The sequence below is a fragment of the Melanerpes formicivorus genome, unplaced genomic scaffold, assembly GCF_026170545.1.
Source record: "Melanerpes formicivorus ecotype bairdi unplaced genomic scaffold, bMelFor1.0.p_v2 SCAF_15, whole genome shotgun sequence".
Lineage (NCBI taxonomy): Eukaryota > Metazoa > Chordata > Aves > Piciformes > Picidae > Melanerpes > Melanerpes formicivorus.
Genome location: NW_027142367.1, coordinates 18,769,392 through 18,841,480, shown reverse-complemented (window position 1 = coordinate 18,841,480; position 72,089 = coordinate 18,769,392). Strand labels below are relative to the sequence as shown.

Genomic DNA, 72,089 nt, shown 5'->3' with positions numbered 1-72,089 from the left:
CAGCATTGCAGTCTATTTTAAATATATACAGTGTATTCATAAATACAACCCCAAATAAAATATGTTGTGGCCTTCCAGCAGGCAAAGATTTGGTAAAACACAAAAGGTTTTGCTACACAGTAGTGGCAAACCATGACTTTTTCTAAAGCACTAGTCATTGTAACCATGATTTTTTCTAAAGCACTAGTCATTGTACAGCCTACCCTTCTACTGCAACAGAATAAATCCTTACTTCTGACAGTGAAAGCCAAGAAGCTCCCTAAACCCACACATTTCTCTCCATATCAATATAAACACAAGAAAATTAAATACTTAGATGCTCTTATTACTAATCTAAATGGAAGCAAAAAAAGATAGAAGGTAAGCAATAGATATTAGTGTGCTTACCTCCAATAACTTCCAGAATGAAGCTGGGAGGAAGAGAAAAAAGATACACTTTGGGCAGAGGGACCCCAAACATAAGAGCAACACTCAAACCCAGGGTGAAATAACTGCAGTTCTGGGGCAAGAAAAGATAACCTTGAGAACAAATACAGTTGTGTTTAGAAGTTCCTTCAACTAAACATAAGAGTCTATTTAAATGAAAGGACTACTGATTCAGTCTATTTTACTTGCAATTCCAGTTCGTCTTTAAGCACACAGAAATAAATGGATGCTGATACAGGCTCCCTGCAGAAAGCCCAGGCTATGCAGAAGAATTGAATGAAGCTCTGGCTTGCACATATCTTTGCTGTATTTTAGAATGCCTATTCCCATTTATTCTTCCCCATCCACATACTCATTTCTTATGGTAATTGCTGATATTATATTACTGACTAAGGATTTCACTCTATCAACTCTCTAATGCTTAGAAAATAGCGTTAATAGTACACTGACCATTGAAGTAAAGCTGGATAACAGAAGGAAGATAGGTACCTGTTTGCACAAATCACAGAATCCTCTATTTGGGTGATGTTTGGAGCTATTTTCAAGAGTGCCTTTTACATCCATGCTGTGTGTGCTCAATTTTCAGCTGACATCTTGAAGGAAGAGAGGGGGAAAAAAGAAAATAAAAGGAAGAAAACAGACCTTTCAGGCTAGTTAGAGGAAAAATCTGTCAGTGTGCCAGTTCCATTCTCAAAAGCACTTAGGAATAAAAACACCTCTTCTGCATGCTAAAGCAATTAGGAGCTCATGCACCTCAGCTAGATGTGTGTAATCAATGGACTGAGAGACCACTAAGAAGGAAATAACAGTTTAATATCTGGAAGTATAAAACATTATGCAGCACAGTGAGAAACAAATACAGGCTTTTCCAGGTACAATTTTGAAGGACAAACAACTTCATTGGTGATCCATTACTTACTGCAAATAGGGCATTCTGAGTATTATCCGTGAAGTAAAATGACAGTACGTTCAGAGCTACCCTGTGCCTCAAGAAAGGATTTTCAGTCAGGGTAGCACCACCTCCGAACCAGAAACCGACGATCTGTTTGTTTCACAACAGGACACAAGAACGGTGCAAGAGCGCACCCTCCCTGCAGCCAGGGCGAATTGAAGTCAGCAAATTCAATTCGCCATATTAACAGCAGAAAATCTTGACATGTCCTGTGAAGAAAGAAGGGTTGGTGTTTTGTTTTTTTTTTAAAGAAAAAAAATAAATCTAAAGCTGTTGCTAGGTTAGCAACATTCAGTTGCAGAACTCCAGGGGAAATTTCACTTAAAAACTCCAAAACTTCTGCAAAATGCAAAGGAAAAAAAGCTTTCCTCTCCAGATTCAGTGTTTACCTAAAAAGAAACAAGGACAAGCTGATTGTGAAGTACCCACTGAGACCAATCTGCTTAAACAGTGCTGCTAAAAAAAAAATAAAAATAAAGAGAAAAAAAAAACCCCACACAACCATCATGTTCACTGCAATCCTTTCCATAAAATATCTTTAGAAACATTCTGCTGAGCTCCTGCTACTACATGCAATCCCATGCAGAGCTACAGGCTGGGGCCGGAGTGGCTGGAGAGCTCCCAAACAGAGAGGGACCTGGGGGTGCTGATTGACAGCCACCTGAATATGAGCCAGCAGTGTGCCCAGGTGGCCAAGAGGGCCAATGGCATCCTGGCCTGCATTAGGAATAGTGTGGCCAGCAGGAGCAGGGAAGTCATAGTGCCCCTGGACTCTGCTTTGGTTAGGCTGCACCTTGAGTCCTGTGTCCAGTTCTGGGCCCCTCAGTTTAAGAAGGACATCGAAACACTTGAGCGTGTCCAGAGAAGGGCAACAAGGCTGGGGAGAGGCCTTGAGCACAAGCCCTATGAGGAGAGGCTGAGGGAGCTGGGATTGTTTAGCCTGGAGAAGAGGAGGCTCAGGGGTGACCTCATTGCCCTCTACAACTACCTGAAGGGTGGTTGTAGCCAGGAAGGGGTTGGCCTCTTCTCCCAGGCAACCAGCACCAGAACAAGGGGACACAGTCTCAAGCTGCGCCAGGGGAGGTTTAGACTCGAGGTGAGGAGGAAGTTCTTCACCGAGCGAGTCATTCGTCATTGGAACGGGCTGCCCAGGGAGGTGGTGGAGTCATGAACCCTGGAGGTGTTCAAGAGGAGATTGGACGTGGCACTTGGTGCCATGGTCTAGTCATGGGGTCTGTGTTGATAGGTTGGACGCGATGATCCTCGAGGTCCTTTCCAACCTAAGTGATACTGTGATACTGTGATACATGTGCATCCAAATAGTCTCTGAAATGTAAACGCATAATCAACAGCACATTTTCCCTTGGTAATTAAAATAGCATTCATGCCTCCAGGATTACAGTCCTCACAATCTCAGATGTCTACAGGCCCCTCTTCCCCCACATTCTTCTCTCAGGAGATCATGAGAGCCAGAAAGTGCAGGTTTTCAGTGCCTGCAACAGATAAAGGGCTACAGGGTAAAAGAGAAGATAACTGTGAGGTGAACGAACAGATGGATAATATTGAGAAGTGTTTATTAGCCTTTTCTTTCTTTGAGGTTGGTTGGTATGACTGTAATACCTTTGAATGCTCCAGACAGCATCCTGCATCTTAGGGTCTGTCCAGGCATTTATGAATCTTCCAAGCTATGTGTTGTCCAGGGAGGTGGTCAAGGCCCCGTCCCTGGGGGTGTTTAAGAGCAGGCTGGATGAGGCTCTGTCCAGCCTGATCTAGTGTGGGGTGTCCCTGCCCATGGCAGGGTGGTTGGAACTAGATGATCCTTGTGGTCCCTTCCAACCCTGAATGAAACTATGAAACTCTGAAAAATGCCACTGTACACTTAGGTGTCTCAACAGTTTCACTGTGTTCCACGAAGGGACACATGGACATCCCATCGGGCTGTTCTGAAAGCCTCAGAGATGGAGACATCTCTGAGCAAAGCTTAATGTGTGGTTTATGCCACAGTGGAACATTCTCTGATCTCCAAGGCTCATCTTGTGATAACCTTGTGATTACATAGCAGACTTTTAACATGATCTAATGTGTGCCCTCCAGCTTGAATGACAACTGCATAGTCAGGGTTGGTCCCAACATTCCATTTGCAGTAGATATATTCTTCAGACTAAGGCTTATTACCATGAATACCTCCTAGATGTCAAGAAAACTTTAAAAAGTCCTCTGACCTGGAAGTCTCTGATGTGAAAAAATAAAAGCAGCCAGTAAAATAATTTTCTAATCCAAAACACCCCTTAGAGAAAGCTACATCAGACACTTGAAAGGACTGAAAATAGGAAACTAGCATGGATAAAAATTCTGTAAGGTCAGATTTGTTGTTAAGTCCCAAATCTTAACTCTCCAGGAGATGAGTAAAAGCCACCAAAAATTCTGTTGTATAAAGTTGCAAGACCATGCTTATAGTCTAAGGGCATATCCTGACTGATATTTTAAGTATCAGATTTAGAGGAGCTGCAGGGAATGCACAGACAAAACAGACGACTAAATCCTGCATACATCTGACAGTACTGATATTAAAAACATTGTAGATGAAGTAATAGGCAAAACAAGTCTTAAAGGAAATAGTTCTCCCATTGGGACAGTGTAGGCTACTCACACCAAGTTAAACCAAGTACCCTAAAATAGCGAGTAAGAAAATTTTGGGGGTCACTAAGACCTGACTGAATAAATAGATAGGAGAGAGTCCTGGGGAGGAGATAAAGTAATTTATTCACTTAAATACAGCAATCCTGTGGTAGGACCTTTCCTGACTAGGTCAAAGAGTGTAATGAAATTCCCATTTCCATTTTTAGCACCAAAGCACTAAGGGTTATTGGCGGGGTCTGAGATGCTCCAGGACTTCTTGTTTCCCAGATACCACATTTTCTGACAGGAAACCACATGCATTTTTTTACCAAAACTGAAAAAAAGGAGGACTGGCAACAGCCATGGCACATTTCCTAGACCCATTTAATCCAGTTAGGCCTCCTACTTGTCATGCACAGATCTGAAATGACAGTCAGCTAACATATTCAGCATCCCCAGGAGGCAAGTCACTCTTATGTCAAAGCAAAAGATCATAAGTTTGTCAATATAGCAGCAGTGCAAATTGATGTAAAAAGCTAGGTGATGGTATCTGTCATCCCTAGTGTTTCACATCATTTTGACATGCCATAAAAGGTGACTTTAGCTTTGATGAATCTCCAGATGAAGGAGACCCTCCAGTGTCAGAAGATTCTTTAAATCTGTGTCTGGAGCTCCTGACTTGACAGAATAAAGAGGATTGCATTTCTTTTTTGTTTGCTTTGGTTTGAGTTTTGTTGTTGTTATTTCCACAAAGTGAGGAAAGCCACAGACAATTTTAACCAGTAAAACTCTGGACTTGTAACAAAAGAAAATCATTAACACTACTGGAAACATTTCATCTGATACGTCTCAGATTCGCACATCTTTATGAGCCATGTTAGTGAATTCAGCCAACAAATATGCTCAGGTCTCTCTCCATTTTTTCTAACCCATAAGATTTCACAGTTTGGAAATAGCTATAAATGCTTAATTGCCAGTCTCATGCTTTTTTGCTTTGTCCCATTTCTAATACTTGGTACTATAAAACCCTAACACCATACTGGTCCTGTTTCCCACACTTAACCATATCAGCAAATTCAACCAGTACATGGCAGGTCTTGTGTCATGATCATTAGCACAGTAAAAGTAATTAATTTCCAACATTAAATCTTAACTAATTTGTTAGTAGATTGGCAGCTTGACACGTCAGAATTCCCAGTCTGCTTGGATAGTTACATTCCATGTTAAGATCATTAAGATCTCACCTTTTTTTTTTTTCCCTCCTTTCTTCTTTATGGAAATTTCTTCTCTATATACCTGCTCCTGATGAATGTTCTCACTCTGATTTCTCAATGCAAAATAAGGGGCAGATACAATCTAGTTATTGAGGAAAGAGCTTGGGCTAACAGAACCTTCCAAATCTTACCTCTACAAAAAACTTTTCACGATGAGAAAAGTTGTTTCATCTCCATCAGTACTGCTTTACTATCTTTCAGGCAGTATGAGTGTAAATAATATACCCACTCCTTTACTGCAGAATAAATGCAAACAAGTAGATTTTTATCAGGAAAAAAAAGTGAAGGACTCTACATTTTGGAGTATTTTACTGATACTCTACACAAACTTCATTTACTTGATCAGTAACCTATGTTTGGGGACTACGCATTTCCAAGGATTAACTGCTTCAGAAATCAGTCTGTTCTTGCCTGTTTCAACCTGAATTTGCAGACCCATTTTACCAAGTGCAGGACAAAGAAACAACAACATAAACCCAACAAAATAAAAAACAGGTTTTATTTCTTTGGTGATTGCCCTGGGTTTTTGTCTGGGAGGGACCAGTCAGGGCAGCCTGTTGAATCTGGTACTGAGTATTCAATACCAAGTGTATGTCATGCCAGAGTAATCACAAAAGTGCTAGCTGGAACAAAGGATTAATGGGCTTGGAGCTCAGTTCCTATAAGGCTTTATTCTGACTTCCAGTTTTGGGTGTTGGTCTCTTCCCCTCTGCAGGCTGCTGTCTTAGATGCTGCCCCTCTCTGCTAGCTTGGCTTGTTTGCTCTTTTGCACGGTGTTGTACATTGTGTCATTTCATGAAGCTCTATCTCAACCCACGGGACTTTTTGTTTCTCTTACTCCTGTTCAGGAGTGAGCCTTGTTAGGGCAGACTGTGTTGAAGCAGGGCAGTCTATTTTTGGCACACAAATGTGTGGCATGAAAGGGTTGAGATAAGAAGTGAGATAACAAAAAGATGTAATTAAGGCTTGTTAAAAGAATTTCGTATCCCTGCCTTTTTCACGTAATATGTTCTCTGTCTTGATGCATTTGTTTTCCAGGTGTGGCTGCAGCCAATGTGCTGGGGCTGTGAGAGACTATATCTTGTCTCTCTTGATACAACTCAACAAAGATACAATCACCTTTGCTGCTTGCCCAGACAATAGCTGATGTGTATTGGGCAGATGCCACTGGAACGACTCTTGGGAAGGTGCATACAGGAGAAAGACCTGGACAAGCCAGTACCAGAACAAGAGGACACAGTCTCAGACTGTGCCAGGGGAGGTTTAGGTTGGATGTTAGGAAGAAGTTCTATACAGAGAGAGTGATTGCCCATTGGAATGGGCTGCCCAGGGAGGTGGTGGAGTCACTATCATCAGAGGTGTTCAGGAGGAGACTTGATGGGGTGCTTAGTGCCATGGGTTAGCTGTTTAGGTGGATTGGTTGATGGGTTGGACGCGATGATCTTGACGGTCTCTTCCAACCTGGTCTATTCTATTCTATTCTATTCTAATGACACTGAGAAGGAAAACATGAGAGAAGGAGAAGACTGGGGCAATGCTGCTCTGAAGAAAAATGGAGAGAATACCAAGGGAGAAAAAATGACAGAGACATCACCATGTAGCCTAGAAGAAGCAGACCAAGAGAAACCTCTCCGTGTTCTAAGTTCCACCTGCTGCAACTCATGGAGCTGAAGAGGCTCAGAGGACAGCACAGCCAACAAGGACACCAAAGCTGCAGCACCCTTCCTCCACAGATTGAAACTGTCTTGGGGGGTGAAGGGTGTGGTAATATAATTCCTTTCCTCTTTTTAGGTTACATAAAACCTTACACACTGCTATTCATAGTGTTCTCTGTGATGGTACTTTTCACCTCAGAGGAATGGATTACTGCTATTGTGGCTGACCTGGATACTGTCACATTATGATATGGCTACTCCACCAGGTACTTGGTTTAGATGTTATCTCACCCAATTGATGGGCCAGGTCTTCTCCAAGGTAATACAGGTCTTCCCCAAGAATAGCACCTGGAGATCTGCCCCAAGGACGGAGAATGATGAGCGGGAGGGCACGCAGGAGAGTATGGGGTAAGCGCCTAGGAGAGCAGCCACCTGCGGTGTTCTGGAATTTCATCCCCAAACAACAAAATCTTGACAGATTGGTAAAATATTTTAAAAGGCATACTATCAGCCCAGAAGTTCCCAAGAAACAGAAATCCCTGCATTGTATTGGGGCTTGCCCCATACCTTATAAACCTTTATCATCACTGTCCAGAGCATGGAGGAGCAAGAGAAGGTCTGTGGATCAACAGACAGACCTACAGGCACTGTTGCTACTCATGCCCCAACAGCAGACATGGCAGCTGCACCAGAGAATCAGCCTGTACCATTATCAGTTGTCCCTGTATGGAAAAAGAAATATACAAAGAAAACAGTTTGCCTTGCACAGGATGAAACAGTCATCTCATGAACAAGAGGATCCGACAGAGATGGTCACTAGGTCTTTATTCCTGACCTTGAAAGATGGCCAATGACAGTGGATGAGTAGCAGGCTCCAGCAATACAAGGAAGGTCTCTTTTCCTCTGTACAGGCCTGGGTTTCAGCTGTGAAGGAACTGTCCTGGGAGGTCCATAAACTTATAAAAAAACATATCCTATTCCCCATTTACATGGTCCTGTATTTCAGACAGGTGCTTCCCTGTCCAAGAGGGAATCTGGGAGGTATGCACAAGCATATTCTGGGGTTTTTCTTACATGACTATGAGGAAGAGAGATGGAAAACCCCCTCCAGTCCAAGCTCTATGACTCTGAATTACAAGAAAACTTCCCAGAAGAGCACTGTCCCAGTTTCCCAAAACAGCAGACCAACTGATACACTTCTGATCCTTCTGAAGGGACTTCTAAAGCATCTTCACAAGGCAAAAGTGATTCCAGTCAGAATTAGAGGGGCCCTGCCTGCAACCAGGTGAAGGAAAGGGACAATCAGGTCCATTGGACTGTGTGGACCAGATGACCTGGCACATCAGACCCACAAGAGTATAAAGCTTTAGTAGTTGTGCACCTGTATCTACTCTGATGCCAGACTATAATGTGTGGAACTCGCCAGTATCTCTGGTGTGACAGGGGCTCCCAACAGCTGGATGTGTTGGAAATGGAGCACCCAAATGCAGGCCACAAATTACTTTTATGTGCAGAGGTGAAGTCACTGGAATCAACTGCCCAACAGGTGGAAACACAGCCTCACCCTTTGGACCAGTCATAAATGATCCCGACTGTACTGGAACAGGGTGGAGCTCCAGAAGACCTACAGTAAGACGACCAGTGTGTACCACAGGGTGATCTAACTTTTGAGTGGGAATAAAGAGTGAATGATGCATGTCACATATTGAATTATCATAGTTACTGCTGGGCATGATGTAGATGGTATAGAAGAAGGGGTGGAGAACATCCCACTGTCAGCTGGAGGGACCTGTCAGAAGAGCCTATTGAACGTGCTGATGAGTATTTGACAGCATGCTGATGCCAGGCCAGATTTCCAAGGGAAGTGCTAGCCAGAGCAAAGGATGATGGAGCTTAGAGTTCATTTCCAGGGGCTTTCTTCCTGTTTCTGGTTTGGGATGTTGGTCTCTTCTGCTTTGTTGGTTGCTGGCTAGGATGCTGTGCTTTCCCACTTGCTGGCCTGTTCACTGATTGCTTTTCTGCAGGCTTGGCTTGTTCACTCACTTGCACAGTGTTGTACATTGGATCATTTCAATAAACACTGTAGCTCACGCTGTGAGGCTTTTTGTGTGTTCTAGGTCCTGTCTGGGGGAGTGAGACTTCTTAGAGCAGACTGTGCTAAATCAGGACAGTGATATCATAGAAAAACATAAGATTAGGAAGTACCCTACAGGTCAAAGTGGCCCAGTCTCCCAGCACAGCAGGACTGGTTTTGGAGTCACACTGGGTTACCTGAGGCTTTGTGCAGGCATAATTTTAGTATCTCTCAGGATGAAAATTGCACAACCACTTTAGAGCATTTGCATTCACTGCTTAACTACTCATGATTTACAACACTCACATGCACATAGAGAATGTAACTCACATAAACCTGTATTCCTTGATCATTTCTTTTTAATGGGAAGATAAGGAAATGCAAGTCATTTTATCCAATAATTGTATCAGGAAGTCATAAGAAAAGCGGTGCAGACCTGCCCTTGAGAAGAAGCATCAGCATTTCCTCTTAATCTGAGGGTCAAACAGATGCCCTTGGTCTTATTTTAAGCCCCTTTTGTGCTGCTGTCCTTACAAGGGCCTAATCTCACATTTGCAGCTATCTGCAACTCTGTTCATTCACAGAAGACTGCACATACTTTTATATGAATAAAACGTTAAGCTTCTTTGTTTCTCAGTCTCCTAAAACACTGCTCTGAAAAAAAAAAACAGAGGTGATTTGGACAGGTAACTCCTGACTAGGGTGATATTTCACTTACATATCTTCATAGTTTCATAGTTTCATTCAGGGTTGGAAGGGACCACAAGGATCATCTAGTTCCAACCCCCCTGCCATGGGCAGGGACACCCCACACTAGATCAGGCTGGACAGAGCCTCATCCAGCCTGGGCTTAAACACCCCCAGGGACAGGGCCTCGACCACCTCCCTGGACAACCCATTCCAGGGCTTCACCACTCTCATGGGGAAGAACCTCCTCCTCACATCTAGCCTGAATCTCCCCACCTCCAGCTTCATTCCATTCCCCCTAGTCCTATCACTACCTGAGATCCTGAGCAGTCCTTCCCCAGCCTTCCTGTAGCCCCCTGCAGATCCTGGAAGGCCACAATGAGGTCACCTGGGAGCCTTCTCTTCTGCAGACTGAACAGCCCCAACTCCTTCAGTCTGTCCTCATAGGAGAGGTGCTCCAGCCCTCTGATCATCCTTGTGGCCCTTCTCTTGACTTCTCAAATTAGCTGGATACATTCAAGAATAATCCTGAAGGGGTGGGAGATGTAGTCCATCAAAAGTTTCAGCTTTTCCTCTCCAAAAATCCAAACCAAAAAACAAACAAAAACTGAAAAAAAAACCCTGACACAACAAAAAGTACCCCAAAAAAGGTCCAAAACACTAAAACCCCACAAAGCCCAAACAAAACACACACACACAAAATTAACAAACCAATTTAATACAAATTAATATCCTGTTTAAAAAAAAAAGGAAAAATCCTGCAGCCATCTGAAAAGATTAGAGGCAAGGTCAGCTACAACAGGCTTCTGGCTGTGTAACTTGAGGTTCAGTAAACAAGGCAGCATTGCCATCCTGACACCACTTTCTTTTACAGGTGAGTTAAACAGCAATCTGTACTGGGTCTGAATACTGGGATCTATTCACAAAGGACCAGATTGGAGCTTTTATCCCAGCTGATGATCTCACACACCCATCCACACATTTGCTGAAAGCATTACATTTTCTAGGATCTCAACTACCTTCCAAGCAGGGAGGCTTGCTGCTGGTGTATGAAGGTCAGGCAGAAACCGATGCTTCCTCACATACCATACAGCCTACCCCACCCCCAGAGTGAATTATCCATTGCCTGCTAGCATTTACAGTTTAAGCTTTTCCTTCTGCCCACAAATGATAAAGAGGTGACATTGCTTGAAGGTATACTACATTTCAGCACTGCTGACAGACCATTGCTATGCCCATCCTCAAGATGCTGTCCCATAAGCTGTTCCGGTGGGAACAAACACTGCTGGAGGAGCAACACTGTACCAGCACTGTACCATTTATATCTTCTTATCCTGTCTCAGTGCATGTAAGGGATGGTGTTACAGCAACACACCACCAGCATTGACATCTCTCATAAATGGTAACAGGTAGTAAGTGTGCCACTTCCATGATGTACCGTGGGGGTCCTGTTCTTCCCTTCAACTTGCCACGTCTTTCTTCTACATGCAAATAGCATGGCTTAATTTTGCCTGTGAACAGCGCACAAAATAGTAGGGCTGAGAAACATATCTGAAGACCTGATTTCTGAAATTTTGACTTATAGTCAGTTGTTGACATTTCAGAGTCCTCTCAGAGGGTTAATAAAAGGAAAACAAAGACACATCTATTTTCTGAGGCTGAAAATTGAAGACTTTGAAATTAATTTAGAAACTACCGGGAAGGATTAAAAACAACACACTATGGAAAGTTAAGGTATCCCAAGGGATCAGCTAGTCAACCTCCTCTTTCAATATTGATGAGAAGTAACCTCCTGCTCCTTTGCTGCCTGAGCTATCAAGGGATTGAACCCACAATTATAAAACCAACAGCCACGCTCATTGTTCCCTTTACACACGTCACAAATGTTTGCGGAGGGCATCCACCCACAATCCAAGCTCATTCTGAAGGTATCCGGTAAGAACAATTTAAAGCAGATGCTCAAAGTGTTCATCCAGCAATGAGACACGTCCAAATACTACCACATTCATTGAAGTCCCCATAAAAATGTACAGAAGAGTGACTGGTCTCCAAAGTTTATTAAAAATCAAAGAATAGAAAACTTTACATAAAAATATGTCAATTTTAGCTTCCACGTAGTTGTCCACACAAAAAAATTTAAACATTTTCAAACCTGTAGCACATAACCACAGTGATAGCCAGGCCAATTTATTTGGTTCACCATGACTGAAGTGTTACATGATACCACTTTCCCAATGAGTTTCGCTTCAAAATGGACGCTAGTATAAGACACCAACTAAAGCCTCGGAAGGCTCTTGAATGTAGTTATGCTCAATATTGCTAGTGTGTGAAGACTAAGCAGTACAGGCTCATGTACCAGCCCTTAGATATTATTTATGAAACAGCTCACAATTTTTAAAACTCTCTTTTTTTTTGTTTAAATTGTGATGAGTCTGGAGCATTAAGACAAACTTTTTGCAAACAGATATGCACTACTCTACTTTGGAATGTTGCCCTCTCTCCCTTCAAGGACCTGCTTGTGTTTGACAGATTCAGTAATAACATGAACTACTTCTGCTTCGAAGGCATACAGCATATGAAAAAGCTTCATGCTTGACACCTCATTTTAATATTCAGATATCAGTTTTAAAACCTTCTCTATCTGTACACAGTATAGACGTCCTGTTAACAGGATTCTTCAGTCTTCTCTGCTAGTGGACTCGTATAACTGATCTGTAATTTTCTATATAGCTTAAGAACTCTCATTTAAAAAAAACCCAGGAAGTCAGAGGGCATGAGATGTGACCTACTCCCAGGACAACTGTGGTGCTGTAAAAACAGGGTTAGGCAGGATGTACATTTCTCAAAAAGTTAAAGACAGTGTTTGTCATGGCAATACACACTTGCATAGTATACCTGTATGCATCTGTAAATTAAGTGCCAGCCACTCATACCGCGTACAACACTGGGCTGTGCTCTCCTGCAATACATTAAAAGATACTTCTTGTAATGCTTAGAGCAGCTGAAGTACTTTTTATATATTTGCTCTTAACAGAACTAATGCATACTGCTATACAGATTCCTTAATGGAATCAACATATTTCCTTTCTCCACATTCCTTAAGCCGGGTACCTCTATTTAATAAGATTGTTTGAACCCAAACATTAACAGGTTACGTTACTAAAATGTATCAAAGCATGTCATTCACAACTTCAATTTTCACATCAGGGCTCGAAACCAACATTTTTCCTCTCCCTCTTGAAAGTTTTACTTCTGGTACTACAAATGCTGAATTTGTTCTTCAGTTAAAAAGAATAAAATTAAAACTCATTGGTCAGAGCGAGACCATTGATAGAGGCCAGACAATGAGCTAAAAAACATGGGGTCAAAATGCTTTGGAGCTCAATACCTTCTTAAAACCAAAAGCCAAATCGCACTTTCATTGTGAATCGAGAAGCCTCAAATATTACCAAATATCATGTTTGTAACACTGCTCAGACAACCTGCCAAAACTATGAACCCAACTTAGATAATGCAACCTGGGAAAGGATCTGTAAATTAAAAAAACCTCTTCCCCTTAAATATAACTTATGTGACAATATGAAATTAAATTAAAAATTCCAAGTTATTGCACAAATTATACTTCCAGTATTTACAGAGCAAAAGATCCTGAACTTTGAAACAAAACCAGAAGAGCAGCAAATTTCATTTGATGAACTCCCAACTTGATTTGCTGCAAAGAAAAGAAAAAAAAAAAACAAAACAAACAAAAAATTCCAGGGGGCCGAAGTTTCTTTCACTTCTGAAACAAAAGAAAACTGAACCCACAAAGGAACAGATGTAGCCACAGCAAAAATGCCACAGCATTTGTAAATGTCCTTGCAGTTCCATTGTCAGAGCTGCTTCAGCACTGTATGGACCATTGTGGGAAGGCAGAAAACAAACTTCCACATTTAATAAGGCTTCACAGATAAGCACGACTACTTCTTGAAGATGGACTGAACCACCACACAAAGAAACATGCAAAGAAGTCAGCTGCAGATATTTGGCAACACCAATAAAACGATGTGCTGGACGCTGGTCTCCATCCCTCAAGTGGCACGCAGTTCGTCTGAACAGGGAAGGTCATTTTGGCATCTGCCATTATCTGCTCAGACTGATAGGCAAACTGTCCCTGTGTTTTTTTCTTCTCCATATATTACGATTGTACTGGTGGTGTCCTCGGTTACCAACTGGTTGCCTCATGCCTCCGCTGCCGACAGGGCTGTAGCTGTTGCCTTGGTTATGAGTTCCTTTCATGGAAAATTTCATTCCACTGTGCTGCTAAAAAAACAAAACCAAGAAACACAACCCACATAAGATAAGCACTCAATGTAGGCATACAAGCAACAGAACACATATATGACCAGTGATATTTCCTCAATATACAAGTCATTCCCACAGAACACTGCTTGAGCCAACTGGTGGTCTCACAATTGTCTAATTTGAACTGAGCAAGCCCAATGGCATTAGCAGCTTAAGATGTGTTTTCTGAAAGTGTCCTGCAAATGAAATGGTGTAGATTTCAAAGCATCCTTAGACACCCTCGGATTTCAGCATGAAACACACTTACTGTACATCACCCTTATAAAAACAGAAACCTTCCATATTAATCTGTGACAGTCAAGCCTTTTTACAAGGGTCTTAGCAAGAGCATGACCAAGTGAGATACTCGATAAGACTTTCAGAAGCATCACAGATAAATGGAAGGGCATGATCATGTTAGCTGGCACAAAGCCCAAGTGTGCTCTGCCCATAATCTCACTCAGCTACAGGTAAACTAGTTATGACTTGTAAGTCCTACTGGCCTGATCATAGAGCTACACAGCTCCAATACCATACCCTCATATCTGAACCAAGGCAAAACAACTAAATGATCAGGAACATAACATAGTGTGACACTGGTGTGAGTAGCGGGGGTGGGGGTAGAACGGAATTTCCAGTTAACCTGGAACAGAAACTGACAAAATGTTCAGTGACAATCTGAGTAAGTCTACCACATCATTTCAAAAGGTCTTTTCCAGACTGAACCATTCTATGATTCTATAAGGTACTAGAGTAGTCATTCCTAACACTTAATGGCAAATAGCAGTTGGTTCAAGGCGTATGTACTTAAAATAGATACAGTTTTCAAAGATTAAGTCAAAGCAGACTTGCCAAATAGTGGCAACTTCAATGCAAGCAACCTTTTCTGATGTCTGCAGCAAGACCTTTTGGACTGAAAACTGGCTGTCTTTAATAAAAAGCTAATACATCAATTTGTCTGCTGTAAGTGGTTAAACAGAAACATCCCAAAGCTAATTGATTAGGAATGTGAAATATCTGCAGCTAGTTTAGTAACCTGTGTTTCCAAAGAAGTAGAAAGAAATATAAGAACACTACACCGTCCTTCTAATACAAAACCAAAACAGTTACTGAAGGCAAAAATTCCATCAGTAAGGTTTTACTGTCAAATTATAATCAGAAGAAACACGGAGCATACATAAAGACAAACCCACAAAGACTGGAATTGAGGAATAAAGTTAACTGTAGGGTGGTAAAAAAACCTGAATTATAAAGGTGTCTTGTGGTAACAATCAGCCTTCAACATGCAACTTGTAGAATCATAGGACAGACATGCTAAATACTATCCTCAAAATACCAATGGTAAAATACTTAAGAACAAACAGGAAAAGGGAATCCAAGCTGAGAATCCCTGATGCTTAAACAGGTATAACTGCTTTGCTAAACTACCTACAAGAAGCTATTTATAAAGGTGAACATGAGATAAAGAAATGCAGAATGTTACTTCTGGCAAGTGGTCCTTCAGGTAAACACACCGTCTTGTCAACAATCTTGCGCAGCAAAATTTTCTAGTTCAACAAGTGTGCATCTGACTCAATGATGTAAGCAAGTAAGCATCTACATGAAATGATGTCAAAACACTAAAAATGATCTTTCAGCAGTCGAAACACTACAAGCAGCTGTAATTACAGTACTCTCAACTACAGGCTAGGAAAAAGAAAGACAAAGGCAATCTTTAGTTTTGCTACCGTATAACCAGAACAGAACTCTGACCAAAGAGCATACAAATTCTAAGCAAACCTATCCAATTCTGCTGGAAACGTGAAAAATTTGTCAATTTCATTCTCAATTTGAGGATTTAAAGAAAAAAAGTTGAAGCAGGAAGGTAGGTCACCACAAGATCAAACACCACAATTTGACCATGCTTCATCCACTGCCTTCCAGATACTTTGCACAGCAGAAACTCCTGCAGGACTTCCCTGGCAAGTCCCATTTGCCACAAAAATTGAATCTTTGATTCTCATCTTCTGAGTAGCTGTTCACAAGAGGACACACAAGTTTCTTTCAGAATCTTCAGTAAAAATAAATTTACTGGATGTCTTTTGAAAATCCAAGAGGCTGTATCAAACAGCTCTCTCTTGTTCACACAGCTCAGAGTATTCACATGCTCATGACTCCCATAATCACCGAGAAATGGCAAGTCTGTAAGCGGAGGATGGGGTGTTTTATCTTCTTTCAATCCACTTCTTTTGACAGAATAACCTCTTCTCCCACCCCAGGGCTATTGATCCAACAACTGAATGATAAAAAGGGCTTGTTTGGGGTTTGTTTTTTTTGACAAGTCTATTGAATTTGATCCTCCAGAAATAAAAGCTATTAGAGATGGAGGGGAAACCGAAAAACATCATTTAAGACAAGCTGGCAGTCAGGGACAGAATGGAATTCTGTATCACATACCAGGTTAAAAAAGAGTTCCCAGGTATCTTTTACAGAAGTTTAAAAAGAAAAGGATGATACTTTACCACACACAACGAATGTGGTAGAAATTTAAGTACAAAGTAATTATTTGCTAAGGAAACCAAACTTTTATTCTTAAATACTAGCAAATTTACTCTACTAAACTACTGACATTCAAAGACTGCCATTATTCAAAAAGAAAAGACATAGCCAAACATAGATACACTCTGAAATCGCACAAGTAACATAACAAAGCTCAGGTGTAAACAAAAACAGCTTCCAAATGGCTTTAGTGATTAGTGTTTGTTCTCTGGTTTTGGTGGGATTTGGGGTTTGTTTGGGGTTTTTGTTTGTTTTTGGTGGCGGGGCACTTATTAGCATCTCTAAAAGTAAGAAAAGGAGAAGAGCTAGCAATGAAAATGAAATATCAGTACTAAACTTGTAAAGAGGTTATACATACATGTACATCTCTCTTTTCAGTGAAGAAAGAGAAGGAAGCACTGTAATTTCACCTGTGTGACAAGTCATAGTGCTGTTTCCACAGAAACAGTGATTTCTTTTACTTGGAGCCCAGCTCTGTTACTGGTGCCAGTTTCTGTGTGTAGTGACTGTTGGCAGTAGAAGGTACATAACACTAGGTATTCATTGGGCTTTTCCTGCTCAGATCTTTAATACTATTAATTGTGATGTTAATATTTCCTTAAAACAGTAAATGACAAAAAGCATTTCAATAGCATTCATTACCTTTGTTGTTGAATCAATGATATTGAAGGTTGAAAAATAGAAGATACGGCAGAGAGAAAACCGAAGGCCAAAGGGAGATCTTACTGCTCTCTACAGCTACCTGAAAGGCAGTTGTAGTGAGGCCAGTGTTGGTCTCTTCTTTGAAATAACTAGTCATAAGATGAGAGGAAGTGGGCTGAAGTTGTGCCAGGGATGGTGTAGACAGGTACTAGGAAAAAAACTCTTTAGTGAAAGAGTGGTCAGGCATTGGAACAGGCTGCCCAGGAAGGTGGTGGAGTCACCATCCCTGGAGGTGTTGAAGAAGTGGCATTTCACAATATAGTTTAGCAGCTGTTAGTTACAGTTGGACTCTGATTCTATACAGTGCTCAGATATAATTGTGAGGACTTAAAGCTAAAGAAAAAAAAGCTTTAAAAAAGTCATAAGACAGGTCAGAAATAATGTAAATCTACTAGCTGGTTAAAGCTACAGGATTAATAGCCATGATTGAATCTAGTCTGCAGCTGATCAGAACTGTAATTAAACTCACACACTTCAGAATCATACCACATGAAATATTAGGAGTATTCAGAAGAACTTTAATGCATCATTAACATTTTAAGTAGTCCCTTCAGTAACATAACAGAAATCCTAAAAATACTCCACAAAATTATACTCTGTTTCTCATCATATTTACAAATTCTCTAGCAAAGTAACAAAGCAAAACCCCTAAAAACCAAACAAGAAAACCAAAATCAACCAGAGAAACAAAACCACAAAACCAAGCAACATAAAGCTTTTTGAAAGCATTGATACTGCCTTTCCCACTTCCTCAGCATAACATCTGGAAATATATTAAAAGCCTGCATCTTACATGTAACTAAAATTGAAGTCCTTGTTCATTATTTACATACTGCTTTTGCCAAGAAACAAAGCTCAGTTACCTGACCAACATTTTAGTCATTACTGCATGAACAAAACCAATAAAAATCTCAAGTATCAGGCAATAGTTCAGCTTAACCTCATTTACTTTAAATTAGCTAACAGGATTCCCAAACAGCATCCTGGTCTCCAGGCTGGGACAGTATGGGTTCAATGGATGGACCATTCAGTGGATAAAATAAATGGCTTGTTGGCTGCACCCAAAGGGTGGCTGCCAATGGGTCCATGTCCAAGTGGAGGCTAGTGACAAATGGAGTCCCTCAGGGATCAGAACTGGGACCTGTCTTGTTCAACATCTTTGCTGGTGACAGGGACAGTGGCATTGAGTGCACCCTCAGCAAGTTTGCTGATGACACTAAGCTGTGTGGTGCAGCAGACACGCTGGAGGGAAGGGATCCATCTAGAGGGACTTTGACAGGCTGGAGAGGTTCAACAAGACCAAATGCAAAGTCCTGCATCTGGGTCAGGGCAATCCCAAGCACCAATACAAGCTGGTCAGCAACTGGCTTGAGAGCAGCCCTAAAGAAAAGGACTTGGGGGATGCTGGTGGATGAGAAGCTCAACATGAGCCACCAGTGTGCACTTGCAGCCCAGAAAGCAAATCACATCCTAGGCTGCATCAAGAGAAGCATAGCCAGCACGTTGAGGGAGGTGATTCTCCCCCTCTACTCCACTCTGGTGAGACCCCACCTGGAGTACTGCATCCAGTTCTGGAGCCCCTATTACAGGAAGGATCTGGACATGCTGGAACATGTCCAGAGAAGGGTCATAAGGATGATTTGAAGGCTGGAGTACCTCTCCTGTGAGGACAGACTGAGGACATCAGGGCTATTGAGTCTGGAGAAGAGAAGGCTCTGAGGAGACCTTATTGTGGCCTTCCAGTACCTAAAGGGGGCCTACAAGAAAGCTGGTGAAGGACTTTTTAGGGTGTCAGGTAGTGACAGGACCAGGAGGAACAGAAACAATAGAAACTGATTCAGATTGGATGTTAGGAAGAAATTCTTCCCCATGAGGGTGGTGAGACACTGGAACAGGTTGCCCAGGGAGCTTGCAGAAGCCTCATCCCTGGAGGTTTTTAAGGCCAGGCTAGATGTGGCTCTGAGCAACCTGATCTAGTGAGGTGTCCCTGCCCACTGTAGGGGGGTTGGAACTAGATGATCCTTGAGGTGCCTTCCAACCCTAACGATTCCATGATTCTACAAGGCTGCTTAGCCTGGAGAAGAGGAGACTCAGGGGTGACCTTATCACTCTCTACAACTACCTGAAAGGAGGTTGTAGACAGGCTGATGATGGTCTCTTCTCCCAGGCACCCAGTACCAGAACAAGAGGACACAGTCTCAGGCTGCGCCAGGGGAGGTTCAGGTTAGATATTAGGAAGAAGTTCTATACAGAAAGAGTGATTGCGCTATGGAATGGGCTGCCCGGGGAGGTGGTGGAGTCGCCGTCATTGAAGGTGTTCAGAAGGAGACTTGATGGGGTGCTTGGTGCCATGGGTTAGCTGTTTGGGTGGGTTGGATTGGTTGATGGGTTGGACACGATGATCTTGAAGGTCTCTTCCAACCTGGTTTGGTTTATTCTAATAAAGGTTTATCTTTGAACCAAATACCTAGGTGTATACTTAGTAAGATTCATAAGTGGTTTAGATTTCTAAGCTGAAAAGTAGATAAACCAAATTCTTATTCAACTAGTATAAAACTGGTCATATGGGAAAATAAGGACCAAAGCACTGAAAACAAAGACAAGTATCCTTCTTTGGACCTACTGGCTACTTTCAGCTAAAACTGACAGGATCTTGAGCCCTGAAGAGATTTTGTAAAATGAGCCAAAACCTCATTCTCTTTCTGTTAAAAAAAACAACCATGGAGACTAGAAAGAGCTCAAAAGCAAAATGGGTTTTAGATGTTTTACCATTTAACACTAGAGAACTGGAAGATTTAATGCTTCAAGGGAGCAGGCTATAACGGCCCTTCATATATTATTTTACTTTGTATGGTAGCTCTACTAGGAGCCCGTGACAGAAGGAAGCTTTTGGGCATTTGCACCTTGCATAACAGGCCTGGCAGCTACTAGTATGACCAGTTCAAAGAGAAAGTACTGTTTGAGAGATTAGAGAGCCTAATCTCCAGATAAAGTGACAGCAGAGACTACCATCATAGTCTGAGCATATTTTAAACTACCTCATGGTAAAGAAAGTCTGACACAAAAATACCCTTTCTGATCTTGTCACCAGTAAAGTTTCAGAAGTGAGGGGTGAGAGTCAAAACAACACTACCAGAAGACAGAATTCCTCCTGCAACTTTGCTACCTTTGTAATATTATCTGCATACCTATCACCATGAAGGAACATGACAAAACAACTTCTCTGGCATAAAGCTATCAAACTTAAGCCTTAAAGAACAGTCCTTACCTCTCAGGCTTATGACCTTTTAATTTAGAACAAACATTGAGCAGATCTAAAGCACTTTCCAGATGATCTGATATCAATTACAGCACAGGTGAAAGTCAGTAGAGGAAACGCATGTGAATATTCAAGCGAATGTCAGTTTGGGAGCAATCTGATCTGAATACAGTGAAGATAATGGTAAACCATGCTAATAAAAATCAAATTTCTTCTACATTTAGGTAAGTTCATATGTGGTGGGTTTACTTATGCTTATAGAAACTATACTTAGAATCACCCCTTTTCTGCAACTGCAAAAGCTATCAGGAAGCAACTACCACAGTGGCCAGAGACTTTCAGAGTCACACAAACATCTAAGCTGGATGCTTACATGGAAACCTCTGGAGATCATTTAATACAATAGAAGGCTGTATTAGAATCAGATTAGGTTACTTAGGGTCCAGTCAAGCTGAGTCAGTTAACATACTCAGAAGGACATATCCCTATATAAAGGCAATCGATATAAATATATGACAAGCCATAATGAACAATATCTTGAGCACCATTTTCACCTGAACAGCCTCTGAAACTCAGAAGCAGTTTTTTCTTCTCCCCATTCTTTAGTAGAAGAGGTAAAACACCATCGTCTTTTCCTAATTTTGCACCTATTAAATCAAACCCCAATGTTCCATCATACACACGAGTTGGGAGTCTGACATTTAGACATTGGAACTGTTTTGGAAGTAGACAGTAGTGTCCTCCTTTTGTGTATGCAAACACACAGAGACCAAAAAAGGGTATTCCACCCTAAATGAGAGCTCTAAACAAAAGGATAAGAAAAATGACATTTGGTTGACTGAAGAAATCTTCGGTACCCAGTAAGTTAATATACTGCAATCTCTGAAACATCACTCCATACTAAGATTTTAACATAACTGTACACCTGACCAGTGATGACATCTGCAGTCTCAGAAATATTTAGTAAAATGGACTGAAGCCTTGACATGAATTAAAAGGTTATCTTTACAAATGCATTCTTTAACTGCTTGCATTCATCTAACAAACATATTTTTGATTCAAGCTCCTGAGCAGTGTTATTTTTGTTTCTAATGGTACTAACTTTTGAAGAATCATGCATTCCAGACAGACCAGCATTATTAGTGTGACTAAGCAACAATTGTTCTGGGTAAGAACAAACTCTGAAGCCAAGTATTTTAGCTAGTGAAGTGCTTGTAAAGCAATATAAACAAGCTGTATCTAAGTCAGAGCCTGACAGGAAATGGCCACACACAAGCTTCACCTAATGAGACTGTGGTATTTCAGCACTGACATTAAGGATTGATTTCACAGCTGTCTCCTGTGCTTCAGGACTGAGCCAGTGAATGTTGCTATGAAATTTTCAGTAACATACAACATACTCTCTATCAGAAACCACTGATCTAAAGGTTCTTCACTGGAGGTTTTCTTAGACACAATAGAAGCCAGCACAGAAGAAGGACTGGTGTCTACTAGCTTTAGACACTCCAAAAGTCCATTCTCTTGGGAAAAAAAAGGGAAACTTGGAAAGTAAGAGAGTTCTGCCCTAAACAACATGAAGTTTCTTCTGTCTTCATTGGTGACTAGGTGACCAGCAATCCAAGAACAAACTGAATTTACCTCATCCCTGAATAACAAGGCAAAGATGGAGAAGGAGCCTTCTCCATGGGAAATCACCAAGCAATTCCCATCACCTCTATCCATCAGGATACACATGCCAGTATTTGCTTTCCTGGTTATTCCAGTTGGCAGCACTGCTTCATAAACTGTTCTAGTCTCCCAAGTGACATCTCAAACTGCTTCTCAGCAAAGTAGAAGAAAGATTACCTTGGAAAAATGATGATGGTCCCAAAAAAGCACACAGACCTGTATTATGAGCTTAATTAGTCCCTGAGCTAATTCTTCAATTAATTATGCACTATGAAAACAGAACTGGTAATCACACCAAAGCTATTTAAAAAGAGTATTAGAAAGCTCTAATAGCAAAGAATTTGCCCAGGTTTTGCCCAGGAAGCCCTCCTGCCCCTCCCCCCCCAAAAAAAAAATAATTAAAAAGTAAGGCACATTAGGAATGAGCTCATGGGTGGTCTCCACATCTCCTGTGGGAGCGCTGCATACAGGTGTCCAGTGGAGAGTTGCCCACTGAGTGTTGGACCATGCCCAGTAGAATACATCCATTAAAAGTAATTAAAGTAGCATGGTCTTAAGTTAACATCAACTGCAAAAGGAAAGGCATCAACCTTATCTACCTAAGTCATGCTCCTGAAAGCTGCAAATTAAAGGAGATATTTACAGTACTCTGAACTGCAAATTGCAAGAAATCCCTCTGACTTCACACCAACCTAAGAGAACATCTTTGTCAAGCAAAAGCCACAAAAATATTCCCAGTTTTGAATGTACAAGTACTGCACAAACGACTGAAAAACCAGTTAACAAGTACTGGAAAGGGCAGCCAAGTAACAGAAAGCCAGAAAAAAGTGCTGCAGAGCAGTTTTCCAAGATTCGACATTCCAGCTCAGATCCAAAATTCATGCAACACATTGCCTCCTCACAAATGAGGCAAAAACTCTGAATGCCAGCTTGTTTTGTACTAGCAACTGCATGCCTTGCAACTGGAATCTTCTAATTTTGATGAAGTTAAGCTCCAAGCTACCCCTTCAGAAAAGCCTAGTTAAGGAAATGAATAAACTAGACTAAGTATGCATTTCAGATTTAACTCATTTTAAATAAACTTCCAGAGTTTCAGATTGTATGCTACTAGCATGTGAATGCTCCACTGCAGACACTAAAAGAGCAATTCATTGTTCTAACAGCTTCTCACCAACAGAAAACATTCCTGTACAGATGGTCTGGTTTTGCCTAGGTAAGACTAGCAGCAGGGGAAGACAGGTAAAAGGAGGAAGGAGAGGGTAGCAATCTGTGTAATAATTCAGCAGATTAAAGGAAAAGGCACATTTCAAGATACAAGCAGTACTTAGTAGATTGAGAATCGCAGGATTAACTGGGGAGAGCTTTCAAAGGTGGTGCCCCTTCCACGTTAGCTTGCCTCTAAGGCAATAGTGGAAAACCTGCAGTATGCAAAGAGAAAGTATCCTGGTCCAGACGAAAAAAAGCAATAGGTATTGCAGTGAAGCGCCTAAAACAAGCAACTGTGTAGTAACAAGGAGCAATCTGTGCATAAAACTAACCTATCCTAACTCGATGCTGATATTTCTGACTACTGAAAATGCTTGCCCAGGTGAAAATTCTTCATTACTCATCCAGAAGTTCCAATTTTGCAAATAAATGTTTTCTACTTTTTTGTGGCAGTTACCATCTTCTAGACACGTAAATCAAACTCATAGGCCAGATAAAACGTTCATGGTCTGGATGATAGGAGAGGTGAGCCTCAGCACAGCTGCAGAGGACACAAAATTGGAAGAAGTGGCTGATAGAAAAGGTGTTAATGCTGCCATCAGGAGGGACCTCGCCAGGTTAAAGAAGTAGGCCAACAGAAATCTCATGAAGTTTGAAAATGGAAATGGTAAGCTGTGTGTGCCAGGACACACTAGGCACTAACCACTGGGAAAGCAGCTTGCAATAAAGTGACCAGGGATTTCCAGTGGACAAGTTGAATATGAGCCAGCAAGGAGCCCTTGCATCAGGGAAGGCTAACAGCATCCTGTGCTGCATTAGGAAGAATATCTGTAGCAGGTCAAAAGAGGTGATCATTTCTCCTCTACTTGGCACTGTCCATGACACTCAAGGGGTTCTGGGTTCCTGAGTAACAGAAGCATGAACATACAGGAGTGAGTCCAATGAAGGTACATGAAGATAAACAAGGGAACTAACAGTTGTCATAACAGGAAATTATTAACAGAGTTAGGACTGTTTAATCTCAGGAAGAGAGAAGTCAGGAAGGATCTTTTTTGATGGGTCTCACTTATGAGAGGGTATAATGAAAAATGAAGCCACACTTGTCTCACTAGTGCCCTGCAAAATGTAAAATCTTATGTTATGTCCAATATGTCAGGAAAGTGCTGAATTGAATCAAAAAAGACAAGGTCATGGTTAAAGATATCCTGCCCCTAGATTCCCAAGAACTGTGACAGAAGGACAGAAAAAAAGTAACAATAAGTACCTGAACAAACCCAGGTTTCAAAGAAACCAGCTCATTATTTTATCACAGGCAACCTACAACCCACAACTTGCATTAAATCTCCTATGAAGCAGTTGTTCTGACTAGTAGTTTTAATAGTCAAGATTGAGGGTATTTTCCTACAGAAAGAGGTACTGAGACCAAGGAAAACTGAGGACTCTTCTTCCTGTTGTATTAAAACAGGTACATCAGCTAAAATATTTCAGGCTAATTGAGTAATACAAAGTTCCCTTGTACATTCACCTTCCAGCACATTAAATATTTTGGTAAGAATTCTTGTACACATGCTTATAACTTTCTGTACCTATAATACATTTTAAAGGTAGAGACATTACAAGTGTTGGCAAGATCTACTCTAATAATCCAAAATCCAGACAGCTAAACAAGCCTAGTCAGTACTATTTCTTCAAACTCAGAAACTAGCTTTCAGATACACCTATATGAAGTTTCTATTTTAAGAAGAGGAAGTTAACCTGAAGGTCTGCCACTGGTTTGGCATCAGAAGTCTTAAATGCAACTTCAGGAGTCAGGCATCTGATACCTCCCCTTCAAATATTTCTAGGTGGCAGCATGCTGTGGAAGGGGTCTTATATTCAGATACATTCAAGCACAAGCCCCTTTCCCACCCATTCTTCACCCCACACTTGTGACATGGCAGATAATTCTATGATTACATGAAGCTTAGCACATGCTATATGAAGGCCATCTTCAGAGGTTTTCAGACTGACAGCACAGCTCAAATGAGCTACACTTCCTATGAAAAAGGTGCTCCATTTAGTTGGCTCATACCTGATTACTGGCGGCCATTATCAAGGTTCTCGTAGGCGCAGATTGGGGTTTACCACTTGGCATAGGCAATGTGGGTGGTAAACTGGCCATAAGCTGAGTCGCTGCTTGCAGACTGAACTGGTAAACATTAGGAGCTGTGCAAGGTGGTGTATCAGAATCCTTTTGGCAGAGAAAAAGGGGAAAAGAAAAGCAACTTTACAGAAAGTACAGTTTATACAGGCTCCGCACGTGAAAATGCACCCACATACCAACTCGTGTGAACACTGCAAAATTCACTGGGGTGTTTGCTGGCTTGTTTTACAGTGGTGAAAGGGAAAATACAAACCCATACTATGTTTATTTTGCACATCTAGCAAAAGTTCAATCGAACCTGCATCAAGGAGACAATGTCAACAGGTCTATGGCAATCAGAAGTCAGTTCCAGCCAAGGAAATCTAAAGCCTTACACCTCTACCAAATTTGAATTCAAAGATGGGAACTACCTTTGGGAAAACAACAAGAGGAGCAACACTGTTAGCGATACAAGGACTAGAATTTTAGGTGCCATGACAAAAATCAGTCCTCTGAACAGTGTACATAACGTTAGTACAGCAAAGTTACTCACTGTAATTGTTATAGTCTTCTCCCATTCTACCCAGCAACAGCAAAATTAGGGCTCCACCTACCAAGAAACAAGCAGACGGTCTGCCAGTCAAGACTAGTATATGTGCACCAGTCACCTGCTTCGCTGCTAGTTAGGAGTCCAGTTTCCCACCCTTACCAGTGGACATATGAGAGATAAGTCTCCAAGGGAAACAAGATGGATGTAGGAGTACAGGAAAAAAATACTGCAATGAACTGGGATTTCTGACTAGTATTTGCCTTACTTCTATTCTCACTAACAGCAATTACAATGTACCATAAAGCATAGTGATGATGTTAAAATACCGTGTGCCTGGAGCACTTAAACAACCAAGGAGGCAAACAAAAATGCAATGATTGGTAGGAACTACTGAAGTGCAAAAACAGCCAGCTATTCTTTATCCCAGACAAGTGTTTTTTCCATTCTGACTCACAGTATAGCAAGAGACAGGGCTCGGCCGATTAGTAATTTAGAAGTTACCATATGGCTCAGATTATCATGGATCTTTACTGTTAAAAGTATCAATTGAAATAGTTTATTGATTGTTCTCTGAAGATTAATTACCTGGAAGCAAAAGCTCTTTATTTAAATCAAGCAAACTTTAAGCAGACTTTCAGCACTACACCACTTGCCCCTATGTGACCTTGCTTTCCACATCAGATGTTTTCAGGGTTAAGAGAAGAGGCTATCTAGGAAAATATTTTCAAGAAGAGGAACAAGAAATTTTAAAGCTGTCCATCTACCCAAACCAATGCATTATCTTTTGAGATGCAACCTTCACAAACTTGACAAAAAGAATAGCTTAGCCTCTCCACTCAAAGAATCTCTCCCTTCTGTTTAGATACAATTACAACCCTAATAACTGACATACCTAACCCAAATGGGACACGGCTCACACAAGATTTCCACAGGGTTTTGTGCAACAAAAAAAGTTAACTCTGGCATGGAAGCAGCAGCAGATGGAAAAGAAAAGAGAGCCCTAAGGTTTAACTGAGACTAGATAAATCTCAGCATAAGGAAGCTTATGTTACTTCATTTTTGTAATACATATATTATGGTGCCTCAAACTTACTGATAGGTGTCTCATCCCATACAAATATATTGTAGCTCTCTTATGAGGTACTGGACTAATAACAACACTTGCTGTATGGAATCCATATGCTGACTTAACAGCATGAAAGTCCTTTTGTGAAAAAGAACATTACCATCCTCACTCAAATTGGAAGGTTAACCTCAGTGATGAGAAAATGAAGCCTTATGGGAACAAAACTGGTTTTCCACAAGTGCTGCCTACACTGAAGGTTTAAGTCTTTTCTTGGTCTTCTGGACAGGACTCAAATGTAATGTGCCAACTTGAAGGTCTTCTGAGTTTCTGTAAGTAAATGCATAAAGATAATATTGACACTTCAGATCCATCTCAGGAAGACAACAGCTCTGACCCTTACTGGGGTTAAGAGCTACCTTGTAAAAAGACAGATGTAAATTGAAGAGGTAACATCCCTTAATTGATTTGAGCAAGTAATCTAGGGATGAAGCTACAATGACTGCACAAAGAGTCAAGGTCTTGATCTCTTGAACACTACTATTATGAATACAAATCAGAGTCCCATATCATGTAAGGAAAATATCTTGAAGAGATGCTTCAGGAAACAGAGACTGATAGATATAGGTTTATCCTACCGAGATGTTTCCAGTTTAAAATATCCTCCTTAAACTAGTTTCAACTTCCTGAGTAAAAACTTAGTATCTTGAAGGAAGATTCCTACTATTCATAGACTTTAATGTGGGAAAGAAGAGAAGTTACTGAAAAGAGAGGTACTGACAAACCCTCATCTAACTGCAAATATTGCTTGTGAAATGAAATCCCCTAGCCTTCAGCCTGGATGAACACTGAAACACTGTGACCATATGGAGGATGAAGAGCTGAGACAATCTTACAATCCAGAAGTCTCTTCCTGACAGAAACCAACAAAATTCATATCCCATTGTAAAATATATCAGGATCTCATCAGCAAGATATTTACTCACCAGGAGCTCCTTACTAACTAGGTAAGAACTTATTTCACTTGCATTAGTAACTCAAGTTTTCAGATACAAGGTAAACTGTACGGGTAGATTTATTCACTAAGAAAATAGTTCATTTTCCACAGATTTTGTGGGCATTTGATTACACTCATAAGCTTCCTTTCCATCATCCTAAATGCAGGAAAAAGCGGTGCCTTCTGCTTTGTTTCATGATGTCACCAGCTGAGGTTTCAGTTTACTTTTGAGCTATTTCCAAGCTGGAGTAGCCTAAGGAGATCTCACTCTATGTTTTGGCGCAGTGGTAAAAGCTTAATTATCCTAGAAGTCAGTACTCAGAAATCAAAACTTCAACAAGTTTCTTGCTAATATGACAGATTTGGGCTTTCACCTTCAACTCCCCATCTGTCAAGAATAAACTATAGAGGCTCTGGCATAAAGGTTCTTGTTTCCATTCTCAAATTTCCTATTATTAAACTTTCTCTCTCTCCTACAATATTCAGAAGATAGAAGATGCGAGAGAAGGACAACCATTTCAGTAAAAACTGTGCTCCATCTTTAAAAGCAATGAACTGAAACCAGTGAGAAAACTGGTGTTTGTAGTTAATGCTTCAAACTTTTGTTCATGGGCTCTTTCTTACAACTGCAATGACTTTACAGAAAACTTCTGCCAGTCTTACTCCTCTTAGGCTGCTTTCCCCATTCTAGCCTTATCCATTTACATTTGATGTTACGAGCTAATTTAGAAGTGAAACATAGAAATCATAATCCTCATTTTACTAGCTTCACCTTCTGCATCAACTCATCACAGGGATTAGGTGAAGACAAGCAGGAGCAGCTAGTGAACAAGAACATCCCTAGCAAGAGCATGTAACTACCAAGCTTAGTAAAACATTAAAACAACACTCCTTGGAACACGATGCAACACCAGAAGCTTCACACTTCTCATAGTTTGGGCCCACACACAGGAGCAGAACTTCGATGCATGCTCTTGCTTAACAGGTTTTACCCCAGCATACTTAACTCTGCTTGACAAAAGATGGTTTTATGGATTACAGCCCTCCATCTCGTCTCTTCACATCAGCTTGTGCCATTTCACTTTTTGGTAGGTGGAGCCATAACTTCAAACTATGTTGTAAATAAATTAGAATTCAAGCAACCATAATTTGTAGTTCTATGGGACATGACATGGTAGAAAATTTGTATCAATGAATTTGCACCGTTTCCATTTAGCTGCCTATAAACAACACAAAACAGCCTCAAGTAAGATGCAAGTGGAGGATTTTTCTGCCTTCAGGTCAACTGCATTACAAAAGGAAAATATCTTGGTCATTGTGCTTAGAGAAAGGGAAAAGTAAAAGAAGCAACACAGGATACACAAGAAAGCTGAAAAATATGCATCCTCCTAAAATGTTAGTGTTCCTTTTACAGAGACACAACTAAAGGGTAACCTGCTTAGTTATCTACCAAGAGTAGACATAATCACAATATCCTTTGAGCCTCACTTCATTATATCCTGCCAAGCCTGACTGCAGGCTTATTCCATGTTACATCAATACTCACTGTATTTCAGATAAGTCATCTTAAATATTTTCCAGAAGTGTGCCAATTCCCTTTGTTATCTCTAAAACTTAGATTTAAGAGGCTCTTACCTGGTTTATATCATTAAGAGTACACTAATATTTCAAGTTAGTGTTCACCAAGTTAAGTCCTAATGAGGACTACGCAAGCTGAACATATACCATATTACAATGTCAATACTGAATTTAGTTATTCTTCCACCCTGAAATGGCTTAGGTACTTCTGTGTGGGTTTTAGGGGGAGGAATCTTAAGATATAGCAAGAATATGACTAGCCTTTGGCATCACAACAGTATCTGAGCAAAACTGTGTGCTTCTCTCCTTGCTTTACTGACACCATAGCAGAAAAGTGTCATTTTAGTTGCTGATTTATACATGCCCTCTGTACCCCTTGCAGATTATAGTCATTTAATGAAATTACTTTACATTATTGTGCTCAAAATTGTGCCTCCTGTGACTCTGCAGAAATTTACTCTTGCTTCAGGTGGATACAGATAAAAGACTGCTCAAGCAATTGAGACAGAAGAACTGAAGGAGAACATGAGGGGGTACAAAACAGCACATGGCAGAGAAATGGATTTTTAAAAAACCAAATGTGGGATTATGTTGTGAAAACAGTCTATGAAAATGCTAAAAAGTTAGAGACAGAGATTGTCTTCTCCCCCAAACTAGACTACAACAGTATCTTGTTCAAACTTCAACCACCTTGACATGAGTGCATGCTCTTTGAGAAGTCAGAACTATTTAAAGTTTTGCTGCAGAAGCCCAAAGAACATTATCACCAAAAAGACTGAGATATGATGTATGATATTTTCCAGATCCAAAAATTCTAACAAAATTCTATAGTGGACTAGATCTAAGAGTACATATCCATTATGTGCCAGAAAAGAGCTTTAAAGCTTTCCTATGAGCCATTGCATCTGTTACTGATATGCAGGTACCACTGTCACAAAATGCTACCCTTTGACATTACAGCAACAAGACTGTAGAGTATACTCAGTACAAGAAACTACACGAGACCAAAATGAGACTGCAAAGACACCTAGGAATATTTTTCACTTGGCAGGAGATTTCTTCAGCACTACTCTATGAGTTCCTAAGATAATAAAAAAATTAGATTTCCAATCTTAAGCAACAAAAAAAACTCACGTTACCAGTTAGAGTGCAGGGCCAGAACAAAAAAGCACCCAGGAAAACAAACCAAAAACCATTTCTCAAGAGAAATTTGGTCACCATTTAGGTTCTCAGATTGACATCTGCAACTGGCCAGAACAAGCAAAGAGCTGGGGGCAAGCACAGATAATTTAACCTGGTTTCAGACTCTCATAATAACATAAGTCAGTATAAAGGTTAAAGTGAGATTTTCTCATGCCAGAAGCATATTTTCTATTATGGAACAGTTTGACTCTTGCTCCCATAAAGCCAAAACTCACTTAGCAGTGTCCCTGACAGCAAAGATGTTTTTAAAGCATCTTCCATTAGTAACTTGAACAGTTGTTGGATCACATGGAAATTCATAGTACTTTGCAACTTACCTGTCTGCCTGAGTAAGTAAGTGCTGCCTTATTGTCAGGGCAGCATATGGTATTTTAAATACCTGCGCAGCAGAACACTTCATTGAGAAAACACATTACTACACAGGTCAGTTTGAGAATTAACAGAATCCAGAAGAGTCAAATGACAACCACAGCTCTTGTGTCCATACACTTATTTCCATGTGTTTCTCAGTTTGCTGATCACTAATATTTATATTCTTCACAGCTACAGTAACAGGGTGGTAACTTTACCCATCAGGATTTTGCAAGGAACTACACTAAGTGCCAGTAAGAGCGAGAATTCTGCACTGGTATGTACAGTAAGAAACTCAAACTGAAAAGCTATCTCACTAACAGTAATGATATACAAATTTCTCTTCTACCCTGGCCCTTACAAAGTCTTCTTTCATGACTAAGCTTTTGCAGTTTGCTAGGACACTTATGAAAGAGCACATGACTGGAATGTCACAAGACTGACGGTGGCATTTTGTGAAGAACTCTGCAGTTTTGCAAAATCAGTAAAAGGATATCTTTTGTACTGATTATGATTCAGTCTCATTAGACCCAGTTCTTAGTTTTGGGCAGCACAGTCAGTGTTCCAGAAGTGTGCTCCCCTGCAGGCTAGTCATGGAAGTGCAGAGACGAAAGCAATAATCCTGAATTTGAGGTGGTGTGCTGAGAAAAAACACACACCTAAAATACATGGGGGGGGGGGAAAAGACTGCCCTTGAAGTCACTTCTCTTGCTCCTCAGTGGTACACAAGTTCTCATCTTCAAAATACTACCATCACTATGGTCCCCAAAGGAAGGAAAACAGTAGCAGGAACAGAAAGAACTTAGGGTACTAAGTTCTTGTATCCCTACGCTTTCATTTTTGTGAGTGCATACAAAAGGTGAGAGTTTGACTCCTAAATGTTCTCTGGTTTATGCCAATCTAGTCTCTAGAAAAACTTGATTCTTTTTTCTATTCTGACAACTGTTCTCCAGCTGCTGGAACACACATGTATCCACTGCTGTCTACAAAGTCCCTCTATGTTCAAGACAGCAGGAACCTTGTCTTTTCAGCTACTGACCCGTAATATGGAACAAGGCAAAAAACTGTAATGCTGCCAGAACTTCAAGGGAGCACATCTTCAGAAACCATATAGCATGCTGTATTACAACAACTGAACCACACTGTTTCACCAAAAATGCAAGAGTCCCTATGAGCAATATTGCACTGCTTTGATAATGCTTGAATAAGCAACACTGCCAATATTGCTTCAAGGACATAGTGACATCTATGCAAGGCTTCCAGACTCATGGCCAGCGTACAGGGTTGTGACAACTTCAGAATATAGCTACCTCTGTCAGAGTGGACAGCTGGAATAAGAGGGGTAATATGACCAAGTCACAAATTGCCATGGTCATTTCCTCTTCCTCAATATATGCAAGTTGACTGCTATTATACCAGTGGACAGACATCAGAAAGGTCAAGGCACACCTAATCACTATTAGCAATGAAACTGTAGCAGTGAATTGAAAAGCAAGTACACTATCAAGTCCCTCTAATTTGACAGCTAAATTCTCATAGTTGATACACAAAATTCTGTAGTCATGCAAAATACATTTCCAGAAAGTGTCCTGATGCAGATCTTGTGCTTAAAGATAATGGTCATGTTACAGGGGTGAGGGTTTTTTCCTATCAAAATACAATCTTAATTATTGAGAAGACATCAAACTGTCAATCGAGGATCTCTACCTCCTGCATTGTCTTTATAATCTCTGCCTTGCTTTCAGTCTTTAGTATCAGAGAAGTTCAGAAGATTTAAACGGATATAGAATCATTCCTGAGAACAACCCTTAAACAAGGATCAGTTAACCACTACACATTAACTCCACAGTGATGAAATGCAGCACCTTCATTCTCTCATTCTGAAACTAGTACCAAAGTTCACTGCATCATACCTGCATTCATGGCAGTACACCAGAAATTTTGACACAAATACCAGTTATCACACACGCTACTGTGTTCCTCTGCTGGAGACTGGGAATCATCATATTATGCCAGATCATGCCACAGAAAGCCTCTTCAACCCAACCAGGACTGCTCAACCAGAGCTTGGTCATCCTCACACACCCAAGTGTGAGTAGGATGAACTTATCAGCTATTTATCAGAAACCTGCCATTCCATTCCAAATTAAGATACATGCTGGCAGTCTACTCATGACATGATAACAATAAACAATCAGGGCCTAAACCAGGGTGTCACAAGCACAAGGGCATGTTAAAAAGGGTAGCATTTCCATTTACTTTATGGATGCTCAAACTGATTGGCATGTCTTACTTGTTGGGAGCTTCCTTTACAATTTATATTAGTTTCTTTGGCATCAGGCAACAAAGTTTCATCTTCAGCAACAGGTAAAAAGGGACTAAGGGGAGATCATAAACACTATCCATTACATTGGGAGTGCAAAACCTACTACAGCAAAATACTACATCGTGATGCAACCAATACCTTGAGAGTGGTGAAGCCCTGGAATGGGTTGTCCAGGGAGGTGGTCGAGGCCCCGTCCCTGGGGGTGTTTAAGACCAGGCTGGATGAGGCTCTGGGCAGCCTGATCTAGTGTGGGGTGTCCCTGCCCATGGCAGGGGGGTTGGAACTAGATGATCCTTGTGGTCCCTTCCAACCCTGACTGATACTATGATCATGAAATACAATTTTGTGTTTGAGAGCCTACACTGCCCAGTTCCACGTTGATTTAACTCCATACCAAAACAAAAGCATTTCATAGAATCTGAGGAGTCTAGGAACATACCTCAAAAGACTACATCTTCCTCTTTCAGGAAGTTATAATAAAGCCCTGCAACTACTTTCAGATTGCACCTTTAAACAAGGAAGCTGACAGTAAAACTTCACATGATGGTCTTATTATCATTAAAACATGAACTGACTTCTAGGCTGAAAAAGTAAGGAGTATTCACCTTTACTGCACAACATCATGCTCACATTCAATCTGGGGTATGGGAAAAAAGGACTAGAATTTGACAATGGGAGATTTTGTTTGATGGGAAGATTTCTGAAGTTCTACTACCTCTGTTGTTCTTAAATGGCTGATGTTAACTTGGGTTTCTCATTTTATTACATCAGGTAGTGATAGGACTAGGGGGAATGGAATGAAGCTGGAGGTGGGGAGATTCAGGCTAGATGTGAGGAGGAGGTTCTCCACCATGAGAGTGGTGAAGCCCTGGAATGGGTTATCCAGGGAGGTGGTCGAGGCCCCGTCCCTGGAGGTGTTTAAGAGCAGGCTGGATGAGGCTCTGGCCAGCCTGATCTAGTGTGGGGTGTCCCTGCCCATGGCAGGAGGGTTGGAACTAGATGATCCTTGTGGTCCCTTCCAACCCTGAATGATACTATGATACTAACTACTACCACAGAGTAACAAGAATTTAAGATGGACTCAAGACCCACTCATGAGAAAGGATTTATTTTAGTCATTTTTCTGAGCAGGGAAAGCAATTAGTTTGCTGTACCAGCTTAGGGATAGTATCACATTAGCTGCTGTTCTATCAGTTGAGACTTTGAGCATGATAAACTCTGATTCTTATCAGCTTAACCGACTATAAAAACCAAAAAGCTTACAATGTCGCTGCCGGAGAGCGATGATACAGAAGAGGCAGAAGAACCAGAGGATAACTGTTGTGTACTAGCCAATGACAAAGTCAAGCGTTGGTTGTAAGATGGTTCAGAGTCTCTGTTCTGTTGCTGCTCTCCATTGCACGGAGCTAGCTGGTCTCTTATTTTCAATCTATTGTCTGTTAACAGAAAACACAAGCATCATTTAAGAGCACAGAACACAAACATAAGGGCCTTGAAATTGAAGAGCGGCTCCAGTTTAACAAGCTAATTGAAAAACAGAAAACTAGCCTTCGGTTAGAAAGTTCAAATGCCTTTGATTTTTTCCTACGTAACTGAGGTGACTAATTTCAAGGCATAAGTATTTTGAGTTACATCAAATTCAAGAAAAAAAAGTTTAAGTTGGTTCCAAAGATTCCTGCTATACCTACCAAGTTCAGGTGATACATTAATTTTGCTCCCCCACTTCTTTTTAATCCAGGCCCTGTAGTCAATCACTTCTTGGGTCACTTTGATGATTCTACCTAATGTGCTAAAAAAATTTTTTAGATTAAATATTAAACAAAGATTGTTGGTCACATATTTGCAAGCATTTCAACAAGCAATCAGATTATGCTAAAAACAATGTAAGACACCCCTAAGTAAATAATATGTTTGAGTTTTCATTTTAGTGTACAATTTAATCCACCGAAGTTTTTAAGTTTTTAAGGTAGTATGTTACTTAGGTTCCACCATACTAACATGCAAGCTGACACAGCCAGAATTTTTACTCTGTATTTCTACCAAGAATGTACATGCAGATACCAGCATACTTGATGAAGACAACTGACAGGTTCCTGCATTTCTCCACATAGAAAATACTTTTACTGCAACAGTTATGAGATACACCCAGCCCTCATGCTGAAGATAGACCTTCATTAGTTCATCCTTACAGATTTACAAGACAACTTAGAAGGTGTAAGGTCTCCACAATTATAAATGAATTATTATGGACATGAGGTAGCAGAAACGAAAAACAGACTGACTCCAAAACCAGAACAAGCTTAGAACTGAAGAAAATTCGTAACATTAAGTGGTTCAGAGAAAAAGCCTACCTGGTCCTTCTGAACAGTGATTAGTTCTCAACCTGTACAAGTAATATTTTTCCAATATACCTTATACCAATATATAATTGGTATATTGGTATACCAATATACCACAGCATTCAACTATGTGAATTGTACTTCTTGAGCAGGAAGTTGCATCTGCATTTGAGAGCTAAGCTTTCCTTTCATCATGGTCTAGTGGCCTAAACACTAACTGTGAACTCCATGCTCAAGATACATGAAGCATGGAGTATTGTACAAAAATGGGCTGTGGAAAGTCACCATCCTAGAGAGTAATGTTTTAGCCTTGAAAATCTTTAACATGTCAGTCTGTTAGTACTGAAAAAGGCACTCCAGCATTGTAAGTAAATATTGAATGAAACAGTATCTAAGTGACAAGTCCAATAGCTGCAGAAGGGCAGCACAGTCAATGTTGTCCACTGCTCTACATATGCAGATAACATGATGCATGTTCAGAAATAAAGTCTTGAATTTCACATGCAGATTTATCAGCAGGATTCTCACCACTCAACACCTAAAGATCTGGGTTATAATAGGCAATTCTTGGGAACCACAGTTTGATAGTCAAGTAGAGTGCATTAAGAAAAGAAATAAAATAGTATAGTGTTTTTGCCCATGTACACACCCATGACAAAGGCATTTTAAATACTTGATGTCTCAAAACAGAAATTAAGCTAGAGGAGAAAACAAAGACTGGGATGACCAATACTGCAGAGAATCAGCTGTGGCCCAGGAGTTGCAGTCCAAGGGACCAATGTCAGTATTAGACTCAAGCACACATGACAAGTCTCTTCAGCACTGTGACAGAGAAGGAAACCTTGCAGCTAAGCAGTCTCATCTGATAATGCCTTCAAAAAGATCTGAGCATTTACTCTGGGATAACCTATACATTGAATAGCTATTACAAGCTGTGGTCTTGGAACCTGAAAATGACTATGGAGTGAATAATGCAAGCTCTTCTGGAAGAGTTAGTCAAGCCTGAAGCTTCATGGGAGCACATTCCCAGAAGCAAATAGTCATGCCTTCACAGATATGATGGAAAATGAATGATACAAGCTGGTATTTTTATCTCCTAGAACAAAAATGCCTATCAAATTTGTGTAAAGGGTGAAGCTAATGCTACACCAATGATTACAGCAGGGATGCACATACAGAACCTGAGAATCTCTTTGTGAAAGGAGCTAGAGAGAGAATAAGAGGTCAAAGCTCTCACTTTTTGTAAAAACATTGAAAAAATTTGCTAAGCCATCTATATGCTACCATAGAGACAAATTCCTCCAAAGAGAGTACAAGAGGGTGGAAAGAAGTTGTTATTCCATCCCATAATCCTGCATCCCCATATAAGCAGACCTCATAGCCAATTCTGCCTCTTTCCCCTCTCTGCTCTGGGCATGCAGCAGGTGCTCTCTCTTTGGTTTGTTGGGGAGTGCAGCCTTCTTGGCAAGCTATTTTCTTCCTGCACAGCTGGGCCTAGTGTGCCCAGCTAGCATGGGGCAGCAGTGAGGCTTAGTGGGGAGAAGGTTTAAATGGCCAGGGGAATATTTTTCTGATTCATCATTGAGGCCTAGTGCTGGAGCAGGGGAGGTTTCTCTGGTTGAGACCTGGTGGGCCCATCTGGAGAGCCAGGCCCAAGCTGATTTTGATTGTGTATACATCCTTTTGCCTTTGTACCTTTTGTATTTGATTTACTTTTGTAAATAGTATTTCTATTTAACCTCCTGTTCTGTGCAAGTATGTTTACTTACTCCTTTGGTGTGAATTCATTCTGTCCTCAGTCCAGAGCTGTTTCAGCTCAAAACAAGACATGCTGATATTTTTTAGAGACAGGCACCCACCATTCAAGACCTAAAGCAAAGGCCTGTTTCAGACAGCACATTTCTGCTTTGTCAGCAGAATTTAACACACCCTTTGACAGCTCCCAGGACTGTCTTGGCAAACCAGGGGCAACCCAAACATGACATACAGACCTATTAGCAGTAGCATTATTTGAACTACACATTAGAGACTAAATAACTTTGGTATTTTTCGAGGATTGTCACCTGTAAATGACAACTCCAGACATGCAGTAGCAAAATCCTGCCAAGACTTCTCAGATTGTTAACTCTGGCCTGTCGGCATGACAGTCCCTTTTCCTCACCCACCTGCACAGACCACATATGGCTCCAGAAAGGTTACCAACCTGCAACTCTAGGAGCCTAAAAAAGGCTTCAAAGTCTTAGTCATAACTGGAAAGGCACATAGCAGCATGACCAATCTTCATTTCATATGACCACATGACCTCAAACGTGGCTATGCTGCTGTTTAGAGATGCAGTCTAAGCACACATTTGTATCTGACTTGTGATAGGTCAACAATGTCAGACAACATCCTGACCCACAGATGTGCATATTAACCTAAGGATGCATCTTTGTCACATTCAGATTAACATAATTTATGGCTGTCAAATGGTACAATAACACTCTCCATCTTCCCCAAAACATGAACTCCTGCTCCTTTCTCTTGCTGATCTGCCCATCACACAGTCACAAGCCGAACTTGACACAACAGATGTGCTGCTGTATTTGTTTTCAGACTAGAGAGTTCATCTGATTCACTGACTGCAAGATTGATAGATCTGATCCAACACAAAAGAACACACACACTGAGAACAAATTAAAAGGGAAGCTGATAGGAGATAACCCAAGCTGAAGTCCCAACACCAAATTTGACCTTGTATGCAAGATTTCAAATGGATCGGGCTCCTTATTTTTCTACTACAAAAAGCTCTGTCAAAGATGATGGGCATGTCTGCCCTAACAAAATCCACTGAACTGTCTACCAACGTTTCCTGAGCCATTTGTGAAAGAGTGAGCAAAACAGATGAGGGACAAAATAGTCTTAGGGCAATGTCTGTAGCTGCAAGAACTACCTTCAGGATTCAGCTAGCGTTTCCACTCAGAGGAGAGAACTTGCAACTCCTATGATGCTCCAGATGTTACATTTCAAAGGCTCAAATACACCTGGATTGCCCAAGCACATCAGGTTTAACAAAAAAAACAAAAGAGACTGAACATGAACTGTTGTTGAGGTTCTGCAACAAACTTGTTAGCAAACAGTTCATCATCCATCTATTGGTCCTTTGGCATTGACAAGGCTGGAGCTGGGGGAAATACATAGTTCAATGCTATTCCTCTCGCAACACCACTCCTACTGACAGGATGACAAGCCACTGGCATGATGAATTCTGAGACTAGACATCACTGGCACAAACAGGCCAGAACAAGCAGAAAGGTAAGTCATAGGACTCCTGAACACTACTGCTGGGACTTCTCCCCAGGTTTGAAATGATGATAAAATTCAAACATGTTCCCAAACAGAGTAAGAAGTGAACATGTGAAGTGCAAACATTGATGACATCTGAGGCTCCCATCAAATGCATTTACAAACACACTTTTTGATGTTTGTAGGTTCCTCATAAGAGAATGAGTATATCCTTTGGAGAACTGCAGAGAACGAAGGCCAGGACCCAAGACAAGCAACATTTCAGGATGTCTTAAGTTGTTCTCTCTCTGTTTATGTAAAAATGAAGTTTCGCTCAGGATTAAGAATTGTGTGACAGTACGCATTTAATCAATAAACTTTTCATCTATCTTAAAACAGCTTTCTCAAGTGCCAGTGTGTAATACTCCATACCACTCTTCCTGTATCTCCATGACAGGTACAAGTGCAGCCTCAACCTTTATGAATTTAATACCATAGAAAGCCTAGAGTTTTACAGGTACTATTAAAATACTATCAGTTTTACACACACAACTGAGACTGCATCCACTTTTTGGTGAACTTCTTACAGGAGAATTATTTCACCTTACAGTGACATTAAAGCTGGAAATTAACAGCTTGACTAAATGTTACAGTTTGAAGGGGGAACTTTAGCCTAGATCCCGACTGCAAAGATTGAAAGTAAAATAAATGACCATTGGATACAAAAGGAAAAATAATGCTAAGTTCTATATAATTCATTAGATTGTTAATGAGACTATAGAGAAGATGTATAAACAGTTGTTTTCTCTCTTTTCTTCTTCTGTTGTTTCTGCTTGCAACTCCTCTCTCTCCTGTGGCCTTGCCAGGGTATTTCTGTTGTGACTATTGTGTGAGTTAACAGGAAGGAGTGAGTGGGGGAGGAGGTGAATGGGTCTCCTGGAGCTGCCCAGGGGTGTCTGAGGAGTTTGTGTTGTTTATAAATGGTAAATATATATATGGTACATATATTGTATATTTTGTACATATTCACTACATTTCATATTGGTTTGCTTGTAAATATAGCTTCATTTGCTTCCATCCCAAACTGAGCTGGCCTGGCAATTTATTTCAGGGGTAGTGTCTCCAAATTAGTTGGGGGGGGATTTCAACCCACCACACTGGAGTTTGGAATTGTGTCTAAACGGTTTGAGACATCCTTTGATCTAGACCAAATTTCTACTGAAGGTGAGAATAACATATGCTAGAGCAGACACATGAATGAAAACAGAACATGACTGAAATGCCTTGATTTCCTTTCTCTTTCCACTTTCAAAAAGCAGAAAACTTGCAATGGTTAGAGCTGAGAGAGTACTAGCTGTGCAGTGTTTCTATGAAAGGCATTAAGAACTGCATCAAACCAACAAATTCAGATGTATGCTACCTTTTATGGCAGTTACAACATTATGGCCAAAGTGAACCCATTCCTTTAATAGCTTATTTACATATGAAACTTGAAACCTTTTAAACAGCTTACAGAGCATGTATTAAAGAACAGGGAACATTTCTAGCTGCGTTATCTAGTTGTGTCTAAACAATCTGTTTTATCCTATACATTTCTTTCTGCCATAGTATAGACATACATTGTACCAAATATTAAACCAGCAAACCTTCTTTTGAAACACTTAAAGCAGAATGTTTGAGGAATGAACGATTGTCTTTTGGCTCCCTTCAACACTAAGAGAACCTCATGCTGGACTCATAGTGGGTTTTTTTCTCATGTTGTCTTCATTTCAACGCTGCACATAGTGGCATTACACTCTCATACCACTGGGAAGCCTAAATTTCTGGGTAGATTGCAGTTAATAAGCAATATTCCTTTTACCAATTTAGACCCAAATATTCCTAACTGATTACACAGACAAATGGATATTCAAAAAGTGGACTAATTACCTCTCAGAATCTCTATTTGGGTATGATCTTGCAAGTGGTGATACTGCATGGCTAAGAACAATGTAGGCATAATCAAAAACTTGTTTCACTTGCATGGCACCGTAAGAACTTCTGCCAACGTCGTTTCCTGAAATAATGTGACAGTCATCAGATCATTTTTTTTAGTAGCAGTAACCAGAAAAAAATCAATCATTCATTCTTAAAAGCTCAGAAGCCTTAGCAATACAGGTTAACTCTTTACATTGGTTAGCCTATCCTACTAATATCAGAACAACTATATGTGCCTATATCAATAAAAGAAACCAACCTTAGGAATGACTCTTAACGTTATGCATTCAACTTACCACTTTTTATCGTATATATGCACACCAGTGTGTGAAAGAAATGAAATGGAGATCTTAAAGCTCTTGCAGCTGTTTTTTTCAATAAATAGCCTACTAAGCTTGAAGCATCACATCTCACTTACCAGTAGTTTCTGCAAGCCAAATTCAGCTTAAAATTCCACTTGTGCAACCACATTATCTCCATAGGGCCAGGTATACTTACATCAACCCCTACTTAACCTTATTAAAACTAGAGTGTACTAAATCAGCTCATACAGATTATTAATCTCCACAGGATAAACCAGTTGGTCAGCAACTGATAGAGGATTCTGGAAGTTTGTATAGCATTATTTTTTTTGATCAACTTAGTGGCATTTGACTGCCCTTCTTTAAGCAGAACTCTTTTCAAGTCCAATGTCACGTGTGAGGAACTGCAGAAGTGAAGAACATGCTAAACTGTGTTTATGTACAAGCCATTTGTCTCCCAATTGACACCAAAAAAGATCTTGCTAATAGTACCAAAAAGAAACCTCTGTTTGGGGTTTGTTTGTCTTTCTTTCTTTTGGGGGGAGGGGTGTCAGTTTGGGGTTTTTTAGTTCTTGTTTTGTAGATACATTTGGTACCAGATACCAAAGGTTTCCTGTCATCACTCAATTTAAGAAATACGAATAAAAACTTCCTTCAAGCTGCATGTCTAAACTACAGACAACACATTTTTATCCTTTGAGATTCTGCAACCATAACACCACCTTAACGCATAATCCATGAAAATATGGAACATAACAGCATTTTGGGAACAGAATTTCTTCAGTCATTTATATAGTCAAACATCAGATCAAGAAAAACTCTGTTTACTGAAGCACCCAAGCAGCTCGTTCTGCACCGCCGCAGTACATAGCAGCTATCATGCTCAAAATTACAGAAGCTTAAGTGGCACATTTACAGCTGGACTCTGTCCTGAAGTAGAAGCAGTGACTAAAGCCCTATGAGGAGAGGCTGAGGGAGCTGGGGCTGCTTAGCCTGGAGAAGAGGAGATTCAGGGGTGACCTTATCACTCTCTACAACTACCTGAAGGGGATTGTAGACAGGCAGAGGTTGGTCTCTTCTCCCAGGCAGCCAGCACCAGAACAAGAGGACACAGTCTCAGGCTGCACCAGGGGAGGTTCAGGCTAGAGGTTAGGAGGAAGTTTTACACAGAGAGAGTGATTGCCCATTGGAATGGACTGCCTGGGGAGGTGGTGGAATCGCCATCACTGGAGGTGTTCAGAAGGAGACTTGACAGGGTGCTTGGTGCCGTGGGTTAGTTGATTAGGTGGTGCTGAATGATAGGTTGGACGCAATGATCCTGAAGGTCTCTTCCAACCTGGTTTGTTCTGTTCTATTCTATTACTAGCTCATACATAACAGAGAGCACCAAGCATTCAGAACAGTACCATTACACTGGACATAAAGTGGGCCTAGAACAGGGTATTTAAGAAGAAAGAGAGTACTTAAGTTGGGAGCTGTACTACAAAGCAGTAGAGGACCTCCTCCAAAGGCCACTTCCAAGGTGTTTCAGTGATCAAAAAGTAAGGACACAAAAATTTTGATTCTATTAGATTAATTCATGTTTTAGTACAGGTTGTTCCAGAGGCAGGACACATTGTTACATCCTGCAACAATGCCACCCTCCGCATAATAATGTACTAAACATACATACAAGACAAATTGAGAACCAATACAGAAATGGAACATATTCAAGTCACCACACACACTCTACTGAACCTACCACTAAATTCAAATGCATATGCAGTTTGACTCAATGGTGTTAATGGTCTTTCTCAACCTATGTCACTCTATAAACTCATAGAACAGGAACTACTCAAGCACATTGCAATAGTTTAATCTAATCCTGTGCTAGGCTACATTTTACATGCATCCTGCATGAAGTTAAACCAAAAATGTTGTTGCCACCTCTACTGTTGTGCCAGCAAAGAAAAGCACAAGTCTTCCCTGAGCCACTTGCAGCAAAGTCTGGCAGTTTAGCTTAAACCACTGAATGTGTATGAGTCTTGACTGAACAAGATTTGAGCAGAAGCAGGACAGCTCATGCTGTAGCATGCCTAGGCTCCTAGACTGCCTTACTCTGCACCTGTAACTAGTTCATAAAAACATCAGGATAAACACATCTCAATTACACCATCTGCAAAACTTCTGATGTACACTGCAGCTGTAAAGTAGGTATGGATGTCAAAGCTACCACGTAAGCTCGTGTGAACTGTATCAGTCAAGCCTGTATAGAGATGCCCCTACCCAATTTAGAAAGCAACATATTAAAGAAAACAGAAGATCATATATTTGCATTCACTGTCCTGAACATATTTTCTTCTGAGAGATCATTTGTGTCAGTAGATCGTGTCTTACACACCCAAGCCTCCTTCTGTCACAATCTACAGACTGATCACTTAAAGCACATAACCAAAATTCAATCCTCAGATATATGTTAGTAGGTAACAATGGTGTGTGATTTCTTTCAGTCCTCGCTCCTAGAAACCCTTCAAGCCTAAAGAAGCATGCTTAAGATTCCCAACAGTCACTACCAGTTATTAACACTCTCAGGTAGCCTTCCATTACATGCAGCAGGTTTAAGAGCGTGTCCTGAAAGGTAAAGTTAAGATCATACACTAGGCCTGAAATAGATCCAGTTGTTATTATGTAGAAAGTACCCTCTTTGCAACATTCTGTATTATACTAGCTTCAAGCTATTTGTGTATTTTTATACACACACATATTTTATATACACATGCATTTGTACATTCTAATGACAAATAGAAGATACTGAAAACCTGCAATGAATAACTTTGGGCAGTCACTAAGGATAGAACAAATAATCCCAATAGCTGTTGCCAATTTCAAAGCTAATTATTTCCTGGATTTTTATCTAGCTTTGCAGTTCTAAATGAATGCTTCAAGTTTTTGCACACCAAACAAAGGACAACTGTTTTGAAAAACAGAAATAGTGGCAGTTTCTTTGGATTTTGCCAAGGCAAACATCTTAATCTCATTACCCTCTCCTAAGACACTGTCATAGGCTGAGTTGTATCTGCTGACAGTACCATGCTGCCATCAAGCCATCTTCAAAATGAATGTGCTGGCTGGAGCAAAGTATCAGAGCGATTGAAGTTCAGATTCTAACATGAGAGGCTTCCTGTTCTGGTTGCTGCTTCCAGTTTGAGTTTGGGGTGTTGATCTTTTCCACTGTGCTGGCTGCTGTGTGCTTGGAGGCTGCTGGAGTACCTGGGCTGGGGGACAGTTTTATTGCTGTTGTCTGCTACTACCTCTGCATTTTGCTATGCATCTTCTGCACTGTATTATCTTAGTAAACTCCTTATCTCAATCCAGGTTTTATTTTGTGCTGCTTTCCCTGCTGTCTGTGTGGCAGGAGTGGAGGGGCTTGTGAGAGTGGGATGTGTTAACCCAGGACAGACTAATTCAAGATGAAGAATCTTAGCCTGTGTATGAAGAACAAGCATAAGCTTCCAATGGATAAATGTATCACCAGCTAGATTAGTTTCACCCATCAAATCCAGCTTTTAACAAATTTCCCACTTGAAGTGTAGACTCCTTGCAAGTTCTGGAATCCTGGTTCTCAAATCACAGAAACTATTACTGCCTTGCACCCAGTTACCAGTCCTCTGAAAACCTCAGAGGAAACCCTAGAGCACCTTAACGAACTTGAGCAAAACCCATTACAACCAAAACAGTAACACAAATGGTTGATGCCTGTTCCCAAGTCCAGGAACTAGCAGAAGGTACTGAGCAGGTAGAACTAAAGTTATCATATCCTCCTGATGACATTTATGTTAGCCAGACATCATCATTTCACACTGAAGAAAAGTTCCAACTTCAAAGAACTAATTCTACTGAACATTAAGTTAATCCTGTCCCCTACAAGACTGTTTACACTCTCTACAGCTATTCGTATGAGTTATACCTTTTGACATCCTATTGCTGCTCTAGTGTGCACATTCACAGGGAAAAACTCCTACACTACTTGGATAATCTTGACAAAGCAAGTGTCCTTTTCTTTTAATCCCTGTATTTTTTTGTCTGATTTCTGGATTACTAAATCATCTTTCCAAGTCTTCTCCAAGGCTTAACTAGCATTTCAAAGCAAGCTGTGATCAGGATAAAACAGGGTGTAATAAAAAAACCATTTAAAATGTGCACATACAGCATAAAAACAAGTTTGAGGGAAAAACTTTGCTAGAGTTTATGCTAACAAGTCAAGAAATATTTATGTCCACTCTTTACCAAAATGCTTGATGCAATGTCCTTCACAGTTCTGCCACAGACCCTCAGGAGTCAGACACTGAGTGGATCAGACCACAATCTAATCAAGCAGAAATGACTACTTGTCAACAAGGCATGGACCTGAACTCTTGAAAAAGACTTTTGTACTGGGACACATACAATAACTAAACTAACAGAGCTCTCAATGTTTTCTACATTGACAAGTACATTGTTTGACATTGTTTTCTACATTAACAACTACTTCTCTATACTCCAGGAACGTAATAAAGTCCAGATCTAAGAAGGCAGTATTTGTGAGATCTGATTCAAAGAGCCATCCTACACATCCTGTACAATCTTCCTCCTAGTTTCATCAGACAAGTTCTGAAGCTCTGTGGTAGATGCCCAAAAATATCCCTATGGGACACAGTGGCCAGATAACTTACAAGTTAATGTCAGCTTTCACCTCCCTTGCCAAAACACTTACCCTCCTTTAAGTACTACATTATTCAGCCCACATAACCTAACCCAAAACTTATTTTTGATTAACTCTTAAGAGCAAATTACCAGATCTTTCTTCTGCAATACGGCTTTTTGCTTCTGCAAGATTTATGCTAGGAGAAAGAGTTCAGAGTCCCTACTGCACTTGCAATATTTTTTCTTCACTGAAGAGTCAGAAGAAAAAATTCCAAAGTGCTCTTAGCAGCGACTGAAACATCTGTAATTCCTTCTCAGTCCTCAGCATATAGGAAAGAACAGAACTGGAGAACAGTGAAGGATTTTGCCTCTAAAGAAATGTGGCTCATACTGCTACTCAAATGGGTCTTCAGGTAAGTAAGCACATAGCTACTGAAGCAAATCAATAATGGAACTGAAGTTCTGCAAAATCACACCTAAGCCTAGCCAAGTGCAGTAGTCATGATGGACAGGAACTCAGAGCTGCCAAGTATCAGATGTGGTTACACAAACAAGTATCTTAGCTTGCAACTTGTTCTAAAGAACGATGAAAATTCAGCATATTGAGCATTTACAAAGTGCTACAGACTTCAGCTCCTGATCCATGCAATTTGCTTTAAAGAGTGTTGTACATAAGCAGTCTACCCACAAGAAGTGACAGCATGGAGTTTGAGTGGCAATTACATTCTAGAAATGTAATTGTAAATGCTGAAATCCAAATTAACAGAAAATTGAATGTGTTAAAAAGCTGGTTGGGAATTTCAGCTACTTGTGACAGTCTAAATAGGACCCAAATTGACTGTAAAGCTGGAATTATTTTTCAGGAGCTCAGACAAAATTAAAATTAACCTTGATTACTCTGAAGATTACTCCATCTACATGATAGCTTCGAGAAAAAAAATACTTGAAGTTAGTGACTTTCAAAGTACATGCATCTAAAATTAGGATTCTCTAAAGGTCTCTGTGCAGCACAGAAGCCAGTTATGCAAACCACTCTTCACACCAACACTGTACTACAGCTGCTCCCTTGCTATATAACTCATGGATATACATACATGTCTCTGTGCAGTCTCTACTGCACCACCTTGTACGACACATCCTCACCTGAGCCTTTCTTTCCCAGATGGTACAGCATATCTGAAGTGCGGCACTATAGACTGAGGCAGTAAGAGACACCCCTTTCATTCTCATTCTCTCATAATAAAGAATGGAGAGGTGTTCTAACTAACAAATCCCCTTCCAGGATTTCCTTGACCTCCATCACTGTTAGGGAATCTTATACACTTGACAGCTCTGAATTTCCAATGAATTATGTATATACACTGCTTGTGTGCAATCCAATTTACTCAGGCTAGGCATCCTGGGAGACTTCATATACTTCATCCCTTAGCCCATCTCTGTATCTCAACACCAGCAACGGTCTCTTCCCAATGCAGTTCTTAACTCATTTAACAGACTTCAGGGACTCCAATATAAGCTGTGAGTGCATGAGTTGAGCCAGAGCTCCAGAACATTGCAAGAAATGTACAATCTTACCAGGCAGAAGAGGATCTTCAATACATAGCATGGATGGTCTGTATCCATTAGTCATGACTTTCATGATTTCTTCTTTGGCAATATAGGCACCTCCATTTTTTATTCTAATACCAGTTTTCAAGTAGTTAAAATTCCTTCCATAGAGTTCAAAAAATTCTATCAGAAGCATTCCAAGGTTTTCATCAGCTCTCCTGGCATCAATTCTTGGATGCAGCTGGGACACAGAACAGTTGTGAATTATTAAAAATTAATGCTTTTCAGACCACAGCAGTGCAAACAAAAGCTCTCATTTAAACAGCTGAGTAGAGTACCATTACACAAATCTTGAGTCATTAGTACTTAAATTGCTTCCACACAACCAAGAGAGGGCAGCACTTCAGCAGCATCCAAAAGCCAAAGAAATCCCCCTCCCTTCCAGCTTTTAGAGGTTTAGTAAATTGTTCTCCATAAGCCCAAAGTCAATAAATAAATACAATGTACCACATTATAGCTTAGTTAGCAAGGCCTGATTTTTCACACCAAATCCACCAGTCAGTGTTTTCAGAAGCAGGGGTGGGGGAAGAAGGGAGGGAATCTCTTTACCCCAAGTCAAACATTTACTGCATCATCACAGCAGCAGAGAGACAGTAACACTGTACCTTGTCATATTTGTACAAAGCTCACTGTCACACCATTCAGAAGAAATTCTAGCTCATTAGCTATTTCATCAGTTACTTAGAACTGTCATATTTTAGGTATGTCAAAAAACTAAACAACATAAAACCAACCTGACTGATTTCATAATTTTAGCAAACACTGAAATCAGCTACTCTGAACATTCAGTATCAGTAGTGCAGGGAGCAACATACTTAAACTGCATCCTGGCAGATTTACAGAACATCACTGAGATTATTCAGGTAATGGAACAGGCTGCCCAGGAAGGTACCATAGCACACACTACAGGCCTTGGTATAGAAAGCAGTGCACAGCCTCTAAGCTTTTCACAAGGCTCCTGCTGCTGTTTCAATTCGCATAGTGAATAGAAGTTCTTGGAGGTCTGACAGTCCATAGCAATGGCTAATGATCAGACAACTAGAACCCTGATGGTAAAACTGCCCATTGCTAGAGGAGTCTGAACAAACAGCACTGTAACAGGGCATAAGTGCAGAAAGCAAAATTTTCAAGTTGACAAATAAGGAATAGACTTACCTGCAGGAAACTAATTGCCATTAAAATTAGGCTGTAAGAGCTAATTCCACCAGTAAAAACTTCATTCAAGTCCCTCTGAAGAAGGAACTGCTTTAATACTAAAATCAAGTAAGGAAGCAAAGAATATTTCTGCAAAGCAAGATAAGTCTTATCAATGACAATGTCAACATTCCCAAACAAAATGAAATACAGTCTCAGCACAAGTTTCATCATCTAATATAAAAATGTTATTCACTAATGTGCTATGAAGTGGTTCCAGAGGAAGAACTAAAACCTTTTTTTTCCTTTTAATTCTAGGAGTAGATGAATAGGCTTCAACTCTTTTTTGATCAGTTTACAGACCAAATTTATCCCACTCTCCCCCCAAACAAGATGTTTTTATATCCTTCTCCAAATGCCAGTGTCACTTATACTCAATGCTTTCCTTCTAAACAGTACTGGCACTGCAGAGCATAAAAACAAACTTAAAATCAAGTATGTCAATACAGAAATGTTTGCTTTAGACATTGTTTAGCAAGATAGTATTCACAACTAAGCATCTCATCAATTCAAGATAAGCAAGACTTGAACAACTTGCTTCAGAAGCAGAACCTCTCTGCAGATTTATATATGCTTGCAAAACACATTCAGTGCACACGTTTATCCACATGCCTAACACTTGAAGGGAGCACTCAATAGATACTAGTAGAAAATAAACTGTAATAATAATAAACCAGATATGGTGAAAATAAACTACAGCAATAGATGTTTTTAAAAAGTCTTAAGCAATAACAAAAGAGGTTAGCTAAGTAGCACACCCTTGCTAAGTAGTATAGCACATATTATATGGCTGATACCTTCATGTACTCCTTGATAAATCGAGCTGCCTTCACACCAGTTTCTACATTAAAACTGATGTCAACTTTCACTTCTGTTTCCTGGTCAGTAAGTTTTATTATTGGTACCTGAAAAGATTAGAACAAGAGTTTATGAATCCCCAGAAATGCAACACTGGTGCTATTCTCCAGCTTATTTACTGAAGACACATGGATATTATCAGTCCAAAGGAATGCAACTATTAAGATGCAAAATGTGTTTGGGAAAACATAACAAACCTAACTTGGTTGACTTTTTATTGAGGTCATTAAAAACATGCCTGTATGATCACAAACTTATGTACTCTCTCATAGCTATTAGATATCCACCTTCATAACTGCAACACCAATATTTCATAAGACAACAAAATTTACTTAGTTTAGTGACTCACTGATGTTAACTGGAAACATTCTATTCACAACCAGCAAGTACTGCATTCATCTGACCAGCACTGCACCATGCACTTGCTGAACTGTCAGAAGACTTGCCTAGCAGAAAAAATAAAGGACTATTGGTTTATCAAGATGGACTGGTTCACTGAAGAGTCAAATGAAACCCAGAATGGCAAAGACCAGAGCAGAAGTAGCCCTGTTTGCTCTTCCAGTAGTAGTAAATTATAATATAACTACTAAGTAGTTATTAGATCAAGTCTACGTTATTTCTAACTGAACTTGAATTTTTAATCTGAAATGGGAAACAAGAAAGTAGTATGAACATCATTTCATACCAAGAGGACAGGGGATACAATAAGAAAGGCCAGAAAAAACTGGTACGTCTAGTACCTTATGGCATCACTAACTGGTGCTACTGATTATGAAAGTTCCATTCATTCTCAGGTAATCCAAAGGTAATCAGATCTACTGTTACATCCTGCTACTCCAACAGAAGTCACAGAAATCTTCTGGACCTAAGAGTGACCCTATTTCAGAAACCACAAAATCTAACAGCCTACTAACAGAACTTTGGAATACTTTAAGTCTCCTGTTAAAAACACCACTGGCCCAGTAACAAAATTCTCATCTTTTTAACATATTCAAGTTGATCCATTAGGCTTACAAGACAAGCAACAAGTAATAACAGATTGGTTTAACAAATGAAATAAAGGTCTTGCATTGCATGTTTTGGAAGGGAAAAACAAAAGTTTGGAGCACTTCACTATGCCATCAGAAATAAGCAACCTGAAAAATCAGGGTTTTAAGCCAGACAGCTTTAATTACCGGCCAAATTACTACACAAAGTCCCCTCCAAACACAGTGATTATATATTTCACAAATACTGATCTTTATTAACAATGTAAGTATAAAGTATGGCCTCCCAGCAAAAGTACACCATTACCCATGTAAAAAACTATGTGCTATTCCTAAGCACACACAGACTAAAACCTTGCAAAGAGCAAAACATGGTGTGTAAGACAAATTATGAAGCAAATGATAGTAAGAACAGTATTTCCCACCAGCACCTTAAGTGGTCTGAAAGATTTTTCAGTTCAGTCTTCAAAAGACTACTACTCACCGTAGCTTTATCAAGTACTTTAATGGAATATGGCTCAGCCACATTGTGTTTCCTCAGTGCTTGCTCCAGCAGCTGTAAAGGGGGCCGTTCCCATTTCCCAAAAACAACGAGGTCAATATCACTAGACAAAGAACACAGCACAAGATCCATTAGGTCTGAAGCATAATACTCCAACCAAAAAAGCAAAACTGGTATTCTACATAGCAAAAATACTGCAAGGTGACCAATATGCAACTTCAGTCTAGGATCCTAGTAAGCTTGTGGCTATTGATGGTTACAGGCTGCTCAAAAGCAACAGTCAAGGAAGGTGGGGTTGGACACGTTGCCCTCTACATCAAGAAATGGATACGAGCTGATGGGTAAGAATCAAACACCATGGCAAAGGGAAGCTCGTGGTTGCTGTCTAGGCCACCTAAGCAAGGCAAGCCTCCTTACTCCAGCTACAGAAGGCTCTGCATACTCAAAGCTCTACCTGCTGAGAGCCTTAAACCACCCTGACATCTGCTGGACAATTGAAAGGTAAGCTGTAGTCAGTCCAGGAGACCTCACAACACAAAGGTAACTTCTAAGCCACCTAAAAACAGTTCTACCAGAGGGAATACAATTGATGCTTACTAAGCCAACTGAGCTAACCAGTGATGTCAACACTGGAGGCAGCTTGGACTGCAGTGACCATGGACTGGTGGAGTTGATTGCTGAGGGATATGGGTAAAGCAAGGAGCAAAGTTAAGACCCTGAATTTAAAAAAAATAATAATAATAAAAAATGTGAGAAGTAGGACTGTGTGCATCTCATGAGGTTCAACAAGGCCAAGTACAAGGTCCTGCATCTAGATCCCAGCAAGCCCCACTATCAGTCAGGCTGGGAGATAAAGGAATTGAGAGCAGTCCAACAGAGGATTTGAGGGCACAGGTAGATGGAAAGCTGGATTTGAAGCAATAATGTGTGCCTGCAACCCAAAAAACCAAATCACATCCTAGGCTGCAACAAAAGAAGTGTGGCCAGCTGGCTGAGAGAGGTAATTCTGCCCCTCTGCTCTGCTAAGACACCGCCTGAAGTACAAGTCCAGATCTGGTACAAAGGAAAGACATAGACCTGTGGGTCACAATTGTGATGACGACTGACTCTGCAGAGTAACTCTGATAAGTGACATTCTCAGTAACTCATCATACTTAGCAAGACAACCTTTACACAGGAAATACTGAACGTTGTTTCACTGTATCTTGAAAACCAAGTGTCAGAGATTAATGCCAGACACAGGAAGGTAAAGGGAATTCACCAAAGGGTAAGTACCTGGTGCAGTACAATGATATGTCAAATACTTATCTCCAACCTGTATGTTCAAAAGCTCTCCCCTTTGCCACTTGGGACATTAGGCAAAAATTCTACTGGATGTTTGATAGGTTTATGCATTCCTATCTAGATTCTCCTTTGAAATTTACCACTACTCTAAAACACAAGCTTTTAGATAAAAATAAATTATTACTTACCTAGTTGGAAGATAAAGCCCTGTACTAAAGCTGCCAAATATCTGGACCTGAAAAAGAACCCACAGCAGTGAAATATTTTTTAAGTATGGACACTCACTTCAATTTATTTTCATAAGACAATCTTTTTCTGGACTTCAATGACAAGGCCCAGTAATAAAGTTACTGAACTTTCTCCACTACATACTCTCTTAAGCCTGTACAAATTCATTTTCTCTTACAGATGTAACTCCAGAGGAAATTGGGGGTTTAAACATGAAATGACTACCAATCCTGCCAGCAGCAGAGCACAGACTTTTGAAATAAGTTCTTTGCACTATTTTTTCTGATTCTACAGAAGTATAAGGTGTTAAATATCTCCTTCCTTCCTGCTCCCTTTATTCCTCATAGGACAGCATTACTGAAACAAGAAGAGTTTAAAGGGAAACGTTTCAAATATGTAGGTTTAAAGAATGGCACATGCATCTAAACATTAATTCAGATAAATACCAATATTCCAGGTTTTACTATAAGGATTACTATGAAATTGTGGTAATGCCTGTGTATGGAAAAGAAGGCATGATAGAGATATCCACAGTCCACACTGAAGACTTTTCTAGTATGCTTCCAATGCAGAGAATTGAGACATTCTTCCCATTCTACTACAGCAGAGCACAATTTAAAAGCTCACTACTTTGAAGTGACCTGTGAAAAGGCTGCGCAACACTGAGCCATTTCACCGTTTATATCTGTTCCCATGAGCTAGAAAAACATTAGCAGTAGGAAAACCACAGGTGAGGACAAAGTAGATGAGCTTCACAGTATCTTTAGTTAAGTAATGCAATGCTGCGGCCACAGCCCTCACTCTTCTTCCTGAAAAGCTTATGAAATCAGTGATCTGATTTCATAGTAGCAGTACAAAGCCCAAGTGCAATTAAAAGATTCTTTAGGGTCCTGTGACAATTAGTGAGGGAATCTGGGGTGTAGGTTATCTTTTTCTCTCTCCTTCCAGTGGTGGGCAGAGACACTGGAAGGAACAAGCAAACACATTGTATTAACACATGGCTCTGTGGCTGGTGTAAGCAACACAATTTCAGGTTCTTTCACAATGGGTTAGCCTGCACAGCACCAGGCATGCTGGCAGGAGATGGGAGACACCTTTCTCAAAGGGGAAGGAGCGTCTTTGCCCAGGAACTAGCAGGACTCATTGATATGGCTTCAAGTTAGCTGTGAATGAGGAAGAAATCCCATTAACCACCTCAAGGGAATCAAGGGGAGCTCTGCTAAGAAAGTACAGCTGCAAACAGCCCAGCTGAAGTGCTGCTACACAAAGATGATTCCGCCAGTGTGCTCTGGTGAGACCTCACTTGGAGTACCATATCCAGCTATGGGACTCCCAACAAGACGGAGGAGGACCACAAAGAGAATCAGGTGGCTGAAACGCCTCTCCTAGGAAGACAGGCTGAAAGAACTGGGGCTGTTCAGCCTGAAGAAGAGAAGGCTCCAGGGAGATCTTAAGAGCTACATTTTAGTATCAGAAGGGGACCTACAGGAATGCTAGGGAAGGACTGTTTAGAAGGGGTTGTAGTGATAGGATGAGGGGCAACAGTTCTGAACTGGAGCAGGGAAGAGTTAGGTTAGGCATAAGGAAGAAATTCTTTATAATGAGAGTGGTAAAACACTGGAACAGATTTCCCAGGATATGGTTGAGGGTCCATCCCTGGAGACATTCAAGATCAGACAATCTTGCTCTGGGCAGCCTGGTCTAGCTGGAGGTGTCCTTATTCACTGCAGGGGGCTGGATGATATCACCTTTGAATGCTCCTTCCAAAACAATGTAACCTATGAATCTGAATCTGTGAAATGTTTTCCTGCTTGTTAATAGCAACAATACTATTTTGGTAGTCAGAAATGTGATGCTACAAATAGTTAACATTCCTTTTGGACATTTTTGTTTTAAGGAAACTTATTCTTTGAGTAACAAAACTCAGAAGGCCAGGAAGAGCTGCAAACCTGTGCTCAGTCACAGGGTTATGACCTTATCACAGTTACTGTGACGTAGTAGAATAGCTCTCATGACCAGAATCTTGTCATGGATGGCTATGCACTACTTCAGACAGATAGACCAGGCAGGCAAGGTGGTGATGCTGCTCTTTATGTATGTAAGCAAGTACAAAGTACTGAGCTTTGTTTAGGGGAAATGAAAAACCTGTTCAAAGTTTCTGGGTAAGAATCAAGGAGGTGGCCAAAATGGGAGATATTGTTGTGGGTGTCTACTACAGACTGCCAGACCTGAAAAAAAAAAGTAGACAAAGGCTACTGGAGATGCCTCAAGACCACATGCCCTGGTGCTTATGGGTGACTCCAATCACCCTGGTATTTGCTGGAAAGGCCACACAGCTAGGTACACGCAATCCAGACAGTTCCTGCAGTGTATCAGTAACTTTCTGACACAGGTGGTAGAAGAGGAGGAGGTGTGCTGCTGGACCTTGTATTAATGAACAAAGACTGCTTGGGGATGTAAAGGCTGGGGGTAGCCTTGGCTGTAGTGACATGGTGGGATAGGAGCCCTATACTTCAAGAGGGCTAACTTTGCCCTCTTCAAAGACCTACTTAGTATCATAGTATCATTCAGGGTTGGAAGGGACGACAAGGATCATCTAGTTCCAACCCCCCTGCCATGGGCAGGGACACCCCACACTAGATCAGCCTGGCCAGAGCCTCATCCAGCCTGGCCTTAAACACCTCCAGGGATGGGGTCTCGACCACCTCCCTGGACAACCCATTCCAGGGCTTCACCACTCTCATGGGGAAGAACCTCCTCCTCACATCTAGCCTGAATCTCCCCACCTCCAGCTTCATTCCATTCCCCCTAGTCCTATCACCACCTGAGATCCTGAGAAGTCCTTCCCCAGCCTTCCTGCAGGCCCCCTTCAGATACTGTAAGACCACAATTAGGAATTGGAAGAATCCTGTGGGCCAAAAATCTAGAAGGTAAGGGGGGCCCAGGAAAGATGAGTTGTTAAGTTAACTGAGCTCTATGATTTACTAAGGAAGCAAATCAACACTCAAAATTACACTTACATCAGCTGTAGGCCAAAGATCTTTGATGACTATTTCTATCCTTTTAACCACTTCTCTTCTCATAGCTGCTTCTTCAGGACAAGGGGACATGAAGTCATAGAAGTCAATTATTTCTTCATGTAGGCTGAAAGAGAAAGTAGCATCAGTGATAATGACAACTTAACTACTACAATAACTTTTTAAAAGGTTTTATTTAATATCATCTAACTGAAAATAGCTGTACTTTTAAGAAAGGTGAATGCCTAACAATTAGGCATTCCACATGGGAAACCAAAGGGTTTGGGATCTGGGATTTAGGACAGATACTCATACTTTACTTTCATGCCAGGACCTCACAGCAATTTCATTTTCAAAAATTCTACATGTCAGCCCTCATCACATCACCTAAAGGAAGATGTCAAAAGACACCAGACACAAGCACTAGGAGACATTTACAAACTTTCTTACTAGCTCAACAATGAAGGTCAAATTCAGTTCAGAATTCCTGAAGGTTACTTCCTTTAAAATCCAAACCAGTTTTTAAACCTACACAATGATCCAAATGTGAAGCAGCACAAGAACAGTTAAAATGTTCAAGCTGGCTGATTCTTCCAGAGGTTTTTTCTTCTGTGCAGGTGGAACTTTACACAGACTGGAAACAGGCCACAGCTGTTAATGTGTTTTCATAGAGGGCAATAAAAGGGATATGAATATTCCTTGATGTGAAAACATCCACTTCAACAAATGGGGATTACTTTGACCACTCAAACCCTTTATCAGCCATTCATTCACACAGGAATTTATCTTTCAACTGAACTACAAAGTGAGAAGCCTTAAATCAGCAGAAGTACATAGTATGTTAATGCCAGTGTTACCTGCAAACTACAGACCTGTCAGGCTGACCTCAGTGCCAGGCAAGATTATGGAACAGGTCATCTCAAGTGCAATCACACAGCACTTACAGGATGGCCAAGGGATCAGGTCCAGGCATCATGGTTTCAAGGAAGGGCAGGTCCTGCCTGACCAACCTGATCTCCTTCTATGACCAGGTGACTGCCTGGTGGATGTGGGGAAGGCTGTGCACAATTACAAACGTGAAGCCCATCCACAGGGCATATTCAGCCTGAACTATTTTTCTTCAAATTTGTAACTCCATATTTTTTATAGCTTTATCAGCAACTTTGTACTTTATAATCTAATGAACTCTAAGTGCAACTGTCTGCAGTCAGCTCTAGCCTTCTGTTATCTCTAGCTTTCCCTCTCTTTTTCTCATTCATTTAATCTCTCCAGGTATTTTGTTTTTTACATATATGAATCAAGAGTCCTGAGTAATTCTACTGGTGAACTCTGCTTTTTATGAAGCTAATAACTTACTCTTTCTTTGGTTATTTCTAATAAGCAGCTAGCCTATAAGCCCAGCAAACCTGTGACTGTTCAGTTTTCATAGCCATAAATTAAAATCTCAAACATTCTCCTAAAAAAAAAAATCCCAACAGCTGTTATTATCAGACTGACCACATTAGTAAGGATTAACAGCAAATCCTGCAAGGAAATGAGACCTGCAAGGCAACTATCAAAGCACTCATTAGCCCCTTTAGGTTTATTCACACAAACAAGTTTTGTTCTGTTATGCAATCCACACCATCCAATCACTCCAGGAGATCCAGACACTCCTGAAAACAGATGTGGAGAATAAAAAAGCCCTGCTGAGTCAGCAAGGACCAGAAAACAAGCAGCACAGAAGTACTCCTCACTTAAATGTCACCCAAGCAGAAGCTCAGAGGGGCTAGCACTGTCAAATTCTTAATCAAATCATGTAAAGACTCAAAAGAATCCACCCACCACTAGTCTGTATTTCCTTCCCTGATTTACTCTAAGAAGTCAGATTGATACATTTTACTTTGAACTGCCAAGTCAGCACTTCATTTAATGCTTCAGTTTGCGTAGGACAACAGCACAAGAGCTAGGTAATCAAAGTTCAAATCATATACCAAGTTCAAATCACAGTCAAGTTCTTCAGCACATACTACTAGCAATGGCTGTACAATAGTTATTCTGCTGATGGATTTAAACATTCCTTACTGAAATTTCAAGTTGTACTTGCCTGAAGTCAAAGTTCTGATGGGAAGCCTCCTAAGCCCTCCCCTCATAAAAAGCAATGCAAATCAATTCACTTAGTTTATACTACATGATACAACTTCTCCTAGGTGCCCCTTCATGTAGCAGTAAGCCCTACTGACTCTGCACAAAGTTGCTTCTTTTTGATGTGTGAGGTTTTCAAGTTTTAATGCACCTAGAAAATTAGTTCTCAAACCCTATCTTATCAGAGTCATATTTTGTTTGCTCTTCCCAGTTTTTCTTAATTCAACAGCTTCTAGTTCTCTGAGAATATCACCTTCCTGGTCTATGTCCTTCTGGATAAGAATCAATGTCATTTTCTTAGTAAGCATATGACAATATAACCATCTAAACACTGCATTTTCAAGCATGGTATCCCTCTGGCTTCCTCTAGAAGAAGCCTCTCAAAACTGAAAGGCCTTTAAAAAAACCTGATGTTACTGTAGTTTGTTTTTCTAAACATCTTTGCTCAGACAAGGTTATGGAACACAAAACAGCAGCTCTGATATGCATAAAACACAATGTTGTGTGCTGCTCAGAACTTATCTCAGAGCAGCTTCCCTATTAGTTGAAGAAATAATTTGCTATCTGAAAAAAACCAGATCACAACAGGATATTGATCTAGCCAATACAGGGATTTTCAGTGTTTTGCCTGTGTGATCTTCATAAGCATGTAAGTCAACTCATTTTTACATAAGTCAAGAATGTTTACAGCACATTATTGTTCATGCAGATACAATTTTAACTCTCTCTTCAAATAAACCCCAGTACATATAGCATGACTCAGCTTCTCCACATCCTTCTGGCTTCTTGAAGACTTTGGGCCCCACAACATCCTAGCACCTAGCTATCTTTTATCACAGTTTAAAATTATTATACTACCTTCCTAGCAAAGCCAGGCATTTTGATTAACTTTTTCACAAGGAAGTTTCACTGTAATTACAGAAACACTGGGAACAAAACTTGCTGGTGAGATGTAGCCATGCTCAGTAGAAGGCGAAAAAGATTATTACACAGGGATGCAGAAGAGGCTACTTTGTACTTGCTAAGCTGTTCATCTTCCTAATTTTAACAGCTGGGAGGAACCTGCCACTTCCTAATGCTACTACTGCCAAGCACAGTAAACATCTGCTGCTTACAGGCTGTCCTATACAACAGAATTGACACCTTTTGCTTATCAAAAGTGTATTCCTGTTACTGTTTTAGAGAATGCAGACAAGTAGAGTTTATGTCTGAGTAATACTGAGGAGACAGTCTCAGACTTCTGTCACATTTTACCATAAATGCAGGTTTCTAAGAAAGGACATCATTTACTTATCACTTACTGTATCTACTATTGCATACAATTTTGACTTGTTACTTCAAGGGCCAGCTTCAGCATAATGAAAGGAAATTCCCAAACAGCATCAACAAAATAGAAGATGAAGGAACAGCCCTTTAGCAGGTAGAAGCATAACTGCATCATTTAAGGGGAACAACTACTTCTTTTTAAAAACACTCTAATAAGCAAGTAAGATTTTTCTGAGAAGTCTAACAGTCAAAAACCTTTTCAGAAGCAAAGAACAGACGCCACAGTTACACATGTGGGCGTAACACCAAGGGTGAGTAGGAAAGCAAAAAAAAATGAAGTTACAGGCAGCATTTTAACAGAGCCTTTGTTGGAATGAAGGTTCCAAATAACAGGATACACAGTTTTGTGATGAAGTGAACTCTGAAACATGCTCATGGATTTCACTGTCTCAAGATTAAATGGTAAAAGCCTCAGTAGCCACTGTGTTTCAGAAATCTGTTGACCTATACCTTCACCTGCAACTACTACAATTAAATGCAATCAATAGTTGAAATGAGTGTTATAGTCTAAAACTAGGGAAGACATTGGTTTGAAATAAAGAAGGTAAGATTGAAAGCAATAGTATACTCTGAGATACAAGCTTTTTCCAATACCATCTAAATTAAGACAAGTGCAAAAGTAGCAAAAATAGAAGTATGACCAAGGAGACAAACTTGCAGTTCCTCTCTTCCCACCCCCACACATAATATCCATAAGGTGCCTTTACTACTACAGTCAATAGTACTCTCTGCTCTATGCAATGTTCTAGGCAAACTCAGACTGGTAGAATAAAACCTTGGCTTTATGGAACTTACAAGTCAGAGCTGACTCTGAATGTGAAATGTTTTATAGGTAAGTAAATTGAATACTAAACTCAAGTAAGAATCTAGCTTATGTTGCAAGTTAGCTATTAAGGAGAGAAAGGAAGGGAAACAAGTATTTATTCCTACCCACAGAACAACAAACATTCATAAAATACACTGTAGCTTTGCCACAAGTGATTGTATCATTCTTATTTCCTCTTCAAACTTTTTGTCCCACACTCCTGCAAGTCAGAGCCAACCCTAATTTTAGGTGGAGTCTCCTGCCAACTGAACTTTACCTCCTAGGAGCACTTAAACAGTTCACACACTCAAGAAACTAAGCTTGTTGGACTGATTTATACTGCAAATTTGTAGAGTTAAGCAACAGAATTTGTTCACTACTTGGAAGGGGAAAAAAAAGTAATCAAGAGCTAATCTGTTTTTGCAAAGTATGCCAAGCCAATAAATTTCAACCAACTACCTTATTAATGGCTGGAGGTACTTGAAAAAGCTACATTATAGAAATCTAGAAAAGAAACTGGCATATCTCTCCAAGTTAACACATGGCAAAATAAATCCCCTACTTATGCTTCTGAATGGCTGTACATTACTCTTGACTTAGGCTGCTGTCTACTTCGCAACACCATCAAGAAAACATCACATCAGTATTTTGTTGCATCAGTGAAGGAGCATACCATATGGTAAACCTTGGAACTGAATCCACAAGCTTGCTATGACAATACATAGAACCGCTAAACACTGAAATTCCTATCTCAATACTATTCTTCTCCAAATGCCCAAAGATAGCAAGCGATTAACACCCCAGACCAGTCAAAAATTGCAACAACAGAAACATATTAGTGATGAGAGACTAATTATGCCCATGTAGATCAGGTATGCATTATACCAGGTTAGCCACTGAAACATTTAAAAGAAAGAACACTTGACAATCTCAAGCAGTAGAGTCTAATTGAAAACGCATTCAAAGCAGTGCTAGCAGCAAAACCTGCAAATCCAAAGTCAGTATCTCTGTGAGGCAAGGAAAGACAGAAAAGCCTTTTCCGTTTTTAAATACTGCTGCAGTTCATGAGAAGAAGCTTCACAATTTAGGAATCTCAACCAAAAGAAAAATGTGTTTCAGGAACTAATAAGGTATCATGCTGGTTGTTTAACAAAAGCATGCATTGCTAATCAGATTTTCGGGGGGGGGGAAAGCTTCTACAACATTGTCACAAATGTCTTCAGAAGGCCTAAAGTCATGTACAAAGCAGGAAAAGAGGATTGGAAGATTAAGGATATAAAAAAGGATTATTAAGACCAACCTAACAAGATGCAAACCTACGCTTGGAAAAGATAAACTAGCTCAGGAGCTGAAAAGCCTGCTTCTCCTAAATGAATTAAGTGATCAGAACAGAGAAAGTTAAGTGTTCACAGGGCATGACAAGTCGAGAAGCTTTTTTTTTAATCCCTCTGTGTTTTCCCTGATCCCTGACTATGCAGGGAGCACTTGTCCCAGGCCTGCTCCTGGTGACTTGGTTTTCTCCAACAGCACTTCATACTGTGTTTGTATCAGGAGGACAGTAAGCAGCTACGGTGAGACTTTCCACACAGATAAAGAACTTTCTTAAACAGAAAACAAGCAGCTTGTACTCAGTTTCCATACTAAAGGAAGGTCACTACTGAAGCCCCGCAGTGTCCTACACTAGTCAACATTCTCATACATGAACTGGCAAGACAGGAAATAGTACAGCAGAAAAGTCTGAGGCTGCAAGGTTATCTAGAATAAGCCAGCTGAAGAACTGCAGATGGACATTAAAATACAGTCTGCACAACAAAGCAGTAGGCAAAATATGAGATAAGAAATAAACATGAAAAACTGTCTACTTTTACCAATATTCAATGAGGTGCTCTGAAAATCAAGATCTTGAAATAAGAATTCTGTTAAAATCTCTGTTCAATACCAAAAAGAACAGCAAGTCCTGCATTAGTAATCAGCAAATGAGGTACAAGATAGAACAAGATAGCCCAAGACATAGGAATACAGTGACACCATCACACACAGAGCGTGTTCACCCAAGTTACACAGATAAAACAGAACTGTAAAGCATACAGAGGCGATAAGTATCTAGAGGCAGGAAACATCTTCAATGGAAGGTTATCACTAAATACACTAGAAAAAACAGACAACTGTCAGGTGATTTCAAATTTTTTCTTCCCTCTTTCAAGTCAGCTGTAAAGAGTACTCATGAACTGCCTTATTAATACTTAGACCTGTGACTGGCAGCAACTACAACCCCAGTGACAGCCTTGGGACAAGGAGAAAATAGATCTTTGCAGAATGCATTGCTTAACTGAGGAATACCTTGCCTCAGGACACAGCTGATTCCAGCAGCTCATACCAGCTCAAGGTGAGATGGGACACGTTCACACAGAAAATTCACAAGAAACTTAATGCACTGCCTGCAGCCCAGGTAGTCCAAGAGCCAGAGGTCATTTAAATCTGAGAGATTATTCCAGGAAACATCACTACAGGCTCACACTGGTATACTCCCAACATTTGGCACTGGCCTCTAAGTCTCACCTCGTACAGCTGTTTATATTCTTAGTGCAAATTATCTCTACTGCCAAAGCCTACCAACTGCAAAAAGCATCACCAAGCTGATGCCAGGATTAAACTGCTCCAAACATGTCCCATTCTCTTTTACACAGATGTGAGCACCTATCATACAAAGTCTTCTCATATTTCACTACTGTAGCTCCACCTTCCCCATACCTCTTTCATTCCATTACCAAAAGCATCACTGTGCTATGCATGCATTTTGGAAGATAACTTCAAGCTCTACCTAGTCAACTTCATCGACCACAAAAAGAGATGTTTTGTTCCTTCAACAAGAACAACCCAGCAGCTACCCTTGAACTCCGCTGTGTACTGACCTTTAGGCATGAAAACAATCTGTTCAACCATGTCTGATGCTCTCAAGCCTCTAGAAATTTACTACAACCAACAGGAAACTACTCACACCCTCCTCCTTCCATTCTACAGCATATACTGCCTACTTCTGTCCTGACCCTACAGCCAGACAAAACAAGTCAGGTATACCTTGCCAGCACTGCCTGCATCTTACATGAAAACCTTAATTAGAGGTATTCATTTAACATTGCAGATAAAGACACTAATGATTTAAACAGTAGTGTGGACGAAGCATAGTCCACTCTGTTGAGTCTTTATTGGAAGGTACTAAAGCAAGATAGCACTGTTATACACCCCAGTACAGACAGCAAAAGCTTCACAGTTTCTAGTCTGCATTTTTCAGTTTAAAGTACAAGAAAAAAATTCACAAGAGGTTGACAACATGTCATCCCTACACATCAATCTGCATTATCCAGCTCTGACAGCAGCACAAGCAGCAGCAATGTTTGACAAACATGGAATTAGTGCTATGGAAGGTCCTGAATGCAATGCAACTGTAACAGCACATAGCACAGAACCCATTAAATTTATCTTGGTCACCAAAGTTTGGCCATGCATCATAAAAACAAGAAATGCACCAAGACTAGAATTAGAAACCCTTCCACACACAGGTGAAGGAACAAAACAAAGCACAATGCAGACTTACTCTATAGTATTACCACATCTGAGAAGCTACAAAAATTAATCTCTGGACATCACTTTTTGCACACAGTATCCTTCAGCTGGTGAACACTGAACCCAGTTTGCTGGGGATGCATCATCATAAGCTTACCTCGCTTATGAGAGCTCTCCCCAGGTCTCTGCCACCGTCACCAGACAATGCTGGCCTAAATCCTCCTTCAGCTTAAGCAAATATGGAGGTCTTTGCACTGTGGTGCTCTACAACAGAACTTGTTACAATCAAGAGATGGTTAACGATAACAGGTATAGAGGAGACAATTAATGCAGTTAAGTCATCAGATGCTTTGCAACGTTAATTAGTCCAGGCAGAGCACCATTCCAATGTGTCACAGCACTTCTGGGAGCTACAGTAATCCTCAACAAGTTCTTTCTGCACAGTACTATAATATACAGCGCAGATGTACCAGGTATTTCAGCACCAATCTCAGTCAACATCTACTATCAATCTGAAGCACTTAGTTGAAACAAAGTTTACTGTGTTAAATTCATATCAAGGAGCAGGATATAATTAAATCAAATATTTTGTACCTAGTAGCTTACAAATAGCATATCTTAAAGCAAGTGCCCTATTAGCTATGGACCCAAGCAGTGCTAATCTAGTAGCAGAGTCCTTAGTATAAGGTCTTGAATAGTTTGGTTTCATATTCTGAAATAAAATTCCAGCAATCTTGAACTCTGAATACTTAAATTAGATGTGTTTAAATACTGATTTTATGAAAGCAGAAGATACTATGTTTACGTACAAAGATGGCAGACCCCAAGATACTAAATGTAGTTTAAAGCCACTGAAGAGGCCAGTTCACAGTAGCAAGAAACCACATGTAGTGCTGATCAGTCACAGCAGTTTAAGCTAACCTCCTATTAAAGGTCATTTTAACTGCACCTGAAGGCAAAGAATTTTCCCATCTGTACTCCCAATCTAAACACAGACATTTAAGAATTTACACTGACACGATTTTAATCATTGCTAAAGCACTGGAATAAACAAAGCTTAATTCTCACATCTTACCTTTAAAAAAACCTGGGAAAAGGTAACAATTTAATCTAGGGTATCCTAAAGCTATGAAATCTAATTGAGCATGGCTATTCACAGTCATGTTTTATGACAGAATTTCCTTTACAACACAAAGATTGGCATGTTGCTGTCAGAAAGTGGTAAAGGCAATAGGTGCAAGTACACTGGAGAAAGAAAAATTCTGTATGAAAACAGCACAAAACAGCCATTACAACATCAGAGAATCACACCATGTTAGGGGCTGGCAAGGACCTCTAGACCATCCAGTCCAACCCTCCTGCCAAAGCAGGATCACCTAAGGAAGACAGCACAGGAAAGCATCTAGGCAGGTTTTAAGTCTCCAGAGAAGACTCCACCACCTCTCTGGGCACCCTATTCCATTACTCCATCATCCTCACCATAAAGAAATTTCTCCTTATGTCGAGATGGAGCTTCCTATGTGCCAGCCTTAAGCCACTGCTTCTTGTCCTGTCCCTGGGGACCAACAAAAGGAGACCATCACCTTCCTCTTGAGACCCACTCTTCAGATACTTTTAGATGCTAGTAAGATCCAACCTCAGCCTTCTCTCTTCTGAAGACTGAGTAGAACCAGTTACCTCAGACATTCCTCATAGGACAGACGTTCAAATCCCCTTATCATCCCTGTAGTCATCCACTGGACTCTCTCCCATGGATCCATTTAACTGGAAAGCCCAAACCTGAACACAAGTATTCCAGGTATGGTCTCACCAGCAGAGAGCAGCATAAAGCATTTCTAAACATCACTACACCTACCATCATAAAGACCCTGAATATGATCCACTTAAAAACAACAGTAACAATTTACACTCTACAGACTACATCCAACTGTGAGTGAGAAAGTGGAGAGAGCACAGTATGCATGAATTTCATCAGAAGTACTACTACAGCCTGGGAGACAGCAAATAAAGAGTATTCCTCGTGGTCTACTACCAAAAGGCAATTCAGTAACACTGAGGTACTGTGTATCACTTACATTTCAGTGTACGAAAAGGTTCTGCAGAACACAATATTCATATCCAAATAAGCACTAACATTCATGCATCATATAAGAGCATGTATAATCAAGTCTTTGTTCCTGTATCTATGACCAAAGCAGACTACAACTGAAGAGTGTAAGGATCACATTTTTTGGTAGTTCTATACACCAGCGTGACACCTCTGAAGATGCTGTCAACGGACTATCAGTTATGAACATGATGCTTCGGGACTGGCCTGACAGTTCCAAGTAACACCATGCAACAAATCAGGCATACAAAGAATCCAGAAGAAACTTGTGTAGGCATCTGTTCCCACCTATTTTTAATGTGCATTTTCCTTTGGACAGCCAAATAATCCAACAGCCTGGTTTTGGGAAGACTAAACTCACCAGTAGCCAAGAATCACTGCAGAAGATAAGACACCTAAAACCACTCCATCGGTGGCAGTATTTTTGTTATTTCAATCATATTTTGATGTTTTCAATAGTACTTCATAAAATAAACTTCTAACATCAAACTATCCATGATTTATCTTGGGTAACAGAACTTGAAAGTTTAAGGCAGAAATCACATCTCATATTTAAGTCTATGAACTTCCATGCTCTCCTTCAGCACTAGTTTCCTGCTGTTCTAAGAAAAGACAGGATCACACACATGCTGCAGTTATTGGTGTCCCGCTCCCATAACCGAGCCTTCCTCTACTAGTACAAATCCTTGACAAGACTGGGAAACAGCTTCCACTAGGAAAGATATTTAGCCAAAAGCTTCTCATTAACACATCAGCAAAAGAACATAGATTATAGAACTAAAAGTGCAACCGATGCTTGGCTAAACAATTGTCTTGTGTACAGATTCTCTGTGAATTCATACCTGAAAAGTAGTATAACCTTGAGTAAAGTCACACTAACGGAAAACAAAGTGGGAGAAAATTAAGGATACTGATTGGCATAAATGGTGCCACATAATAGCTAGACAACAGAACCTGCAGTGCCTGGATCTGATTCTCAGGTTTGCTACGGACCTGCTAGGTGACCTCAGGCAACTCCCTAATCCACCTGCCTGGCAATGTACCTCAGTAACATACTTGTCTTGGATAACTTCAAAAGTTAACTCAGTGTTCTACTGCATTGCTAGACAAATAAAACCAAGAAATTCAGACTACTTGGAAGATACTATTGAAATTTTAGACGACCTTATTAGTACAAGACCCTAAGCTGCTAGCACCTGCCACCTCAAACATTTTCCTTCTCATTTTCAATGTCAGTTTGGAATTAAAAAGCAGTGTCTTGTCCTCCCCAGGAGAGTTACGGCTTGCAGAAACAGAACTTTAAAAACATCTTTCAATACTTCCAGACAACTTTAACGTACTCAGTGCCTGACTAACAATCAAAAGAGAAGACACATCCTCAAGTTAAATCTCACTTAAAGTTCTCCAGCTCTGAAAGTGTACCCTATTACTTTTACCTATTTCACTACACAAATATGCAGGGTCTTTACTCCATGAGCATCTAAGGATCTTGGATTTTAGGAATTCCAAGAAATTGTTCAATTACATCTGAAATCTGCTAAGGTAACTCAGCGCAGCTAGCACTTTTTCCATGAATAAAATAACCTTAACATCAAAAGTAACATTTCTGCTTGTGAAATGTGACACCTGAAATTCAGAAATTTGATGGAGCACCTCAGAGGTGCTTTGCTCAAGTTCAGTTCCTTCCATATACCACCAGGCCTTGCTAACTATACAGAAGTTATGGCCAGAGAACAGGATAACCTCCATAGAAGTGTTCTCTTTAGAAAATCAAGATTCCAGTTTGACTATTGGCTAGCTCAACCTATTCAAGAGCTGTAACAATTCCCTCAAATATGTTCTAAGATCACATTGACTTTCACACCTATTTCATCCAAAATTGGTCACTTCCCTTTCAACTGATATTCCCAACGTTCCCCCAAGTAACCAGTCTGCTACAGCCTAAGCAATGGCATTTAAAAAATACTACAAGGGTTTTCCTCCAGACTTTAACTGAATTGATCCCCAAAAGCTTTAACACGAATCTCCCATTCCTGTTTTTGTTTTTTTGGTTTTGTTTTGTTTTTAATCACTGTAGGTGCTGTCTGATAATGGCCTGACAATTTCACGTCTCAACCTACTACAGGACAAGGCCTAACCCCCTGCTATCTATGGGTGTCCAGGTCCTGCCTGCATCGCTGCTTCGGCCAGGAGCCACCCACCAGGCACAGACCAAGGTGATTTACAGAAGAATATGGGTTTGTTCCACTCCATCCCCTATGATCAACCTCACTGCCAGAGCAAGCTCCAGAGCAGTTTGAGTGACCCCAACCAACCCGACCCCGCGCCCGGGGGGCGGCAGGAGAGGTTGCTGATGTCCCCCTTTCCTCTCGGACTGCAGCAGCCCCAGGTGCCCCGGCTGCTCACCCCTGCACGCCTGGGCTGTATTTCCTGGTTTTCCAGGGTGTGCCGGGGCTCTGCAGTGCTGGCTGAGGCGGCTGCCGTTGCTGGTGGGGGGAATTGTTGATGGCGACGCCACGACTGCCGGAGAGCAGGTAATTCATCCCATAGGTGCTGGCTTTATTTTCTCGTTTCCTCCGGCCCGGGTGGTACTGATGCTGCTGGGGAGACGCCGGCGGCTGCGGATGAGGGCTGCGCGCCAGGTGCGGAGGCTGGTGGTGCCCGTTAACACCGTTTACTTTGTTCTCGTGGAAGTTAAAGAACTCCCCGGGTCCGGCCCCGCTGCCCAGTAGCCCGGGAGGAGCCACCGCCGCCGCCCGGGGGCCGCAGGAGGAAGAGGAGGAGCCGCCGCCTCCTCCGCCGCTGCACGATCCCGAGGAGGAGAAGCCGGGGCTCTCAGTGCCAGACTCCACCGACGAGCAGGAGGACGAGGAAGACACGGAAGGCGACTTCTGAAGCCGCCGCCCTCCCTCGCTGCTGCCGTTCACGGTCGCAGAGCCGGCGGCGGCAGCAGGAACGAGCCCGGTCAACAGGGCCGGAGGGGAAGGCGAAGGCGAAGGCGGCGAGGAAGAGCAGCAGGCGCTGCCGCCGGGTGCCCCGAGCCGCACGCAGCTGTGACCGCAGGGTGGGGACGCGGCGGCGGCAGAGTCCAGCGCCGGGGAGTTAAGGCAGAGGTAGTGCGGGAAGCTGGCACCGCCCCGGCCCCCCACGCCCTGCGAGGTCTCCCAGATCTGCATCCACAGCGCATTCGCGGGGCCTTTCTGCTCGGGCTGGATCCAGGCCACGCGGGGATCCATCCACGCCCGCCCACCTCCGACCCTCACGGCCCGGCCAGAGCGCCGCGCCGACGACCGCTTACCGCCCGCCGCGCACTCCCTCGCCGCGGAGCGCCGGGCCCGGCAGCGGCGCTAGACGCGGACCGGGAGCAGCGGCATGTGTCGCGAGGAAAAGAGAGAGCGGCCACAGGCAGGGAGGAGAGGCGGGCGAGAAGAGCCGGGCGAGGCGAGACGAGCGCGGCTCAGGAGGAGCAGAGGCGGTGCAAACAGTACCCGGCCCGACGCTGCCCAAAGCGCTCCCCTCGCCGTTCCAATGTGGCGTCCCCCTCGCCAGGGCCAGAGCCAGCACTGCGCATGCCCCGCAGATTTTAAACCTTCACAGGAGACGGCCGCCCTGGCAACCGCACATGCGCGCTGGCCGCCCCGGGGGGAGGGCCTGGCCCGCCGAGTCCGGGGGGAAGGAGGAGGGAGAGGGACGCTGGGAAGGCTGCATCTGCGTTCACGCGCTGGCAGTCGTGCCCATGCGTACCCAGGCGATGTGGAGGGAGGGGGACTTGGAAGCTCTCGGGCGGGAGGAGGGGGTTCAGTGTGCATCACACTTCCATGGACCCTCTCGCAGGTGGCGCTCAGAGGGGCTGCGCTGGCTCCGGAGGCCGCCGGGCAAGGAAGAGGGTGGGCGAGCGCGCGGACAATGCTGCTACCGGGCGCCACCAGCTTGGCGTCTGCTGGTGGGGGTGTGTGGGAGACCACGGCCCCGCGACAGTTTCCCAGACGCACGACGCTGTCATCTAGGTGCTGGGGCTTCATCCGTTTGAAGAGGTGTAGCCCTGATCCCACATAAGCGAAAGAGTGTGTTTTGGGGTGCAATTGAGAGGAGAAGCGATTACGCACGTCTTGAGGGGCTGAACGGCCGGCAGTGTAGGAGCTGAGCTGAGCCGCGCTGACCCACTAGAGCAAAGGTGAGGCCCACAAGCGTGGCTGGAGGCAGAAGCACACGGTGCATAACGGAAGGGGAGGTGCGCCTGCTTGTCTTTCTAGCCGCGGTAAGCACCGTGGCCTGCTTTTGCACGGGGTACTTAAATTTTTATTTGTCTGGAATCTCTGGAGGTCAGTTGCTGCCCCAGAGGGTGTCTGTAATGGACAGATTTCATGTGCAGTGATCACTGGCTAAAATTCATACGGGCGTTGGCACGCACATAACTCTTTCCTCTGGAGTCTAAAGATTGGCTTTAACAGCCAGCCTTCCAAAATGATACTGGTCACTGTTCTCTTTATAATGCAGCGATTTGGCCTTTTCCATCAGCAGCTTCAGCATGTGTATGGGTCAAGTGTCTTCTCCCCCAGCTACCCACAGAGTCTCCAGTGGTCCAGAAATTGCTGGTCAATTTGATAGCCCTCACCCAACTGCAGAACAGCAGAGAGATGGGTTGTGTGTGCACAATGCAAATACTCCTCGCCTGGGGAGGTGGTGGAATCGCCATCGCTGGAGGTGTTCAGGAGGAGACTTGACAGGGTGCTTGGTTGCATGGGTTAGTTGATTAGGTGGTGTTGAATGATAGGTTGGACGTGATGATCTTGAAGGTCTCTTCCAACCTGGTTTATTCTATTCTATTCCAACCTGGTCTATTCTATTCTATTCTAACAGGGAATCCCAGTTACAGCAGCCCTCGGTGGTCTAAGGTGATCTATCTTAAGTGATCTAACACAGCCACAGAAGAGGAGAAAAGGTCCCACTCTCCATAATCCTGCTGCTCTCTTTCCCTATTCACTTGAGCAAGCCCTGATGATGACTGGTGAGTTTGTTATTTCATCAGAAACTGCACTAAGAAGAAAAGTAATAGCTTTTGGCAGTTCATTTTGAATGAGCTTACTCTGTGATGAGGGATGGCACCAAAGAGGGGGTTGAGAGAGCATAAGAGAACAGGACTCATTTGTTAGCAAAGGAAAGTTATATTCTCTAAATATACCCTTTAGACTTTATACCCTTTAGACTTCAGAGCAAGAGAAACTGATTGGAGCCTGATGTTTATTATTGGAAGTATTTAGAAAGAGCAAGTCACTAATTTGTTAAGAAACCTCTATTTCAGGAATATCAGCCAAACAACACATAAACCAACACACAGTAAACTAACCAAAACCAAGCCACAAGAAAGAGCTGCTAAGCTTGTGTCATATAAACTTGTCTCGTGCTTTTATGTAAGTATTTTCACCAGAATCTCCATGTAATGAAACCAAAGCACCCTTCTAACTTGCGTGGTCAACTGGGTATACAGATCTTCAACACAGATTTCAGCCACTTACTGATAGCATTCCATCCTAGTCTAGTCATGAGCATCCTGAACAGGAGTTTCTGGTTCTTACAAGGTATGATTTGGGGCATCCTTGTAAGCTGTCCTCTGGAAATACAGGGCTTGTACTTTCTTCAGGATGGGTTCTGTATCTGATTAAAGAAGGTCTGGCATGAATAACTGCGAATAAAATAAAGTCATCTTTTCATCCTTAAATCTTCCACTTTGCTCAGTCATTGCTCTCTTTGTGCTTCTGCAAACACTGAGCTGATGAACACTGAGCATCAGGCAGATCTAGAAACATATTCAGAGCCAACTGAAGTGCAGTGGCTGAAACAGCTGCCAACCACCAGCCATCTCCTCTTCCCACTCTGTCTTCCCCCACTTTTGCAAGGGTTGCCAGGCCTGTGTCAGAGGAACTGAACATGATAAATCAACAGATGAACAGCTGCAGCTTCCAGCCAGGCGTGTTCATACACATGAAAATCCTTTTCTAGCTGCCTACATAACATAGCTAGGGGGTAAATGGAGAAGGTGTGGGAGGCAATCCACAAGCCATTCAGTTATGCTTGCAGTCCGGGTGGCAGTGTAGCAGGAAGAGGTTGCATGAACAGCCAAGTATGATTCTTGCCTCACATTGCTGGATGTGTGTCAGCGCTTCTGGTGGGAATGGTCTATACAAATGTTTAAATTGTTCTTGTGTCCTATTTTGTTTCTCATCTAGAGAAAGTTTGGAAGGATACTGATTTTGGAAGGTCTGTTTTTTTAACTCAGAGATTAGGAATTTCTGCCTTAAGCTTTATTAAGAGGGAATATGTTGTCAGCACTAGCACCTAATTGAAGACAAATCTTGCAGACTTGCTTCA

General features: G+C 41.3%; 1 protein-coding gene across 2 annotated transcripts; it reads right to left on the bottom strand.

The window, feature by feature from the left end:
- Positions 1-11,725: 11,725 nt before the first annotated feature.
- TENT4A (terminal nucleotidyltransferase 4A) lies at positions 11,726-69,259 on the bottom strand. Of its 2 annotated transcripts, XM_068147735.1 has the most exons (12): positions 68,127-69,259; positions 55,798-55,921; positions 52,738-52,784; positions 51,248-51,368; positions 49,717-49,824; positions 48,881-49,009; positions 47,693-47,906; positions 41,106-41,232; positions 35,262-35,362; positions 34,837-35,009; positions 25,455-25,613; positions 11,726-13,989 (listed from the first exon to the last, which is right to left on the bottom strand). In XM_068147735.1, exons 1-12 carry the CDS (start codon positions 68,954-68,956, stop codon positions 13,810-13,812), a joined length of 2,313 nt encoding a protein of 770 aa, XP_068003836.1. In that variant the 5' UTR covers positions 68,957-69,259; the 3' UTR covers positions 11,726-13,809. The 2 variants fall into 2 exon arrangements, with proteins under 2 accessions (XP_068003836.1, XP_068003838.1); XM_068147737.1 differs by lacking the exon at positions 25,455-25,613.
- Positions 69,260-72,089: the final 2,830 nt, after the last annotated feature.

Excerpts from the sequence above, each read along its gene's own strand:
- TENT4A (XM_068147735.1), bottom strand. The coding sequence starts at position 68,956 with ATGGATCCCCGCGTGGCCTGGATCCAGCCCGAGCAGAAAGGCCCCGCG. Across the intron at positions 25,614-34,836 it reads CGCTCTCCGGCAGCGACATT|GATTCTGATACACCACCTTG; the intron begins GTAAGCTTTTTG and ends CTCTGCCAAAAG. Across the intron at positions 13,990-25,454 it reads TAATGGCCGCCAGTAATCAG|CAGCACAGTGGAATGAAATT; the intron begins GTATGAGCCAAC and ends TTGTTTTTTTAG.